Genomic DNA, 71,916 nt, shown 5'->3' on the forward strand with positions numbered 1-71,916 from the left:
TGCAAGACCATCAGAAGAACCCATGATACTAAATCCTAACCCACACAACCCTATACTTAGATGGTGAAAACACTTGATTGGTGGAGCCTGTCAGTGTCAGCTTTAAAGTGTTGCCTGAGAGACATGACTTTGGTCAGAAAGGGAGAGGCAGAAGGCAGAGGGCGATCCCATCCCTCTCACTGCTGTTATCCAACTTTGACCAGACATTAAACACAATGAAAAGAATTTGGTGGAAAAACAGTGGTGTGCTGATGTGCTTATGGTCTGTGACTCAGACACTCCATATTTCCACATTTGCCCACGCTTGCCTTTGCTTAAACAAATAGAGCTGACTAGTAAGCATTAAGTTATAGTCAGTGACAAAGCAGCCTATCACTGATCTGATCTGCTCGCTCATGTGCCGTGATATTGAGAGTTGCAACATCAGCTTCACACAGAGGCGTGGTCACGACCAGGACATTGAGCAGATTCCTCAGGGGAGTGATAAGCAGGACTTTATCAAGCGGAGAGGGAGAGGTTTGTCTGCCCTTTCACAATCAGACAGGCAGAAAAATACAGGTGGGACTTGCATCATCACACCTCGTGATGTGGGCAAGAAAACACACGGTCTTCTCTGGAATGAGCTTTGTGAAATTAGCACAAACCAAAGGCTTGGAAATATCTCTGATGTGACACTTTGTGTATGTAAATGTATGATCACTATGACAAACACACACACACAACAACACCAACTGGACACAAGAGGTTTGAAATCTTCAGTGTATTTAATGGACAAAACTAGCTTTACAAAAATTGAAATGCATTTTGGTTTCTTCTCCTTTCCTCCGTTTTATTTATTTATTTATTTATTTTTTACTTCTTTCCCGTCTTCTTCATGTGCATCTGATAGCATTGCTCACAGGCAATGGAAAGTCCAACAACCAGTGAAACAAACTCCTCAAAGTCCACCTGGCCGTCACCGTTGGTGTCCAGGTCCTTCATGATCTTGTCGACAGCAGCAGGGTCCTTCTGAGACTGGAGCGGAGCATCAACGAGAAAAAAAAAACTTTTGTTATACTCATGTGAGAATTGATGTAATAATCATATTTTTTGTTTTGGAAACTGTCAGGTGCTACATGGTAATCCCTTCTCACCCTGAGGAAGTTGGACAGCTCGTTCTCCATCAGTTCTCTGAGCTCTCGCCGGTTGAGCGTGCCGACGCGGCCATCCTTGGAGGCGTAACGGTGGAACACCTTGATGAGTGACTCCATGGCGGTCTCCAGTTCTGAAGGCATGGTTGCTTGAGTGTGTTTAGACTGAAAAACAAAGTTCAAGTAGATATGATCACTAATGGCACACAGTTTAGCTTCAATGCCCAAAATACCAGAGGACTGGTCAGATGGACTGAATGAAAACAACAACTATTTAGCTCTTATAGTTGATGTTGAAATCCAACAATGATGGTTTGTAAAGTAGCATGTCCTCCTGATGTCTTTATCTAAAGATTTTAAGGGAGATGGAGGAGTTCAAAAGCCAAGGAACTGATCCAATCAGAATAAACAGTAGGAGCAGTTTATGTAAAACAAACATCGGATTGACATGTCAACAATCAACTAATCCAGCCAGACTGCAGGGCTCCACTGAAGGATTTGCTTAATTATATGTCTATTTGTTGGAGAAACAAGTTAAGAGAATAGTTCCATTGTTTTGTAAAGAGACACGAAGCAACCCAATGAAGTGGAAGCAACACTTGACCCTTGTCTCTGCACCCCCCCCCCCACTGATGAGTAATGAATGAGTGGAAAATCTGTTATTAAGTTGTTACAAAAAGGACAGCCACTGATTTGTCCAAAAACACTCCTGACCTCTTTGCTGCAGAGGTTCAACAGTTAAAAAGGAGAAGAGGGAGGTTGTGTGTTATTAATGTGAGAGGAAATGGAAAAAATCTACCAAGGTCCAATGTGGTGGGATATGATGCAGGAAAAAGAGAGAGGGGGAGAGGCAGAGCACATGTGTGTACATGCCCACAGTCCTGCCACACCCTTTATAGTCTATAGTCTCTGTGTTTACATAGCACAAGGTGAGGAATGAAATGTTATCTTTTCCCTGCTCCTTTCCAACCAGGGAATAAGAAAGTATTGTGTTTTGGTATGTTATTAGGAAAAGTCTGGAATTGACACTGGTTGGAAGAAAGAAAGAAAGAAAGAAAGAAAGAAAGAAAGAAAGAAAGAAAGAAAGAAAGAAAGAAAGAAGCCAGTGAATGAAAAAGCTCTGAAATCCTCACTGTAAATTTAAAAAAAAAACTTAATAAACTTTCATGACACATGCAGCACCTCCTGAATAGGCCATAGCTACACAGCACTGCAATTAAAAGTGGTAGGCTTTAAAGGAGCAGAGAAACTTTGACCGTCTCCATCATAAACCGCTAGCTTGGGCATTAATGCCTCCCCTTAGAAAAAAACTAAACAATGCCTGACAGATCAAGGAACTTAGCCAATCCATTCCTCCCACACCCAGCCGCCTCTACCTGCAGGCCTTATTAAATGATCCCGACCACTAATCTACAGCCCCCTCCGAGAGAGAGAGAGAGAGAGAGAGAGACACACACAGAGACACAGAGACAGAGAGACAGAGAGAGCAGCAGCTGCGTGAGTCGGTTCTTACCGTGCGGTCCCGGGACGTGTCTTCACAGGAGAGGTGGGAATGTGCAGAAGTTGGGAATAAGCACAGCAGAGTTTTTATACAGAGGCGACGCCCCGGCGGCCGTGGAGAGTGAGTCAGGCTGATACGGACACTGAACTCTACACACGGCGGAGGGCGGTAACACAATCACTACAAACTATTATAGGCTATGATTTGTACTAAAGTAACCCACATACTTATTAAGAACAGCGAAGAACAGAAATAATTTAGATGTAGCCTATTCATACGGTGTAACAGCTTAATATATAACTACTAAGTGGGCTAGTAGCCTAATAATATCTGGCTAATTAAAACAGATTAGAGGAAGCTTCTTGTGAGCTCTGAAGTGAAGTTTTTTGTTCTCCCAGATGACTACTATGGTCTTTCTCTGCAAATTTACCAGTTTAATACAAAAAAAGTGGAAACACAAATAGCTGATAAAACACAACTGTAACACATAGGAGCTCAATATGGCAATATGCAGTAAAATAATATAATAATTCTGACATCTTTGTTTTGACACGGTCCTTTTTCATGACCAGGGTGACAATGTGAAGGATGGAGGACCCATCATGTTTGATACTGTCATTTATGGGGTTCTAAACCCATTCACAATTACTCTGAACTCTGGGCTTTGAGGTGTTTCCCAGTCAAGAAAAAGTCCAAAAGCAAATCAAGGAAAAAACAAAAGACATTATGAACTCATAAAGAGGATCTGTCTGTATTTCAAGCAAAGAAGAGAACCTGATGGACTGACAACAAATGAGTGGGTCTCATCGAGTGTGACCAGCAGCAAAACCAATCAGGCATCTTTTAACATACAAACGATCTCACTATAAAATCTACTGATTGAGTGACTGAGTGATTAACAAACTCTATAATCAAGTGATTGGGTTTCCACGTTTTGTTTACACTCATCAATGTGAACAGTGTTCCTATAGGAAACTCACGTAGCACAATAATGTATGCTACTGTATGTTACATACATACATTTACAGTGTAATGATCTCATCTTTCTCTATAGGGACATCTTTACTACTTGCATTTACATTACAGGTAAACTATACAGACCGTTATAACACAGATTAGCCGCCCTACACTAAACAAACAAGCCCATTCTTCTTGATTTTGACAAATAGTTCCCATCAGATTACACAATGGACTGCTGATTATGTATTGGAAAGGTGCTGGTGTTTTGTTTTAGTGATATTTTTGGGGTATTTTCTTATTACTGAATGATGTTCCTCTCAGTGGTGAGGTGTGATTTACTGTAGTAAATGAATTGTGGGCCATCTTGTGGCGAAAACGTGGTATTACAATCTATGTGTCAATGTGTGAGTTGCTTCAGGAAGGAGCAGGAAGGAAGAAGGGCTTGGCTTTGGTGGCCCTGAGGGCTCAAAATCATATCTACAAAATCAGAAAACAACAACTTAATCAACTGACAATGCTGGCTGCAACGCTGCTTGGGGATTGCGATATCCTGAGATGCAAACATCACAAAGTTTACATTTTTGTTGTAACTGAGCAGATGCCTAAAAACAGAGCAGCAGGTGCACCATCATGTGGACGATCTGTGGTACAGCACATGAAGAACACACCTTTCAGTGCTGACAAGACTTACATCTTATAGTCTACTACTACATGATAGGATGGTTTTATGTCTCTATTTATTGCACTACTTTATTTATATTTATTTGTAGTACTGGCTGTGTTGTTGACTACTGTAACAAACCAAAATAAAACCTTTTTTTAATATAATCAGTTTATATAATATGGTGCAAAAGACTGAGGAGACTGATGGGTCCTGACTGAGCATGCAGGAGGGAGGAGTGTCAGGGGAAGGTTCAGGATACCACAACCAGAGGTATAGGAATATACTTCAACAAAACAGTGATGGAAAGTTCTCATGCGGGAAGTTTTTATGTAGCTGGACTTAAAAAATGAAGAAATTTGTTTTGTTTTGTTTGTTTGTTTATTATAATTTAAGTTTTAGTGACCTGAAAGAAGAGTCACAAAATCAAAAATCGCAAAATGTAAAATATTGGCAATTTTGCACGAGTGCTTTCACCTTTCAATCTTTTTTGGTGATACTTTCTTATAGCCTACTTAAGTTCTTAAGTTGCCTTAAGGAAATTAATACCACTGATAGTAATGACTGCTATATCTTCGTGACAGCCTCCTCTACAACATCTCCACTGCCAAACGATAGGCTACGTGCTGACTATTTCCTGTTTGGGGCAAACCAAAACGGATTTTCTGAGGAAAACCTCAAAACCTTCACCGTTTCCGTAAAGGATTGATAACGTTGGTCTATATCCTCGAGGAAACACCGAGGCTCTGCCACACATTTGCTTTCTGATAGCGGATTCGGACTCATTTTTTTTCTCCCCGTCCAATGACATCAAGCTTTCACCCCGCTGTGCGCCGCATCATTTGAAGGCATCCGGTGCGGGATGGCAAGGGTGGGGGGCGGGATGTCTGGGTGAGGAAAACAGCTACAGGCATCTGTTAGTAAGATGTAACGTGGATATAGACAGAAATAACAAATCTAAGAATCGGTGTCTTCGTTTCTCTTTGGTTTTTTATTTTACTCAGAAGCTGATCTTTATCAGAGCGTTTTTGTATTGATGCGTAAAAATGACCAGATGCACTGTCTTTATGAAAAAATATACATAAAGACGATTTTTTTTAACCACCGGGAAAATTACAGTTACACATTTTTGAGTTATTAATATGTACCACATGGCCTATGGCCTAGATACGTCTCGACAAATATCCAGATGATGAAAAGAGGGGGCAGCTATTTTCTTAAAATGGCAGAGATGGATTTAAAAACAGCCACATCAACGATGGAAGCTCTGGTTCGTATCAGTGTGAGTACTACTACTGTGTGCATGTGTCTGGTTTTGGTGTAGTCGTTATTACATTTACATAAGGGTAGGCTACTCGTTTTCCATTTTCATCTGCAATTTTATCTTTATTCAAATGTAAAACTGATTTCACAGCGTGGTTGGACGGTGCGTCTCCATGTTTCACCTTCCAAGGCCTGTTTGTCTGCACATAGAATAAAAAAGCCAGAAAATTCAAGTGAATTACAATGTCTGTCGGTTATTTATTTATTTATTTATTTAAAAATGGGGATATCCCTAATTCTTGGTGGAGGAAAGCAAAGGCTTGAGGCTCGGTTTCTGTGTAACCCACATTAAATGGAGGTCCCCATCGCCTCGATCAGCACCACCAGACTCGAGCTGAATTCATTTTAATTAAATATGCTCATTTTGACTAGACGGTGAGTTGATTTAGATTTTTTTTAATATAGCCTTCACTCGGCAAAACAGCGTGGGTGTAGAAGTGAAATGACACCTTTCTTTTTTTGGGATCACTGGATGGTCGTTTCCATGGAGACGAGATGCAGGATCTTCTTGCTGCTGAGGCGAGGGAGCAGCAGAGTGTGTGGATGGATGCTGCTTGCATCGATCGTAGCTATACTGGGTTAACATCCGTGGAGTCGTTTGCAGCAGTATGGCGGGCTGACTTCCCCCCGTGGTATATCCTGCTCGTGCACGTTAGGCTATATGACACAGGCAAAAGCAGTCACATTAAAAAATAAATAACGTGCAGCATCTTTTCGTGCACTCGACTTCACCGGGCGCAGGAGGAGGAGGGGGAGGAGGAGAGAAAGGAGAGGGGAGGGGATGGAAGGGGTGGGGGTGGAGGGGTGTGTGCGATGTGCTCCCTCAGACCCCTCCCCTCCCCTCCTAGAGACAGCGGCTCTCTTGATGCTGGGGCTGTGCACGTAGTCTGCTGCTGCCATGGCGCCCAGATTCCAGGTGAAGGTAAGACCGCCGCGCTGTCGCATCGCCTGTTTCACGCCTTCACCACTCCGGGCTTCAGCATCATTAGCAGTGCGCAACATCCATCCCGGCCTTGCATCTGCGTGGCGGCCCACACTCTTGCCTTTGCTGTTTGTGTATAGGCTATTCCTGCTTGGGGATTGCGATATCCTGAAATTGCGACAGACCACATTGCATGAGGGGCAGAAAAAAAAAAAGACAGGCCTGAGTTGACATTGGAGAATGACACAGAGAGACTGAAAGTAGGTCCCGTTAATAATCCAGCGTTAGACTTGAATATGGATGGGGCTCTCTTCGATTGTTTTGCAGCAGACTAATTATGTCTCAATGGGGATCGTGGCTGCAGCTGTATAAATATGAAAACTGGGAAGGCATCAATTAATTTGTTTGTGTTAGTTTTGTCATACAGCTGCATATTATTGTGCAGGTTCTTGCCTTAGAATAAAAAAATAAGTGGACATGCAGATTATCCCTCATGATTCTGCAACCCCTGCACACAGAAGCAGTGGTATTAACAGGGGTCCTTATATGGTGTGAGCTATTATAAGTTCCCCTGATGCTGCATCACATCATGGTGACAGAAAAAAAAATCCCTATGCAGCACAGTCAGTCCGTTTGTCTTGTCCTGATTACTGAGGTGAACTCATCGTGTCAGGGATGTTGCTGCTGCTGCTGGCCCTGCAACAGTTTTGGTTGTAAGATGAAGCTGTGTGTCAAGGGCATTCATATAGCAAAAAATAAAGCAGGTCATCCTACCAAGTGCTTACTATACACAACATCTGAGTATTAAACACACACAAACACACTAAGATCCATAGTGTCTTGTAGGTGGAGTGACTGCATGTGGACGTGAAGTCACAGGTTTCCGCAGCCAGTGTGTCCTTTTCTGTCAAATCAATGTCCTTTAGTGGGGCAGTGACACGCAACTGCTCCACCGCCTTCTAACTTGCCCCCTCCTCACTGCTCCAACCACTGTAGTTACATGGACTGAAGGTGCTGGTTCAGCAAGGAGGCATGTGAAGACATAAACCTGTCATTAAGCAGACTAAAATGAACACTTAAGTGTAATCAGCTCTCATCGTGCAATGTATATATTATAGGCTCAGACGCTCATATGCAGAGCTGCAATTAAAGAGATGCACTCTGTGCAGTGGTTGAATAATTTATTCTGGTCTTTATCCATATTTAAAATGAATGATGCCCTATGTCGCTGGTCTGGGACAGCTGCACCCATTACCCTGTCTCTCTCGCTCTCTCTCCTAATGCATTTGTCTCCTATATTACTGTACTGGCTTGGTGTCAAACCTCACTACTTTTCTGGGTCTGACTGAAATGTGTCCCCTGTATCTAAGAATAGACAGTGGTTAATTGTCAAAAGCTGGCTCGGACTGCTTGTTCAGACTCACAGCGTTTACATGGTTTCTTATCTAAATTAAAAGGTTGCATAATGTGGACTAGTTCTTGCATTGCTGTTTTGGGCATTAATTAACATTTGAAAGCTTAAAAAAGTTAAGTTATCCAGCAGAGTTGTGTAAACAACACAAGGCAACAGCTTCACTCCTTCAGATTATACATTTATTTCAAACTTGCACTGGTTTCCTCGGCATGAGGAGTTGTTAAAATGGCAGCTACATTAAATGTGGCTTGTCATGTCTCTACATGTGTATATATATACTAATGATAATTACCTCATTAAGAATTTCACATGGTATTGGGATATTGAATGAATGAATGTAGATCATAATGTGGACACCAACATGGCGCTGACATTAGAAGGTCACATGACCGAGCCAAACCGTTCACTGTTTCGCATTTCACAAATAAAATTGTACTACGGTTTAGTGGTAGCATCCCTGATTCCTGAAATATGATATACGTAGCTACAATAATATAATTATGTAGTTACAATACTGTATTATGATACTCAGCATTGTCTTACTATTGCCATTTGTCCTAAAGGCAGGATCTAAAGTTGTTGATGTTTTGAGGATTATGGAAAAACCCTCTTTAGAAAGCTGTTTCTGTTTTTAGTTTTTTTTTCCACTTGGCACTTTAACTTAGGCTACATATTGTACGTACAGAAATATATTTGTCTGTAAGGAACTGTTGTGATAGGTCTCTCTTGAGAAGGAGGCCCTAAATGAGACGCTGTATAAATAAAGGTTAAATACAAATAAAATAAGCTAAAAAAAAAACTCTTTTAAAATAATTTGTCCTCTTTGAAATAATGAACTTTGAATGTCACCATTGCAGCCGAATCAAAGGGCTGAATGAGCACATTTGTTCCTCTTGATTATGTGCTCTTACATGTTGTCCTGAAGTTACTCACCTTTTGTCTAACAGCTCGTCACCCTTTTGTGTCTGACAGTCTAATATGAAGAGCCTGGAGCACGAGCTGCACTGCCCAGTGTGTAAGGACATAGTCAAGCAGCCAGTGGTCCTGCCGTGCCAGCACAGCGTCTGCCTCATGTGTGCCTCAGAGGTCTTGGTGGCGAGTGGATACCCTCCTCCAGACCTTCCCCCGGAGCCCAACTCCCCAGCATCCACGCCCAACACCCGCTCACCCCGCCAGGCACGCAGGCCCACGCCTAAAGCCGAGCAGCGGCCCATTGACCGTGTGCTGCGATCAGGTAACTCTGATAGAACATACTTTCTTTTTCTGTATGACGCGTTAGTTAAAGGAGAATTCCGGTCATTTTTGAGCCCTAAATCGTTGTCCTGATGGTCACGCAGTGTTGTGGGGAGCAAAAAACGTGACTAAAATTAGAGTTTTACACCATGGCTAGACGGCGCTATAGGGACAGCAACAACGCTAAACTATGGGGGCAATTTTTTCAACCACAACAAACACTCAAAAAACAATCAAATATCTATGGTACATGACTCAAATCCTTATGACACACCACTGAACTCATATAGTGTACAGTATAAACAGTATAAACTTTGTGTTTTTGCATGTAATCACTCACCTCAGATAGCCTGCATCAATTTTAGTTGCGTTTTTTGCTCCCCCCAACACTGGGTGACCATCAGGACAACGATTTAGGGGTCAAAAATGACCGGAATTCTCCTTTAAACCCTTTGCTTTATATGTATCTGGAAAAAGCCTGCTTCTTTCTAATAACGTGCTTTCCGTCTTTGTTTCGAGGTCCCCACCCGCCTTCGCCATCCATGCCTCGGTCACCGGGATATGGGACGTATCCAGGGCGGCGCCGGAAGGAGGGACCACCCCTGGTGATGATGTTCCCCTGTGTCCCCTGTGGCCGAGATGTGGAGCTGGGAGAGAAGGGTCTTACCGACTGTCTGCGCAACCTCACTTTGGAGCGTATAGTGGAGAGGTACGTACCATAAACACGCAACCAGCACACGCACATAAATATGCACCTCCCTTAATGATATCGTCCTTCAGTACTTATAATGTCTGGAGCCGAATGTAAATGAAGAGAGGCTGGAAAGCAGGAGGTGTGGGAAGGTATCCAGGTCAGGCTGTCGCAGTTGTAGTTGCTGGGGGGATTCTGCAGAGCATGCACTGCAACATGCTGTAGCTATACTCTTGCTGACTGTGTGTTTCCACAGCCTCGCAGCTTTGTGGTCACTTCATCACCTACTCAGTACTGATTGTCTGCTTCTCTTACAATGGACACTTTGCTACGTTGCTTTCTCACTGAACTCACTGAATTGTCTTTGTGCGTTTGGCTGCTAGTTTTTATTTGCCATTTCTTTGGCAGATCCCTCATGATAAAAAAAATTCAATTTAAATTTAATCTCCCAGGTTCTAGAGCAATATTTCTTTTACCCCCACCAGGTACAGACACACAGTGAGTCTGGGCAGTGTGGCTGTTATGTGCCAGTTCTGTAAGCCACCTCAGGCTCTGGAGGCCACCAAAGGCTGTGCCGACTGCAGGGCCAATTTCTGTAATGAGTGTTTCAAGCTGTATCATCCATGGGGGACACCACGGGCTCAACATGAACATATTCTACCTACGCTGAACTTCAGGCCAAAGGTAAAGACATTGTGACACTTCACTGTTCATCGACATGTGTAATGATATGATGAACTTTTCAACTTTATTTTATTTATCAATTATTAATCTTACTTGTAGGCTACTTACATTTTATACGTTAAAGAGACAGAGACGAGAGACTCAAAACTCACCTGTTCCGACTTGCTCATCACATCTAATTCACTGCACTTGTTTTATTTCATTTCATTGTTTTTTTTCCTTGGTGCTTTTATGCTGTGTTTTTAATAATTTCATATGTGCTGTTTTTATGCTATGTCTTTTGCACTATTATTATGAGATGTTCTGTATGTATTTATTTTTCTGTGAGGCGACCTTGAGTGCCATGAAAGGCGCCATACAAATAAAATCTATTATTATTATTATTATTATTATTAGTTCAGGAAAAAACTAGTTATAGATCGTGAGGAAGTGCCATCATTATTCACAGTGTTTTAGAGATAAGAGACATGCAGAGATGTGAGATAAGTTAGCAGATGAGGAGGTTTTTCAAAAGGAACAAGTGTAAGTGATAAAATCCAGAGCAGATCATCAATAATGTTGGCACTTTGTGTTTTAATGCTGCTTCAAGTTGGATCTTGGAATATCCACTATTATTTATTTATATTGGAGGCACAAATCTAATAAAAGCAGATGTATCTGGAAGGAAATACCCCTGTTGGTATTATTATTGCAGGCTGGTGCCTGGGTTGTTATGTAAATGTCTGATTGTCTTGGTGCAGTGCCACTTATCTTAAGGGGGGATCAACTGTGTGTTTGCAATTCATGAGACAATTGTGGCACAGATCTCACTTTTTGATTTAACAGTGTAAACACAGAGGTCTAATATTTTCAGATCAGATTTTGGACGTATTGTTCAAGATTATTATCTGATCCACATAGATTAGAACCACAGCGAAGAAAGAAATAACCACAAACAAAATGATGTGTATATATTCAAAGTAGATAAAAATCTCATTTATATTTGCTTTACTTTTACTCACTGTGTTTAATTTAAAGTTAACGGCTTTTGCCAAAGGTAAAAGATAAATACACACATGTCCTCAAGTTTGAAACACATTTAATTTGACTCCTGTCTTCAGGTTCTGGCTTGTCCAGACCACGACCAGGAGAAACTGCAGTTCTACTGTAGGTCCTGTCAGCGGCTGCTCTGTCCACTCTGCAAACTGCGCCGAATCCACACCGGACACAAAATCCTCCCAGTGGCCCAGGCATACCAAGCCCTGAAGGTTTGACTCCAAATCTGACATGATCTGATTAGTTTTCTCTAAATGTGAAATATGCACTAACATTGAAACATTTTGCTTCTCTGCTATTTGAACTATCGAGTGAGTGAATGAATAAGGATGTTTTGATGATGTTAAAAAAAATTAACAGATCATTTTTGAATTCATCAGAGACATGCAATGTACAATGTACAGTAATAGAAAACAGTACAGTAAATTGTCTAATGTAGTTTAATGTAACACTGTGTGTAGCACTTAGGCTGACTGATGTGTATTTGTTGCCTCTTTGACAGGAGAAGATTACAAAGGAGATGAACTACATTCTGTCCAACCAGGACACGGTCCTGGCTCAGATTACCCAGCTGGAGAGTGCCATCACTCAGACTGAGGTGATTAACTCGTAGGGTAGACAAAATGTTGTAAAACCAAGCAGCAGCAAAATACCAACAAAGATGTTCATGATGGAAAGATGTTCCTGTGGGTTACTATCAGAATCAGAATAGCTTTTATTGCCAAGTCGTTATTACATCTACAAGGAATTGGTGTATATTGCAAAACACAAGAAAGAGAGGGATAGTTAAATATGTGCAAGTACAAAAATACAATAAAGACAACATATACATAAAGTTGTATATAAGAGCTGAGCAGTATTTCTAATGGCCTCCTTTTCTGAATCCTGTGAACTCATGGATAGTTTGTAACACACTATTGCTATTTACACACTATTGCTATTTATTGTATTATGGTTTTTATGTACGCTGTGAAGCACTCTGTGTATTCGTACTGGGAAGGGTTCTTCTATATAAATAAAGTACTTATTTACTTACTTACTATAAGATCAAGATTTAGTGCATGCAGATGAAGACACACAGTTATATTATTCTTGTTTGGAATCTGCCTCAGGTGAAGTCACACACATTTTTACAAATCTGTTGAATCACATCTAGGCCCTCTCGTAGACAAATCCTTATTAATGAGCCTGACTTAAAGGTGCTCTAAGTTAGCATCACTTGGCTGTGAGTTGTCAGATGTTTGAACCTGTCTGTCCGTGTTATTGAACACCAGGTAAACAGTGTGTCAGCCAGAGAGCAGCTGGCTCAGAGCATCAGAGATTTGACTGCGGCTCTGGCCGAGCGCCACTCCTCCCTCACCCAGGCCCTGGAGATGGCGCGGCAGAAACGTGGCGAGGCGTTGGCTAAACAAGTGTCGGAGAGACGGGGATTGATGGAACACGCAGGGCTCATGGCGTTTACCCAGGAACTGCTGAAGGAAACAGACCAGCCCTGCTTTGTGCAGGCTTCTCGCCAGACTCATAACAGGTTTTCCATTTGTTTATCTTCACCATCGCCCTCTGTCTTGATTGAACAGGCCTTAGATCAGATCTGTCTTTCTTTGTCAGTCTCCTCTTTAATTATGACAGCAACTGATTTTACACACACCTAGTTTGCAGAAAACAGCTTGCAGTAGAAAGGATATTGCTTAGTATTGTTTGTAATAAGTTACAACAATGATTAAAGAATTAAGTATTTTTTTCAATTGCTTCATATTATATGGTATTTGAGAGGGAAACATTTCATTTAATTCACTCTATGCGAATGGATCTGTGTTCAAAGTCGAATGTTGCTAATTGATGATATTTGATATTTTTCTTAAAGAACACAACCAGGACTGAATTGAATTGTATCCTATGTATCAAAACCACATTGTCTGTGACATTATCATCATCCAAAAGACATCAATAATGCAAACATGAGGCATAAACGTGTATTAATCCACATCCTAAAGTAGTCCCCAAGGAATGCACAATTTACTACTGTTTGGATAAGATTTGATAAACACCACAGTGCCTAGCTGTCTCAGGAGATTACTTTGTAACCTTTAGGAGAATTGAATGGGCCTGAGGCTTGGCACAGGCACAAACACAGTAGGAAAGTTGGAAAGCATTGAGAGATTAATGCATTGTTGGTTTTGGTCCATGGGATTTGATGAAAAAATAGAGAGCGATGCCAGCCTTATCCTTAAAAAATGATCATATGCCACTCCCTACTTATCAGTCTGTCTCGTCCTCCCAGGATGCAGCTTGATAGAAGCAACATGTAAACACCCATCCATCCACCTTTATCCCTCTAACCCTGCTTCCTTGTGTTTGTTTCCACTGCGCCAGGTTGTGTAAAGCAATTGAGAATCTCCAGCATTTCGTTTTGGATGCTGATCCATCCTTCAGACACTTCCAGCTGGACGTCTCCAAAGAACTGAAACTCCTGACGGACTTGAACTTCATCCAGGGTGAGAAAGGGAGTGGTGAGACGAAGGGAGAGGACGGGAATGAATGGGGGATGGAGATAGTGGGTGGAAGGAAACTATAGATAAGGAATGAAGGAGTAAGGGAGTGAAGAGGAGAGAAAGACTGATGACTCCCTTCGTGCAATAAAGCTGTGGGAATATGTTGAATGAATGTGAGGCAGTGATAGAGGTATTGATGGTTGTACAACTATAACATGTTAATTCTCTTGATTTGAGCTTTGTACTCATGGACACTTCATATTCAAACAGCGCCCTACGCTCCAGTGATTGACACCCAGCGTACCCTGGCCTATGACCAGCTCTTCCTGTGCTGGCGTCTGCCCCAAGAGTCTGCCCCCGCCTGGCACTTCTCCGTCGAGTACCGCCGTCGGGGCGTGGTGCCAGGCGGAGCGTCCCGGGGCGGGCTCAGAGGGGGGTTGGCTGCGGCCCGCTGGGGCTGGCAGCGATTGGACGAAGTGAGTGGCTCCAGCGCCGTGATTGACAGGTTGGAGATGGACAGCGTGTATGTGCTGCGGGTGAGAGGCTGCAACAAGGCGGGCTACGGGGAGTACAGCGAGGAGGTGTACCTGCACACTCCGCCTGCTCCAGGTGAGAGTACAATACACACTGCACTAATGACTTTGGTTTGGCAGAGGGAAGCTGCACGCAAACAATGAAAGAGAATAGACAAAAAGGTCAAACTCCACTTCACATGTTTGGCTATGTCATAGTTAAACAAGGTGTGAAGCGCACTTTCAGACATCTCATACATGAAACGCTAAAGGGAACTTGTGATGCTTTTTTCTATATTGTGTGTATACTGGAATCCTATATCACATGTGTGCTCAAAGTTTCTAATAATGAGGTAAATTTAATAAAACTAATCCCTCTGAGACAACAGCTTAATTATCAAACTACTCTGAACTTGTTTGACGAGTTGACATCAGCTTCTATACACGGTCATCTGCTCCAAGCACAGCTGCAGGCACAGTGAAAGGTTTATTCTGAGCCAAAATCCTGTCAACCTATGATCTTCTTGTTAAATGTACGTACACCCACTGCCAAAACAGTCTACTTCAATAGTATTAGAGGTGTTTGATGAACTGGTACAGGTTTACTGTACAGTAGCCTAATGACTAGTAAGGGTATATGTAGAAAAATTATTGGATTTTACTTGTGATTTCAAGACTAAATCCTCTATTATGAGATGCAATAAGAAGGTATTGGGTGTAATATTTGTTGAACAGAGACATCCAGCTGTGGTCTTTGTGGATGTTGGGCATCCACTGTTATATTCTCGATCGGATTCAGGATTCATGTACAGATGGATGTGATAAGTTGCCATTTCCAATAAATTGTGTTCCTCTCCTTAGTAGTTTTACAGGTTGGTTTCAAAACCTCCACATTGATAAGAGGATGACGCACAAGGTGCTGCAGCTCGGCAGGCTACCAGAGGGCTTATAGGGAGTGGGGCCTTAAAGAGGCCAGAGCTAATAATGCTTGTGTCAGCTGACGGATCATCTGAGGGGCAGTGCTGTGAATTATGCAAACCTTCCCTGTGTACCTGTGTGAGTGCTAGCTATTAAAATATATAGCATGATAGGTCCACTAAGGAAGGGCAAAATAAGAAAGAGTGGAAAGGTTTATACAGATTATGTAAAATGAAATGTTGGTGATGGAATCGTGTGATTGAAAACAGTTCACTGTTCATATTTGGGATTGAAAACATTGGCAGCGAGCAACGGGTAAGACTGTCGAGACAACATTGAATCACACCTCGGGCTTCAGGATATTTTGATGGGCATATTTGTAGACTTATTGAATCATTGATTTAATTGAGAAAATAACATTTGGACTTGTCGGATTAATGAAAAATGAAAATAAATCTCTTGATTTGGTGCCAAATTGAAAATTAGCAGACCAGAAATGTTGGTAACAGTTGGCTATACTTTATTTCACAGAAAATAAGAAAAATCAGACACATAGCTCTTGTTAGTTTTGCTGTTGCTACAAAGCCAATTTTAGCATTAACAGCTGTTTATATACCACCAAACTTAATTTCCCTTACCCACTAAGAGTGGGGTAAAGTAACTCTCTTATTTTCTATCACTTCTTTCCTGCCACTTAAATTAACATGCTAACCAGCTAGCCCAAGCGTGGTTGGACCAAATCGTTACTTCCGATACCGATTCACTGTAGCCTCCAGTAGTGCTGCCCAGAGGGTGTTTTATAACCTCCTGTAAATGCAATGATGGCTGAAGCTCTTGCCAAGACTGGCGAGATAACAACTGTTAATGCCGACAGTTTTTTTTTTTTTTTGTTCTCACTGTCAAATGTGTTCAGCTAATCTGGGCTCTTATTTATTATCTACTGTTATTTGATAGCTTCTGTTTCCTGCCTCAGTTGGCATTTGGTCAGCAAGGTTGACGTATACCCAGATCTCAGCAACTACCTGTGCTTACAACTCTTTTTTATTACAGTATCAGGAACAATGTCCAAATCTAAAAATGATCCTTTGATCCGTTAGTACAAAAAATGAGAATGTCAGAAGGTTCATTTCTCATCTTCATAAAATAGCCAGAGTGCGTCATTTTGTATATTTTTTTATGTCTTTGACTGGACTAGGAGTCTTTGTACTATTTTTAATTAATGACATATGGCCACTTAAATCATTGACAGGGTATTGCAGCTACAAGAAAATCTCATTATATCCATACAACAAGCTGTAGCCTATTGTTGTCACCCAGGAGCCATTCATCTCCTCGCACCTACTATTATTTTTATCAGTCACAATAAAAGCATCAGGATGGTTACCATGGTGAAACACTTAATAATTCATTCTCTTTCTTTTTTTCTTTTTCTATTTTTTTTTTTTTTACCCATTCCCATTCTCCCCCCACCGTTCTCCACTTTTGGCACATCCCCATTTTTGTTTTCCCATCTTTCTCTCACATATCATTTCCATTTCACAGCTTTGTCATCCTCTTCTGCGCTACCTCCACGCTGCCAGTCTACATGCCTCCTCCAGAACGTAAGAAGTGCATTCATATCTCTTGGCCGCCCCCCTTCTGTGCCCCCCACCCTCCCCATGCAGCATAATTTTCTCCTCTTCTGCTTTCTCTCTTTGTTGTCATCCCATGCATCCTCTGTTCTTCCACCCACCCACCCACCCACCCACTCACCCGTCTGGCTCCCACTCTGCCTCCTATAACGAGATCTGTCCGAGCGCTGATGATGAGGTTTGCAGTTTGTTAAGACCTGGGTCTTAACAACATGGATCGGACTCAGATCCAGGGCTTTTTTTTAATTAATGGTGGAGTTGAGTGACTGGTGAATTCCTTGTGTCCCTGTACTGGAGGCTGTTTTTCCTTCCTGCTGTTGCGTATGTTGTTCCCTTTGTGAGATGTATTGGAAAATTCTGCACTCCCCACAGCCAGAACTTCTTTGAGACACCTTTTGTATTTTACTCCCTGTGAGTCATCGACGTATAGATCAATGTCCTTTTCTCTTCCAGTGCTGGTGGGAGGAGGTGCATGCCTGCTCTCTGTTCCCCTCCCCTTAGTCTTTTAATTGTTTATTATTCTCCTCATTTCTCTCCTCCTTGCTGCTTTCTGATTGTAAATCTGTACCACTCCCTCTCTGTTGCTCCCCAAAACTTCCTCTGTTGCTTCTTAATCCCCTGGACATCCTTTCTGAATGCACCTTTCTTCTTTGTCTTCTCTTTACCCTCATGTTTTCTCCCCCACCCTTGTCTTTCTGTTTTCCCACCCTGCTCTTTTCTCTGCCGTGTATCCCCCCTCTCCCCTTCCTAAGTGCTCAACTTCTACCTGGACTCTCGCTGGGGTCTCCATGCCGACCGGCTGGTGGTCAGTAAAGAGCAGCGCTGTGCTCGCAGCGTCCCCGGTCTCTCTCTGCTGCAGGCCGCTGACCACGCCCTCACTTCCTGTCACCTGACTTCGGACCTCCTCGTCGGGGATGTGGCCATCACACAGGGACGTCACTACTGGGCATGCTCAGTGGAGCCTGGGTCCTACTTAGTAAAGGCAAGTAAATTAAAGCAGTAAATTCTACTTTTATTGGTTTTTTATCAGCTTTATAAACCTGTATCCTGACTGGTGCATGATGTCACCATTTTTATAACTGACCCCTCTACCTCACCTAATCCATACACTTCTGCTCATACAGAAATCTCTTGTGTGTTCATGAAGGATCCAAAATGCTCAAAGATATAGTTTAGGTTTTAGGGCTTTTAACTGATCAATATTCCCAGTAGGCTACTGTTACAAAACAACGATATTTTAGTTCCTGTCTGGTATTTGTGACTAGACAAGTGTGAAGTATCTGAGTCTGCCCAGTAATTGCCCGTGTTGCTGAGAGTTTTATGCAGTGCTATTTTCAATTTAATTAGGTAATGAGAAGGAAATAAGGACCAGATAAAGTTTTAGTTTCTTTTTAGATAGTTGTTGCTCTCTTTCCTTCTCTGGCTCAGTTTTAAAACATAATTTTCATCCATAGTTTCATCTATGCAGCAAATGAATAAACGGTTATTTTTAACGTGGGGTAGAGTAGATACAGATGGATGACGCCTGAGCCAACACACATGTAGGGGTATTAACATATAAAGTATGTATGACAGTTGGCAGTAAAGTAACGCTTTGGCTCATACAAACATCCTACGACTAGACTGTTTCAATGGGAATGACAAGTTTCACAAGGATTTTAAGTGTCTCATGTTTGACTGTATTGTGTTCATATATGTATCCTGATACTCACCATAGTACTAGTATGCTCATAGGACTGCATATACTAGTCATTTGATTTGTATGGTATCTGTGTGATTTAATAATATAACACAATTTTAGATGGGAAAAGAGAGCACATCAATCAGTCATCAGTTATAAGATATACAAATTGTTTGCTTTTTTTCCTCGTTTGAACAGGTTGGAGTTGGACTGGAATCCAAACTGCAGGAGTGGTTTCACCTTCCACAAGACATGGCCAGTCCACGGTGAGTCACTGTGGTGCAGTCTGTCCCAGTCAGGGCTGGTGACTACTTCTGTAGCACCTGGAAGGATTGTGAAGTATCTGCTCTCATTTGAAGAAATATACTATATATGAATTGGTATTTAATGAACACATACTTAGGCTATATTTAAGAGGCACATGAATTTGGCTTGATTGGTTTGACTGAGCTTTCGTATATTTACTCTAAAAAAAAAAACTCATTTGTGACACACATGCTGCAACCGAGTGTTCATGGAAAATGAATAAAAACTGAAGTCATGATAGATAAATACATGTAGTAATCTTTGCCACTCCAAGTCGTAGAGAAGTACAGATGCAAACCTGACCAAACCTACTGAAGCCCTTAACAAGAAATATTATGAATTCTTTTGAGGTATTTGTCAATTTCCTCCTGATCTTTCATACTGTGCTGCCTCTGCAGCTACGACCCAGACAGTGGCCATGACAGTGGAGCGGAAGACGCCTTGGACTCTGCTCCGCCTTTCTGCTTCCTCACCATGGGGATGGGTAAAATCTACCTTCCCCAGCACAGCAACCACCACCACCATAGTAGCCATGGGAACAGCGGCCGAGACCCCATCGCCAACGGCAACAGCCCCTCTTCGCCCACGGGCCTCACCTACCCGCTGCCGCCCCGGCTCGGTGTGTGCCTTGACTTTGAGAAGGGTCGCGTCACCTTCTACGATGCTCACTCTCTGCGGCCTCTGTGGGAAGGCCATGTGGATTGCTCCGGCCCCGTGTGTCCGGCCTTCTGCTTCATCGGTGGAGGGGCTCTGCAGCTCCAGGAGCTCGTAGCCAATCGCAACGCAGATCAGACCCCGGTCAGAAGGGTGACCATCCAACCCCGTGTCTCCAATATAAACAACAACTGATGCCTGATCTGAGGTTTTATGGTAATTTGGAATGTAATTGGTAATCGTGAAGTATTTACTCAGCTAGAGCAAAAAGTTAGACATCTCAGCGATTTTGTTTTGTATTTAATTTTCTTTGTATGAGAAAATGTTTCTATAGCAACAAATATGCAATGTAATTAAGTTTCTTACATTTTTGTTATATGCATTTTTGCAAGAAGTATTGCTTAAAGTAGTGTCTGGTACACCCAGCACTTACTATGTAATTATACCTTTGATGCTTGCACTTGTAGCCAGGCTATATTGCTTACATTTATAAAAAATAAAAAAAATAATGTAGATACAGCATCACACAATGCTGTCTTTCCTGTAGAAGCTTTTCCACTGTCATTTCATGCCCTTAATATGTAAAGCTTAACATATATTTTGATTTAGAAATATGAGCATTATGTGAGTAAAGAAAAAAAATGGTTGCAAAGATTTTATTGTGTCTGTAACTTAACTTGTGTTTAACCACACAGTTGAGGACAGTTGGTGAAAACTCTCTAAGTCGTTCACCCATTATGATCCCAACCAAAGTTATTGTTTTCCTGGGATGTAAATGTGGGAAATTAGAGGTAGAGAGGAACAATGAGGCAAAACTGTAATTAGAAGCTCCAATTATACCTCTGCTGCACAGCTAATCACTAGTTTCCACAGTTCTGTTTATGCATTGCTGTTTTGTATTTCAGATACACGTCTGACGTCTGTGTGTGTGTGTGTGTGTGTTTGACTGTGTGTGTTTACTTCCCTATGTGCATGGGTGCGTGTGTGGTTTGACTGATAACAGCGTTGATTCATTGGCTGACGATGAAAAGTTGTTTTCTCGCAAACAGTTCTTTTGATTTTTTTTTTTTTACCCTTGCTTGATTGTAAGTTAATGAGCAGCGCTTCTTGTGCAACGATTAGCAGATTAAATCCATGTAAACTTCACCTGCTGGCAGATTGTTTGCAAAAGAAAAAATGGATTACGGAAATAAACACTGAATAAATACAAATTGTTTAAATTACGACCGCACCTTCTGTTTCCTTTTGTTGTTGTTTCTGTGCAGTCAGAATTCAATCTGCTTCATCTGGGTTTTCAACCATTCTCACTTCACTGTGTAGTTTCACCACCAGGGGGCAGCAGGACATAGCAGAGCAGCAGAGGCATCTGCAGGCTTGTCTTTACCACACTGCAGCTTTTGTAATGATTTTATTTGGAAAGATGAATAATTGCACCACTTTTCCATAAAAAACAAACCAATAGTTAGAGGAAATTGGCAAACACAGATTTTGAAATGTGCTGTTAAAAACTGGGGGAAATGCCGCTCTTTTCCAGATTTCTTACAATTGTTACACATTTGAGTGTTTTTATGGAGCTCTTGCTTTAATGTTTTTTTCATGCAGTGTATATTACCTGTCTTTTGTGTTGTTTTTATATCCCATCAACAGCACAGTTTCTGGCTTTGATTATTTACTCTTAAAATAAAATGGTACCACACAATTATGATCTTAAGAAGAGGGAGAATTACAATTAGAGTCAATCGTAAAATCATTTTCTTAAGTATATAATCACATACACATTGCTGTGTTATGATTGCCTATTGGCAGTCATGGGAACAAATCACTGTTTAACAGCACACAAACCTTTACACATGTTGGCTGGTCTGGACCATTGTCATAAAACAGCCATGTATCTGAACTCAATACGGAGCGGCCTTCACTGCCAAGTGGTCTCGTATACAGTATACATATGTACTGTATATGGATTTATATTCATGAGGGTCTGGGAAGAAATAACCCACAAATCAAACTTTATTGTTTACACACATGCAATAAAAAGCTCACATAATAACAGACATAAAATTTGTGTCCTTTAGTCTGACATGGCCTCTCACGTATACTGCACAGTGCAGAGGATGCCACCTATTGGCTAACAGAGCACAGACAGCACAGACCATTCAAATATCAAACATAGATCTAAATGTTGACATTTTTTGGCATTTCCTGGGAGGAAATGATTTCACGCACATCGAAAATCATTCTTGCTCAATGAAACACCTTGGCTGGTGTAATGAATAGTGATGACCATCTGCTTTTGATAGAGATATTAACGCCTCACATGTGTAGGTACTTAGCATTCCTTATGTAAATGTAATGTAAATCGTCAGAGTTTACCTTTTATGAGCTTCAGATTGAAAATCCACATATGTGTTTAATTGGACCCACATTCAAGGGGAAACTGTAGAGGAATTTGGGTTTGCCTCAACCACAGAGGGAAAATAAAATGTAGAAAAAAAGAGAGAATCAAGAAAAAATAAAATAAAGCGCACAGCCTTGACACAAGCCAAGGTTCTTTTTTAACGTCCTAATACACACAGATAAAAATACTGCCTCCAAAGGGAGGTTTAGCTCTGATCCCCTATGATATAGAAGAAGAGGAATGCACTGTAAAGCATGAATACAGCACTGCACAGCCCTCCACCCACCCACCCACCCCCCTGTGCTTGCTGCACCTCTCTCTTCTTTAGTCCAAATCTGTAACAGATTGGGTTTAGTCTGACTGGAGGTATGCAGCCACAACACCACATGTAGGGGTCTGCATAATCCCTCCACTGAGTATTAAGTGCACAGCATGGGCATTCTTTTAAAGACCTGGCAGGAATTACCAATACATAATCTCCATGATCATCATTTAGTATAGTTCAGAGGGAGAGGATTGAGGCAGGGAATCAGCCGAACTTATGAAGGATCTCGGAGCTATATACAATCTGTGCGAGGCGGTGTGCGGTGCCATCTGGAGAACACATAGGACGGAGTCTGCTGGAATATGCTAAACCAACTGTCTTAAACAACACGAAGCTAGGCCACATGTTCAAAAGACTTATTTTGTTTGCTAAACGTACTATGTGTGGCCTCTGCACCCTGAAGGGGAATACATGGTTAATGGGGGGAACCTGCTTAATACTACTTTGCTGAGACAAAACCATTATCATGGATCTCAGTGATGGAGGCCTGTAGTAGGAATTAAGTTGGCAGGGGGTGAAAAAACAAAAACATGAAGATAATGTGCTTGTGCTGTAAGCCCCATGTCTGACAGCTCCTACCTATATACTTCATAGCTGTGTGCTTTTTATTTGATTGAGAAAGTTGATTAATTATTCATCTTCATATTCACAAACTTCTAGATTGCAATCACAAGAGGTGTCAAGTCCAATTTCACTGATAATCCACCCCCTCTCCATATGTAACAGGTTATTTGCTGAAGAGGATTGAATCACGTTCATCATTCATGTCTTTTACTCAGTTTGTGCTGCCTTTAAATTCAATAATGCTGTGTTGATATTATTCTTCCAGACATGGTCACTGCTGAAACATTTATGTTTCTCTTCCTCATCCATCCATCCACCCATGAGACTGAATGGCATTAATAATGTACAACTTCCTGCTTTTATCACATTGATAATCTGAATCGAGGTAGAAGGGGAAAAAATCAATCAGCTAAATGTTGGCTAAGAGGATTTGAGGGGCATAGCGGGGCCATCTTCCCTCACTATAATAAATGAGGGGTGACAGTAATGCTAGACGGAGCCCATATGGCCACATACTGTAACCTAGTGCACTTCGGTTGTGAGAGAAGACACAGGGCTAATTCAGTTTCACAATCACACTCCAGCGGCATTTCCTACTCTACTGGATTTGTCTGCTGCACTTTGTTTTTTTCTCTGTTTAATGATGCAGAGAGTATTATGCATCGACTGGGTAGTTTTCCTGCATGAATTGCACACAGTTCACAACTGGACAATTTCAGTGTCCTGTGATATGAAACACCAGTTTGACATTTTGGAAAATATTTGGTCTCTGAATGAAAACAGATTCACAAAGCCATGGGCTCATATGTCATAGCCTTGAGTAATCCAAAACCTTGTCAGTACAGAGGAGAGTTATCATTAGCCCAAACACTAACACTGTAAATCCTAACAAACTGCATTAACAACTGAAAGATACTAACCATGCTAATCGTTCTGATATGTCTACTGGTTTCCTTATTTGCTGTTTCCTATTTGCACAACTCACTCCTCGTCTGTGTGTCTGACTGTGGCTAAAACAAAAGACCAAGCCTCTCTGATGTTTCCTCAAACTCTAACCATCTTTATACAAATTGTTCCTTCACCATTCACCAAAACTTTGTTTAGAGTTTGCATTAACTCAGCCACTGAAACTCTGTCCAACAACCAATTAACCTTGCTTATTGTTACAATATGTATTTTGGTAGGAGAAATAATTTGCTTACCGGCATATACCAAAGTGTAAAAACTTTATAAAGACTTATTGGAGGCTGTGTGTGTGCTGACTGTTCCGATCTTAATCTTAAGATAACTAGCTGCTGGCACTGGCTTCACATTTACTGAACAGATATGTAAGTGGTACCATTTTTTTTTTTCGAACTAACTTTTGGCAAAAGAGCAAATTAAGCATATTTTCCAAAATGTCAAAAATACTGCTTTAAAGCAGCCGTGATTCATACTTCTTTATAACAAAAATGCATCAAATGCTAATGTGAATACAATTCAGTTATTATCATTATTAAGTACCAAGTAAGTATGAAACTGCAGCAGCCCTCTGATTTTTTGAGCTTTATAGTGTGTTACTGCTGCGAGGGGAAAAAGCTCTAAAAGCCCACTATACACAACCTGCTCAGCACTTCAAGGTAGAAAGACAAAGTTAGAGAGTAGGTGAAGCCAGATATATTTTTTTCAAGAGCTGGTAGAGAATAAAAGCAGAGCTAAAAGAGGGCGAATACTGGACTTACATTTGCCTGGCAGCCAGAAACACAACTTGAATGATAATGTGGCTCCGTAACCTGTGGATGAGTAACCGACTGTTGGCTTATGGTTTCAACATATCAACATAAAAGATGATGTTGTGTTCAAAACTACTCCCAAGTGGCCAAGAAATTAGTTATTGCAGGTTAAACTGCAGACTGAAACCAAGAGTGTGGATATCCCCTCCCGTAGAGATGATTTCATTCTGAACCCGGAGGAACGGTTCACTGGTTTAAACCACTAAAATCCTGTCTCCTGGAACAAGTGTGGTAAGTGGGCCAAGCTATATTACATAGCTCTTGGCTATAAGGGGTTAAGGCTGGCGAAACTTCAGATATACTGTATGTTTTTACACTCTGTCTGTAACTTAACAACTAGGATATTATTGTTTCCATAAAACCATGGTGTGGAATAGCATTTCAGCGAGACTAATGATAGAAAATTCTTCGTAAGAAATAGTGTGCGCAGGTGTGGGACTATTGCACGTGTGGTCAGAAACCAGGATTTTTGATTGAGCTTTATGCCGTATGTGACATATCCATTCAGTCAGTCAGGATGTAGCGTATTTTGAGTGGTTTTCCACCTTGGTCAAACATGCTGAGTCGGACCTCGCTCACCCCTGCACAGTTAAAATTCCAGGTTTCTGAAAAGTGAAAGGCAAGTCAAATCAGAATGTCAACAGGGGATCTGTAAACCACACGTTTTCTAGACGGCTCTGTCAGGACCAGCTGTGCATACATCACAGCCTGCATGGTCCGTGTGTACAGTTGGAGAAAGGAAATAAAAGCCAGGGAGAGTGAAGGACGGACGTAAAGAGGAGAACAGACTGACGTGTAACAGCAGAGACCAACAGATGCACACAGAACACGGAGCGGGGGAGGGGGAGGGGGGCTTGGTATTTGATCTGTGACGAGAGAAAAACAGTCTAAACATCCCTCTGAAGTCCGACGACTCCGTGGTCCATATCTGTTACCATGTCAATATGTCCCCGGCTGCAGCCCACCCCCCGGCCTCCTTGTCTGTCCCTCCTCACCTTCCAGATGCTCACCCACTGACGGGGTGAAAGGTTGGCAGGTGCCTGGGGGAGCAGGAGCCTCGGGGGTCAGATTTCCGAGAGGTCAAGCAGTCGCAGTCTTGGGGTTGAACGAGTGAGGAGGTGAGGAGGTGAGGAGGGGGGGGGGGGGGCGCAATATGGCTTGTGTCCAGAGTGGGAGATAGACGGGACCACAGAGCAGCAGTCTCACCTAATCAACTTCATTTACTGGCGTTGGAGGTGGTGACAATCAGCTTTCAGGGTATTACCCACTGCCCTTCACAAATCCATAATCCTTGAATCCGTGACCTTTGGCATTTTCAATAAAATGTCAATGACAGTCACAATGACATCAATGAATCTACAGTACATTTGCATGTGGCTCCAGCTCAATGATTATGTGACATGCACAGTTATTTAAGTCTGTATAGGTTGTTTAAATGCAAACTGGAATGCAATTGGTTTTGGAGAATCTACCGACAGCATATTGATGTCATGTGCTCCCCGATGAGACTGAACCCACGTGTTTTTTTTTTCAGCCCGACCTCATCTGGTGGAACAAGAACGGACACCGTCTATGTAATGAGAGATCAAAGGCCATATCTTGTAGCCTACGTACTTCAGCGATTCCCTGCGTCCATCGGTTGGACTTAATGAGTTTTTGTATATAACCTCATGTTCTGTTTGACATATCTGGCTATCTGATGCATGCCCTGGTTTTTCCACAGCCCCCTCATTGCATCAGTGAAATAAGTCGATAAAGTTTGCACTGGAATCGTTGCGGCACTGGCATGAGATGGGCTGTCTGCCCGACGGTTTCCAGCTCTATATACAAGAGGTGATTAGATTTAATTCACTCATACAGTAGCTACATCTCAGTAAGACCTTTAGCGCAACGCATCCGTCAATGGAAAACGATGTAGTGAGGAGATAAGCCTGCAAGACAGGATTCCCCTCCTCCCTCCATTACGATCCATTATGTACACACAAGATGAGGTCAGTTTATTCTAGTCTAGACATGTAGCCCTACATCATCCACCCCGTGCTGAGAACACGGCACTGACCCACATTAATACATTTATAATCAATATCTCCTCAGGTCCCGTGCACCGACTCGCCTATCAGATGTTGAAGGAAATTGTGCAGTCCAATTTAAAACGGCCTGAGGGAAACTTTCATAGCCATGTGCCAATTAGTTCCACTGTCAATAATGGTAATGCTAAAGGACATTGTGTTCTGGGGTGAGAAGAGAGGATAGATAGACAGAGGAGGGAGACATCATCGAGCTTATGCCCGTTGTTCATTGTTAATGGCTGTTACACTGACAAGAAGCATTGGATCAGACACACACACACACACACACACATATATATACACACACATATTGTGGGGCAGTGGATGTGGTTGAGGGGGTTGTGTTATGGGGCAGAATTACACAACCCAAGACGATAACGAGTAATGACGTCTTATAAAGGTCAACAAACAAAGCACTAGTGGAACAAATGCAGGCCGTGTGATGAGATTCATTAGGACAGTATTGAGAGCGTGGAGAGAGAGAGAAAGAGGGGATGGGGGGGTGAGAGGGGGGTGATGGGGGGTGGGGAGGGGGCGCATTCCTCTGCTGTTTCACTATACGGCCGTCACAGCAGCAGCTGAAACAGGTGTGTGTCTTTACTCAGGGCACCCAGGGGCAAGACAAGTGCTATTCTCACATGGTTCAGGCTGGTCACACTTGACCACACTCTGACCTTTACGACCACTTGAGGAGCCCAAGACTTCATTAAGTAGGCCCTAAGTAGCACGGGGGTCCCACAACTATTATCTCGGCAATTTAACACAGACTCCTCCTGCCCAACCCCTAGATGATCTTGACTCAAGGATATTTACAACAAGTGTCAAAACTTTCAGGAGCCCTGCTTTGAATTGGAGACCCCTGACGAGAAGTATCACCAGGCTCTGCAGCGTTTTGACGTGCGGTCACCTCAAACTGTCTGAGGATCCTCACTTTAAACTTGCAAAGTCACAGCGCAAACTCAAGCATAACTTCACTCAGTGTGGTCTGTCCAGGCACAAAACAAAGCAATCGCACTAGGGAAGAGTCATTCAGAGTCAGAAGCACAGGGACACAACGCTAACCCTTGATTGGATGAGTGTACAACTTGCTGAGCTGTTGCAACTCAAAGCTTGAGAGTTGACACCACACGCAAGATGATTTTCAAATCTTAAAAACATGGGAGACACCACAGACATAACAACAGTTTCAACCAGACTACTATTAAACAGTTCGACCAATACCGTGAGACCACATATCTGCTGTAGGCTAGGTAGTTACAATTTCATTTTGTCATCAAATGTGACGTGAGAAGAAAAACAAATATGGAAGACGATCGGCGTTGTTGTCTGCTGGCTGTCCTGACAGAAAAACAGACAAGAGAACAAGAATATGGGTCAAAGTCTGGCTGAGATTATGGTACTATATAGTCTTTGGGAACGCCATTTGGGTCAAACGTAAAGAAATTGTTTTCAGATTTCAGATTTTATTGTTGTCTTAATGTGGATGTCAAAATAGACGTTTAAGACCAAACAGCATTCAAAAGTACAGAAGTGGCTCACACACACACTTTGCAACACAAAGTATGCAACATCCGGTTGGTGACACTTCATGGTCGGCTCATTTTCATATCGCCACTGTGAAATAACAAATAGATCTGATCTTAACAATTAAAGATTTATGAAGATCTGACTTGATCGGGGGCAGTAATTTGGACAAATAATCGTATGCGACATGATACCAGCTTCTATGGCATGTTTTTGAGTGAGACAGATCCTCTGCTGGCTCCGCCCACACAGGATCAGGCCATGGCCCTACAGTGTAAATATACATAGGCAAATATTAGATAAGGCTTGATGATTTTTGTATTTTAGATTTGTTGGTCATTTAACTCTGTGATAGAATAGTATTTACCCTTCATGTATTGTTTATGTGGGGTGACAGGTATAATGAATCTATTTTTATGATTTCTGCCCCGGTGTCAACCCTGTGAAGATGAAACGGGCTTGCTGTTTTATCGCTTGACTGGAGACTTCAATTGGACTTCAGAGCAGCTCAGCGACAGGTCAATTCTTCAGATTTTCAGAAAATCATGGAATTTCTCCTGGCTACATATTGAAATTCCTTCTGAATTATTCACTGAAATGAGTTTCTGAATAAATCTGAGGTGAGCCTCATCCTGCATCAACAAAGCCCCCTTTTTAAAAAAAAAAACCCGGACTGACAAGATCTCAGGGTTTCAGAGGTTGCCTCATCACATGAACCGGCGCTCACAGTTTGCCGATGGCTCCGCTGTTTAACCTCCAGGCTCAGTCGAGCTGAGACGATGCTTTCAGGGGCCAAAATGTCATATCAGCGCCTGGGAGCTTGAAAGACTTGGGCTGGGTTTGCCGAGCTCCCAGACAAGTATCAGTTCCCACTCTTGCACCATTGATATCCCCTTGGAAGTCGGGCATGGTGACGCGCTTTTAGTCACCCTTTCCTTTTCCCAGCCACATCTACACACACATCTAATGACAACACAGCACACAGCTTCGGTCGCCAGCTCAGGAAACAGAGGGTTCCTGTTTTTGAGTCCAAGCTCTATTGTTATCTGAAACAGCGTTTTGATAGTACTCGCTCTCTCCTTCTGTCTAGTTTTCTCAGCTCTTGCTCCACACGCTTGCGATATTACGCAATAATTATCTATCCAAATCTCAATCCCTTTATAGCTCCTTAGTGGCACACATCCTTATCTGGACCTTTCACTCTGCTAATATTGACAAAGCCAGAGAGATAGAGTCAACACAACTCTCCATTACCACCTTTCCTGTTTTATCTGTGCCTCTTATCTTTTTTGCTTTCTGGATGGAGTCACACAGTTACTCCTATTTCTGCACTTGAGGATGAAGTATCTCCTCTGCCATCGCTCTGCCTCTACCAATCCCTCTCACACACCGTCTTCATGCTTTTATTTTTTATTTTTCCCCTTCATCCCCTCTGCTCTGCTCTGCTGCTCCACTCGTTCCCCGCTGTGGGAACCGAGATGCTGCATGCAGTCTGTGGTGCAGTTGGAGGTGTTAGGGGGATTGGAGAAAAGTCTGGATAAGCAACAGCTGGATTTAATGCACCATTAAGGTCATTGGTTGTTCAAGCTGCACCTGCAAATCCCCCGATTTCACCCCCCTGTCTTAAACCTCTCTCTCCCCTGTCTGCTCCCTTCCCTCCCTCCTCTCCTCTTTTCTCCGTTGCCCTCTCCTCTTTCGTGCACATATACTCAGTCACCCCTTCTTTTCATTCCTGGTCCTCTCAGCTTTCTGCCTCTCTTGCCCTGTCAGCTATGAAGCCCTCCTCCTCCTCCCCTCTCTGGTTCTTTATCAAAAATAACTGCTGCCACTGCTTCGCCAACTCTCACTCTGGTTCCCTGTTACATCCCTGCCTCCTTTCTCGTCTCACCCTGCATGTCCCTCTCTCACTCTCTTCTTCTTTTTCTCTCTATGTCTCGATCCGATGCCTCTCTCTCTCTCTCTCTCGTTCTCCCTGTTTCAGTGCCCCTCCTGCTCACAGGCTGTTGTGTTGTGTCTGCCAGGCCCTCTCGGCTGGAGCACAGGTTTCCTGAACACTGGAACGGAACAGGGGCTGGCAGGGAGATACACTGAGAAAAGCCAGATCGGCTGTTCCCACTGAGTGTCACACACGCTCGCAGTGCTGCTCATACCCACACAACTAAAACTCAGGCAGGACACACAGCACACGCCATCGTCACGTATGTAGCCTAACACTGCAACATTTCGTGGGCTATCCCACCTGGATTCTGTTTATTCTACCAATTCAGTGGAGGAACCTGACCTTGACAGTCTCATATGTACCACATCACATCTTATCATGTGGATCCAGGCTATTTTAAGTTGCACTAAAACTAATCAAAAATAGTACTATGATTTCAGATTCATTGAAATTTGTCTCTTTGTTCCTTCTCATTAAAGCATTGTCATATAGACGCTAGGCTATCATATCAGAAAGCTAAATAACCACAATTTTCAAAATTGATTAAAAATTAATCATGCAGACACTTGCCAAACATTTACTGTTTTCAGCTACTCAAATACGGGCATCTGCTGCTTTTCTCTATTTTATATCGCTGTAAGTCTGATGTCTTTGTGAATATGAAGATGCAACACTGGACTGTGGGAATTGTTCTAGATGTTAGAATTTAAATTATAGAAAGCTTAACAAAACATCAATTTAAAGAATAAATGGCGACAAAAATAATGAATTGCTCCAACGCAGGGAGCAATTCATTATTTCTTGTTTGGAAAATCAAATGCACAAGGCAATGGCATATATCATAGTGGTTTTACAAAACCACAAAGCCATTCACAAGATAAAGCACCCCCGAACTACACTGCAAACTTGGAAAGATAATTGTTGATTTCAGGATTTAAAGATTTACTTTTCAGCAAACAGACATAAACCCTTACTATTTCCCAGCCTGCATAAACAGAAGAAACAGGTTTCACTCCTCACGTAGGCACACAGATCACTATTAACACTGGTGCAGACCAACATAAACACCACCGCCCTAAGAATAACTCTCCATTTTCCCCTAAAGAATAATGTTTATTTCTCAGTGGCCCTTTAAAGTGTCCCTCCTCCCAGCTAAGTGAATGATGTTTACATCTCCAACTCCTCCTGATTTCACTCTGGAGGTCTGTGGCCTCTGCACCTGGACAGTTCACTGCCCTGAATGCACAGACATGCACCACAGCACCTAAGGAGACATGCAGATCTATGAGCTGTGAGCTCTCTGTGGCCCCTAATGAAATTCTTGTTGGATTCCTTGCTTTAGAATAACATTAGTGTTTATAGATACCTTTCAGCTAGTGTTAATGGTAATCTAATTTTTTGAATAGCTTTTCTAAATTAAGAGGATGACACAGAGAAACTGTTAGAGGTCTGATGTGTGTTAAAAGTCTGACAGGGGCCTCATTGAAACAAATAGTTTTCTCTCTCTCAGCCGACAGGGCATTGGTGTTGTTAATACATCAGACAACATTCTAGTGCAGGGTTTTAATGAAAAACACTGGCAGCTACAAGATTGAGATTTATTGAGAAGATAAGGAGCCAGAGGAGCTGCAGTAATTCATCTTTCTGACCCCTGTATCTTCACTGCTCTCTGATGCCTCTCTAACTGCTCATGACTAAGGCAGGGAAATAGAGTGGGCTATGATATACATCAAGGGTGTAGGCCTATCATGAGTAACAAATAACATATGTAAAAGTGATAGCAGTTATACACATACTTATATATAGAAATGATAGTGCAGGTAATGATTATGAAAATATAAAATAATGCAGAATTAAACTAGATTATTTTGGTTTTACATGTTCAAAGATTGCAGCTATCTTCTTATCTTTTTGAAGTTGTTATTGAATAAGTCCTTAATGAGTATTTAAACTCCTAATTAAAGATCTGTTTGAGAATAAAGGAACTTTACTGGAAATAATAAGAAACTCAACCAAGCCTATTCCTGTTTTGATAGTGTATTTGTTAGTAATGTACCAGGAACTACATTTCCCATAAGCTGTTGCGGTTTGCGACGTCATTTGAGTGCGCAGACTAGAGCTGAGGTGGCGTTTGAGAGGAGGTAAACACGTCACATTTATTGCTTTTAACCTGATTATTGAATGAAATGTGCCGAAAGAGAAACATTTCTTTAATCTAACCCATTATTTAGGTACAACTGCGATGTTTCCTGTTTCCTACCAGCTGTGTGTCGTCCTCTGTGTTGTAGCAGCGTCGCTAACTCGGTGCTACTTTGCCATGCTAAAGCTAAGCTAACTGGATGATTGGCTTCTGAATCTGAAGTGTCTCGTTTTTGTCTCTCAGGTTATTTTCCGGCTGCTCACCTGGACTCCTCTTCGTCATCATGACTAAACTGCTGGAGTGGCTGTTCGGCGTGTCGCTGCTGGGCGCAGTTTGGGCTTTGGTCACTTTCGACCTGTTGGACATGAGCCTGCCGCAGACGTACAGAGAGGTGGCCTGGCCGATGCCCGTGTACTTGCTGGTGGCGTTTGGCTGCTACTCCCTGGCCACGGTGGGATACAGGGTGGCCACGTTCAATGACTGCGAGGAGGCTGCGAAAGAGCTGCAGGGGCAGATCAAAGAGGCCAAAGAGGACTTGAGGAAAAGGGGCTTAAAGATGTAAAAAAAAAAAAAAACACGACCAGGACTGTGTAGGAACTTTTGAGAGGAGTGAAAAGGATCCACGGACCACTGTCACACACACACAACCCAGTGTCTGCACTTGTGATGTTGAAGTCACTCAAAGGAGAAAAAGAAAAAAACAACTTTTGTATGAAATGTGTTGGATGAGATTGAACCGTGAACATTACATCAATCACAACAGCAGAGTTTGTTTGTATACTGTCAAATTCACTGGCGTGTGTTTCAGATTAAGTATTGATCAGATGTGCTTCAGCAAATGAGAAATTAATGGACCAATGGATGATGATTTTTTTCTGGGTTTCTCATTAATGTTTCCATTGTGACCATTTAAAGATCTCAACTGAAGCGAAATGAATTATGTTGAGCGATGTCAGATGTGGTTCACAGCAGTGTGCGGTAGGTATAGTTGTGATGATTAGCTCACTTTAAACCAGATTAAAGAAGCCAAGTGAGCGAGCGCAGGAGACTTCACACAGCTCAAACACCCCTGAGTTCATGATGCTAAGTTATGCGAAAATTATCAATGCTAACCAGCTGTGCATCACTGAACATATTCAACCCAAGGGCCACATTGGAACAATCTGAGTAAAGAGAGTTTCTGCTGGGAATGCTCTGATGCTTTCAACCTGCATTAGCATCATGAACATTGTACCACTGTGTCGACCTTGTTTGTGTGTGTCTGGAGAACGTTGCTTGTCAGTGTCGATGGGTTAGATTTTATCTGTAAAGCAGTCTATGTTACATTATCAAATTTCAGACAATTGTGCCCTGTGGCTATTGCTCTGGTTTAATTAAAATGCAGTCTATTTTCTTCAGGTTTTCTGCCTACACATGTGTGTGTGTTTATGTGTGTATATGTCTCTATGTGTCTGGGTTGGGAGGTCGAGATCGGGCCAGAAGGTATGCGAGTTTGTGCACGAGTGCTTGCATAGATGATGCATTCTTTCTCCAAGCATAACCCACATCGCCTGAGGGTTTTATATCAATGGCTCAATGCCTCCTTCTGTGCAAGACACAGACCTCTTTTTGTCCTGTTTTGTATTTAACGACATGGAATACATATTGTACACTTCCTTCGCTCCAATCACAAAATGTACATCGAATACGTGGTTCTGAAGTAAACCGATGTTGGCAACTGCAGGTCTTTTGTGCCCGCCTTAAAACGCTGCCTGCGCTCATTTTCACCGAGACCCTGCTGTGCATAAACAAAGCATAGTCTGGCCAAAGGCATCATTATAGGGTTTCAAAAGCTCCTATAACTTCAGAACAAATGCAAAAGAGTTGGCAGCTCTCTGTGCAGGCTCTGCCTCTTGCAACGTCACCCCCCGTGAATGTCTGCAAGCTGTTGCTGGAGCAGGCTGGATGAAAGGCAACCTGTTATTTACCAGAAAGTCTCCTACTTTGGCAGTCACACCAAAGGCTTCCCTCAGTAGGCAGTTATGCTCTTACACATAGCCACATGTGAAATAGTCAATCATTTTTCTTTGTCATCATTCTCCCCAAATCTAACTTTGAAGGCATCCATCTGTTGGTTGTTTTTGTACAGGCTATCAGACAAAAGTATAAACCAGATTAGGCCAAACATCTTAGAGGCCACATACGGTGAACAGTGCAAGCATTTTTATGCCTTTTTTCCTATAATCCCTTATTTCAAATGAATGTACAGTACATAAGCTTCATCCCAGACAAGGCCCTTGGCGTAATAGCAAGTCTAATCTGATGCACAGACAGAGATGTGTATAAAAGATACTTCACCACAAATGACCTCAAAAACTCAAACTCCATCTTATTATTATTGTTTTTTTGGATCTCCATGTCTTTCATTCATAGCGATCGGATTGTGAGGAGACTAACATCGCCACTGCTGTTGTTTTGTGGTTGAGTGGCAGCATACATGAGAGAGGATGCACAGTTACTTGAAACAGAGGGAAAATCCATAATAATGACTGAATAGCAATTTCATATCTTTGCCTGCATGCGTACTTTTGTGGCTCAGAGGTGAGAGGTTTGCTCCTCTGGCGAGAAAGCTGCAGAGAGCTGGCTTTGCATTTCAATGGACCTCTTAAAGATTCAGTGTTGTCAACTTTGAGAGCTGTTATTAGGCTGCATCATTTTGGCGCTGCAGCGGTAACGCGCCTCGAATTGGTGCATTACAGCTGCCAGACGACGGGAAGGAATAAAACTAAACCGAGGGCTGATTATCTTCGGTTGTTGGTTTAAAATTCAGTGACTTCAACGGTCCTTGCCTCTTTCTCTTCTCTGTTCTTGGAAAAAAAACAGTTGAAAGCAGCTGGATGTTTCCTTAAACATCCAACATGTTTCCATTAAATTATATTAAAAGTTTTGATCAAAATGACTTTACTGTGCTGCAGGTCTACTGTATGTATGAAAGACAATACCAGAAAATCAATCAATCAAAGGTAAATAAAATTAAAATACTTAAGTCAAAATTATAATAGCTATATAACTGGAATTTTGATTTTAATTTGTCAAACTAGTCAAAGACTCTTAAATCCAGCAGAAACATATATTTGCATGTAGCTACTGCATCTTTTTGGCCAACATAACATCTTGCTAGATCACTTTGAATAAACAGCTGAGCTGCATTTTACTTTAAATAAGACAAAAATCCAGATCAGAGGTTCAGGTTTTTTATGCTAAACATTATGGTGAACTATATGAATTTGAATAATTTTTATTTCAAAGCATCCCCCCTTGTATCACAAAGGCAATATCTGTACATGTAGCATCCCCGGCTAAATGATGGTCGGACTCTCAAACTGATGGTTCACAGTGTTTTATTCCTTGGACCGTATTCAATGTAAACACACCGTAAGAGCTATGAAAAGAAGAAAACAAAATACAGTTACCTTTACTCTTACTTGAAATTACCTTTAACTACCTTTATCACAAACAATCATGTAAGTTGACTCTCTTTTTATCTAATAAACTTATTGTAGACTCACGGGTTTTACTCCATGAATTTAAATATATATTTTAACTGCTACGATTGATGTTACAGTCATGAGGGAAAATTCACATTTTAACTGAAAGACAACCTCACATAGAGTGCAATATAAAACAATATTTGACATGAAATTAGCATTTTTAACCGTTCGTTTTTAACCCAATAAACAGTTTTTAACCTTAGCAGACCTTATATAAAACAGACAAAATACGTCCTGTTGCATTACCAAAACAACCTACGAGTTAGCTTATAGCTTCATCTCACTTCAATATAGACCGACACGGCAGCTTGGCCGATGCTAATAGTAGCTACCGCTAACCACAATACGTTTTATGCATGAAAATATCCACGGCAACCAAACTCGAGCCGGACATAAATACAGCATTAAATGGTAACAACACAAACCTTGTGCCCCTTATTAGCCAGGTGCTAGGGCGTTTCATGTGGGTTAGGCACACTTTGCTTGCTTTTAGCATTGAAGACACACTTTTCCTTCTGCCGGTAAACTCCGAAGCACCGGATATGTACGAGGTCTCAGCGAGACGCTTTCAAAATAAGAGCACTGAATATCCGTCTGCTTAATGTATAAAAAATAAAAGCCTGGCTTTAAAGAATGTTAATGAATAAACATAAAAACACATTTATAAGAATACTATGCTCATATTAAAGGTCATTTACACTCCCACCAAATCATTACTGGTTTTTCATCCCCTTATTAGATGTAAAGCATGAATGATTTCTAAACCATGTGACCTTTAACCTTTAGTGCTTGAGTCAAAAATGTCCATAAACTTTTCATACTGTAAAGGATAGGTTGTGGAGTGAAGGGGGTGATTAAACAGTCTCTAGGAGCAGGATCAGCTTCTGCACTGGACGTTCAACGATGGATGGCTTGCCAGAACGCTGTCCCTCCTTTCCCATCTTCTGGTCTCCAACACGAATCTTCACTCTCCTCACTAGTCCATCTTTATCAGTCACTGTCTCTACAACTTTAGCCAATTTCCACTCGTTGCGAGGTTGATCTTCTGTCTTTTCCATCACAATGTCACCGACTTTGAGGTTTCTCCTTGGAGTATGCCAGCGTTGTCTGGTGGCGATGTTGTACACATACTCTCTTCTCCACCGGCCCCAGAACTGCTCTGCAAGGTACTGAACACGGCGCCACCTCTTACGAGCATACATATCCTCTCTGATGAATCTGCCAGGAGGTGGTAAGGCTGCAGTGGGTTTCATGGTGAGTAGGTGATTGGGCGTTAGCGGCTCTGGACTATCTGGATCATTTAAGTTGTCAACAGTGAGTGGACGACTGTTCACAATAGCTGCTGCCTCATAGAAGAATGTCCGTAGAGAGGCATCGTCCAGCCTGCCTGATGAGGGTGAAAGAGTTAAACGAAGAACATTCCTCACCGTTCGGATCTGTCTCTCCCATACGCCTCCAGCATGGCTTGCATGCGGAGCGTTCATGCTGAAGTCACACTGTTTCTCAGCCAAAAATGTAGTCAGACGATCAGCATCCAATTGCTTGAGAGCTTCATTCAGTTCATTTTTAGCTCCAACGAAGTTCGTTCCTTGGTCACATTTTATGTCACGTACTGCTCCTCTTATTGCAATGAAACAACGAAGTCCATTTATGAAAGCATCTGTCGACATGTCGTCTAACATTTCAATGTGGATAGCTCGACAGCAAAGGCAGGTGAAAAGCAGTCCGTATCGCTTTTGTACCTTGCGTCCTTGTTTGGTGAAAAACGGACCGAAACAGTCCATTCCACAATAGGTGAAAGGTGGTGATGGATCTACACGCTCAGACGGCAAATCTGCCATTCGCTGCTCCTCTGTGAATCTTCTGAGTTTTCGACATGTTACACATTGATGCAGATGCGTTGCCACAGCTCTGTTGATTCCTGGAATCCAGAATCCATCTGATCTGATCTCATTAATAGTCAAGCATTTTCCTTGATGTTGGACTTTCTCGTGACAGTGAGCAATTATTGCCTTGGTGATGGGATGACTCTTTGGTATGATCACTGGATGCTTCAGTGAGGTAGGGAGTGATGCATTTTTCAGTCTTCCTCCCACCTTGAGGAGTCCATCCTGATCAAGAAAAGCATCCATCTGAAACAGTTTACTCTGAGAGGGAAGTTGAGTTACCTTACTGAGCAACTTTAACTCTTCTGGATATGCGTGTCTCTGTAAGTCTCTTATGATGATTTCATCCATAAACTTCACATAATGTTCTTTGTACTTGTCCTCCTTCGCCAGCTTTCTTTTAAGGTGACTGAGCCGTACCATCGCCAGTTGTTTGTTGTCAGGGAGATAGGGTCTCTCTTTAAAGGGGAGTGGCATCTCGTAATGTCCATGAATGTTCCTCTTGATCCCTTCCTTTAACACATCCAGGAAGCGGATGTCATCCTGAGACACAGTCTTTCCGTCCTTATTGGCATCTTTAAAGTCAGACTCGAGAACCCTGAGTGCCTCAGCTGGGGTCACTGGAGGAAGCTCTCTGACTGAAACTCTGTGACACATGTTAGTGATGCTTGGTGAGTTGTGGTGAGGTGAACAGCCTACGATACTCCACCCCAAATCCGTCTGAACTGCATATGGTTCGCTATCTCCTCCAAGGATTACCTGCCGTGGTGCCAGTGCCCTTGAGCAATTGTAGCCGATCAGCAGACCGACTTCACATTCCAGCTGTGGTGGGATTTCATCTGCTATTTTGATGAGATGATTCCAGTTCCGTGCCGTGTCACAGGTAGGAATGTGTGTTCGATTCACTGGTATACAGTCCTTGGTGTAAGCAGGGGGGAGATCAATGTGGATAGCAGAGCAGTAACCTCTCACTCTCAAACCTGACACTCTTTGACTATGCATTAATGCATCCTTTCCTGTCATGGTTGTTAGTTTCAGTCTTACAGGATGAGTTTCAGTCTGTAAACTGTTGCTGACTTCTTGGTCAATGAAGACTGTATCGCTTTGGGTATCAAGCAGTGCATAAACAAGTCTTTCCGTACCTGGATTGCTGACAGAAGAAACCCACACTGGCACTATCATTGAAGTGTTGGTAGATGGCTCCTTAGTTGCCACACTGAGAGCCAATGTGGTTGCTGTTTCCTCTGTGTTACTGTGATTTGAGACTGACGTGGGCTTGGCCTTGGTGTAGGTGTCATCATGGAGAAGCGTAGGATGTCTTGCTTTACATTTGTCGCATGAATGTCTATTGCGGCAGTCCTTGGCGTTATGGCCCGTCCTCAAGCAGCCATAGCAAAGCTTCTTTTCTTTCACATATTTCCGTCGTTCCTCCAGAGCTTTCCCTTTAAACTCAGGACAGCGATGAAGTTGATGTTTACTGTCTTGACAAAACACACATGGTGGCTTTAAACCTGTTCTTAACTGTCCTTGTGTTTCATTCTCTGTAACTGTCTGTGTGTGATAAACACTGGATTTACATTTCTTTTCTTTCAGATGACGTGATGAGTTAGCCTCTGATGAGTGGAGAGCTTGGAATGAAGTAATAGGATTACATGCAATTTCTGCCTCCGTTACAATGAAGAAGACAAACTCCTGGAAGCTGGGAAACTCCTGGTCAACTCTCATGACTTGAGTGACCTTGCGGTTCCACTGTGATGCTGCCCAATCAGGTAGCTTTTGGACCAATTTCTGGTTTTCTTCACAATCGTTCAAAATGTCCAGACCTTTAACATAAGGCGTGGCTTCCAGACATGAGTGTAAGAAATCAGCGAATGCTCTAAGTCCCTCAGCATCTCTTGGATGGACCTTTGGCCAGTTTGTTAGTTTTTCCCTGAATGCTTTTTGTATAACAAACGGCTGACCATACCTGTGGTTGAGACGGTTCCATCCATCTTTGTAGGCTTCATCATCATTTCTATAAAATATGCCATCAAGTGTCTTTCGAGCTGGACCTCCTACATATTTTTTCAAATAATGTAATTTGTCAGCTGAAGCAATGTTCTTTTTGTCTATGAGGGATGTGAAGGAAGCCTTCCACTCAATGAACTGGATAGGGTCACCAGTAAATACAGACGGTTCTGGCATTGGGAGCCTGTTCAGAGCTATGCTATCTTGGACTGCCTGAGCCAGATAACTTACATCTGTCCTTGCAGGTGATGCTGTCACTGTGACATCAGTGGGCTGCTGGATGAGAGCTGAAGGAGGAGGATACACAAACTGATGTTCTCTCGTTCTCATCTGATCTACAGAATGAACACTTGCTTCCTGCATTACTTCCTGATCATAAGTTGTGAACCTAGCTCGTGCAGCTTTAATGTCCTTCTCTGCCTTTAATCTTTCCAACTCACGTTTTTGAGCTTCAAGTTCTTTCCTTTGTTGTTCCTCTAGGAGTTGAATCTTTTCTTTTTGTTTCTCCTCCTTCAATAACACTTCATACTCTGCTTCCTTTGCTGCTAATTCTGCTGCAGCGTCTGCTCTTTTTGCTGTTATAACAGAGTGTTGACTGGAACCTTTACTTGAGTGTTGACTTGGAGGTGAAGCTGTGGATCCGTAGATGGAGCGAGCGTAGTCTCTGTTAAGAAGCTCATGAAGACGTTGCCTTACAGCTTCACTATCAAATTCTCCATCTATGCCTGATATCCTTTCAAGAGCAATTTTAACAATGTCCCTTGTAACTGCCTCACAGGCATCAATACGACGTCTTGTCTCATTAGACGGAGTGAGATGAGCTCTGATGTCTATGTACAGGTTTATAACACAGTTTTTTCCTTCTTCTAGTGTGTCTATAAGAGTTGCAATGTCACTTTCAGGAATGTTTAACTTTAACTGTTCTCTAGCCTTACGTGCCTGGATCTTCCATTGTTCATAAATGTGAGTCAACCTTTTCTCCTTTTTGTGGGCCTCCTCCTCATGAAATGCAAGCATCTTTTCCGTGGGATTCCGTAGGCGACCAGAGCGACGGAGATCCTCCTCTTCAGTATCCTTATCCTTCATCTGTTCGGAGTCTCTGTCGTCTGGAGGCGTCTTTACTGATGCTTCCATGTTGTGAGCAGGTACCACAATCCTTGACCATCACATCAGGTCACTCTACAGTTGTCCTTGGTCAGCGGCGTGATGTGACGGATGAGGTGAAGCTCTTACTGTAGCATCCCCGGCTAAATGATGGTCGGACTCTCAAACTGATGGTTCACAGTGTTTTATTCCTTGGACCGTATTCAATGTAAACACACCGTAAGAGCTATGAAAAGAAGAAAACAAAATACAGTTACCTTTACTCTTACTTGAAATTACCTTTAACTACCTTTATCACAAACAATCATGTAAGTTGACTCTCTTTTTATCTAATAAACTTATTGTAGACTCACGGGTTTTACTCCATGAATTTAAATATATATTTTAACTGCTACGATTGATGTTACAGTCATGAGGGAAAATTCACATTTTAACTGAAAGACAACCTCACATAGAGTGCAATATAAAACAATATTTGACATGAAATTAGCATTTTTAACCGTTCGTTTTTAACCCAATAAACAGTTTTTAACCTTAGCAGACCTTATATAAAACAGACAAAATACGTCCTGTTGCATTACCAAAACAACCTACGAGTTAGCTTATAGCTTCATCTCACTTCAATATAGACCGACACGGCAGCTTGGCCGATGCTAATAGTAGCTACCGCTAACCACAATACGTTTTATGCATGAAAATATCCACGGCAACCAAACTCGAGCCGGACATAAATACAGCATTAAATGGTAACAACACAAACCTTGTGCCCCTTATTAGCCAGGTGCTAGGGCGTTTCATGTGGGTTAGGCACACTTTGCTTGCTTTTAGCATTGAAGACACACTTTTCCTTCTGCCGGTAAACTCCGAAGCACCGGATATGTACGAGGTCTCAGCGAGACGCTTTCAAAATAAGAGCACTGAATATCCGTCTGCTTAATGTATAAAAAATAAAAGCCTGGCTTTAAAGAATGTTAATGAATAAACATAAAAACACATTTATAAGAATACTATGCTCATATTAAAGGTCATTTACAGTACACATAACAAGGTCATCTTGAATCTCTCTGTGCTGTTGTGTAAGTGGTAACTCCAAAATCCTCTGGCCTCAGTTTTTGTGCTTGTGTTTCGGGGTTAAGAACCACTTCCCAGCATTTCATAATTGCTCTGCCTGTCTTGAGCAAGAGAGAGGGTTTTGACAGGGAGGGAGGTTGAGAAAAATGATAAACGTGAACAGAATGTTCTTCACTTCCTGCTCCAAAGTGGCAAGGTGAGATGTGTCAGCTGAACTGGTAGAGCAACCGAAAAACAAGAGGAAGTCTAATGGGGATTGAGACAGTGAGTGGGGCAGGCTACAGGGTTGTGCCCGCAGCATGGCCCCACTGAGACCTTCAGACACTATAAAAAAACATTTCTAGAGACACTCAGTGACACTGCTGGGAGCAAATCCATCTCGACAGGCTGAGAACCAAGACTGTAAAATGATAGGTTATCATTTTTCTGCACAGAAAAGACTTTTTCTCCCACCCACACATTTCACAGCAAAACCTCAAACCCATCCAGAAACGGACAGAAAGACAGATGGAGTTGGTAATCGAGGCCCAAAGCTGACGGAGATGGAGATTTGATACAGATACAGAAAGGGTGACCAGCAGTGACAGCTTGAGGGAATGACATGAGCACGAATCAAACCGGGCGATAGACAGAGAGGCTGAATGAAGAAAAGAAGCGTGAGAGAGAGAGTGGGAAAAGAATACAAAAGTTTGTGTGACTAAGTGACACTGACAGGAAACCGAAAAGCATGAGCTGGAAGCTGGACAGACGACCCTGGCAGTGGCGACGGCCCAGAGTGTGTGACAAGACCTTTTTCGGGAAGGGAAAGACCACACCCCGACCACTGGCGATGGCAGGGGACCAAACTGCGCTCTGACTGGCCCACAGGTTCCCACTTATCCTGTGAAACCAAGGTGTTTCCTTCCCATCAGCCCCGGCTGACCCTGCTGTCATCTAAAGCTTTTTACGGGCACTAAAACAGAAACGAGAATAAAGAGGCTTCCACACATGTGGCTACATTAAAATGGCTTTTAATCCGCACACGCAGTGCATCATCACTGCATAAAAGTGATGTGAACTAGGGTGAGAAGTCACTCATGGGTCAGCCTATTGTGTTTTTTACTGCTCATAAACAGCTGCTCTGATACTTACAGGACACCGGGTTCCCACTCTGGGACAGCATGGGAGCTTATTAATGCTACAAATAGCTACAATAACATTAGGTAACCTCCCCGAGGCCCAGTAAGGCAGATACTCCTGGCTCCTCTGAGCAGCAACATACGCTAGCGGGCAGACAGAGACCGGTCATCATGTGTCCTGCTGATAGTGATGCCTGACTCAGTCCAGAGATGCGGCAATAGACCAGCTGCCCATGCCAAACCCTTTCCGAGTCGTGGATTTTTCTTGCTGTGTCTCACGGCCTCCTCCCAGCTTTTGGTGTCACACACTGTTGGCTCAGCTCTCGCTTTGTTAAACGCTGACGACTGATAAATTGATAAATGCCCTGTTTTTCTGCTCGTTGGGTAACGGTTGATTTAATACAGATGCAGTTTGTGTTTCTAATGTATTGACATCCACATTCATTTTTCTTTAGAAAAATAGATGCTCTGTGATCTTTGAAAAAACCTGCATGGCTCTTCAACAACATTTACTTCTACTACTTTACCTTCTGGAATATATTCTGCACAAACTTAAAAAACACAAACTCATATTGAAATGTTTTATTATCGGTTATATTTGTCTTACTAGAAAATTGAACATAAAAATGAATAGTGTCCTTTTTTCTCTCTCTCTTCCAATTTTCAGACAAAATTCGAATGGCACCGCAACCGCACAGCAATCTCTGCCAAGGCCACACAATACAATTTATATAACAAAATGCCCTATCTGGCAATATTGAAATTCTTGAACAGCCCTTTTGATCAGATTCAACCAAAATTTAATAGGTTCTTATCAGGCCCAAGGTCCATCCGTCCAACAAGTTTGGAAGGAAATGGTTCAGCGCTTTTTGTGTAATCCTTCTGACAAACAAACAGACAGTGGACGAGCACCGACCTCTGTCAATGCCAATGTCAAATAACATTCAACAGACACCGGAGATAGAAAAAAATCCATAATTCATAGTTAATAATTCAGATAAATGGGTTTGGTGCATCAGCTCAGTGGTTTTTGCATAGTCCTGTTGACATTTAGGTGAAAACATACCCTTGGTGGATGTAATAATGGGTTTCTCTATATGATATGTCATTTCCATCCGCCGGGATAGAAAATATAATCACAAGTCGGGAAATTGGTTAAATTCTTTTGTATCCTGCCGCAGATGAAATGTTCTTTTCTTCCAGATGGTTAGAGCGCGTCAAAGAAGCAGTGGGTGTTGTAAATCAATCGTCTGGGCTTTTCAAAGATCGAATGCTGTGACTCAAAAGTAATAGTTATACATGGGAGGCACAAACTGAGGTTAGATTTACTACACACTGTATTGAATTCTGCGCTCAAGGCATTGTTCATCCTCAACAATCACCTCAACGACGTGCACAGATTTTGATTCACGCTCTCTTTCCCAGATATGAAATAAGGATTTTCAAATCCCATGCAGACATTTTATATCTTTCTCCTTCTTCTCCTATAAGCCTGCAAATATTTTGACCTGGGGATCTTCTCCATTTCCATGCTCTGTGTGTTTGCTCAGGTTATCTCCTGACTGCCCTTAACATTTACTGCAGCGTTAAGGCTTTCACACTCGCTCTTTACATTTACTCAAGCTGGTACACAGGACAAGCAAGTAAATAAAAAGAATTGTCTCCCCTTGACGAGCTAGTACTCAGTGGAGTCTCTTCTTAGGGTCGGGCGGTTAAGGGGCCTGTCTGCCACTCCTTATTTATGGCCATCCCTGTGGCACCAGTTTTTGGTGCTGCAGCTGTTTTTACTGTCACGGCCATAAAGCTCCCCTGGGAAGGGAGAGACGAGAGAAGGAGAGAGGAGAACAATGGTTCGTCAGGCAACTTGCAGATGAGCAAAGACTCATAGTTGGAGGGAAGCGGAGGTGTGTGTTTGTGAGCTATGTTTGGGGGGTGGTAAATACAGTAGAGGCATCACACCTGTGTCCTTAGTCTTCATGCCAAAAGGCAACCCTCATGGCGATAATAAACACAGCTCTCCCTTGTTTCCCCTTTATCTCTACACTGTTAGCCTTTATCCCGGCTCTGGCCACCTTGGCCTTGATTCGGTTAAACTCCTGTCACATTAGCGTGTGAGAGCCATTATCTGTGTTATTGTCTCCTCCGTGGGTATCTTCCTATTGTTAAAGACAAGGAGAAATGGGCTGGGCTTCCTATAAGCTGTTTAACACCAGGGTCACCTTTGGTCCAGGAAAAACAAACCAGTATTTCATTAAGGAGGACAAAGGTGGTGGGAAGCATTGGTTTGTGTTGAAAATGTATCAAAAAACACAGAAAATTAAGACTAAGAATACAGCATTTATGAATGTGTGTAGAAGTTGCATTGTGCTTTGAGCTAAACACTAAAGCTAGTATAGCAACATATTTACATTAGCAGAGCTGCATGCTCACATTTAGCAAGTCATTTAAAGCTTTCTTATTGTATGCTAGCATGCCAACATTCACTTATTAATATTAAACTCAAAGCACAGCTGGTAATAGCCTATAGTACAGAAAATATTAGTTAACATTATGACCGGATGATGGCACTAGATGAAAAGTTAAATGGTCACCAGTATTATTAGAGTCGATCCTGATCTGTTGTTGTTGTTTCGCTCAATATCACAAATTTTTTGCCCTATGACGGTGCCAGGGGAAAAGTCACAGCTCATTGGATTAATTATTTTGGATCTGTGAGCATCTGGACAACATTTTGTGCCAAACGTGTCACTCATAACTGGAGCACTTTCTATTTTTGAGGTGTTGGTTAAAAGCTGCATTTAAGCCATAAATTTGTTTATGCAGAAAAATTTGTGCTTCACAAAAGGAGACATCGCTACATCTCGACTCCTACCAAAGTTGGATAAAAAGTAATCACAAGAGTGCAGTTCTGGTTTTCCAAAAATATCTTTTTTTTTTTATTTCACATGAAATGTTCACATTTAGCATATTTATCAAACAGGTCTTTTTTTATATAATCTTCTATACATATATATACATATTATACACTTCTCTTACTTACACATGTACAAAATTAGGTAACAAGAGTTTAGATTAAAAAAAGACTGACTTCAATGGTAGTCATACACGGTTGTGCTTTGTTGATCGAGCCAGCCTGTCAGGTGAAGATGTGCTTGGCAACTTGTTTTGATGCTGTGTCTTGTCTGTTGTGAACTGGTGAATATAACATGATCCAGAAGTGTGAGGATTATTCTGAAAGTCTAAATAGCTGATTACTTCACTTTGTGATGTTTTTTTTTGTTTTTTTTTTGCATGTTTTCTGCCTGTGGTTGGAAACATGAAGGAAAGCACCATGATACACAGGGGTGGATCCTGCTGTTAAAGTAAAAAAAAAAAGAAAAAAAGAAGAAGACGTGATACCAGCTCTTTATGTCAGGCAGGTTAACCAATACAGGGGCAAGATCCAACAAACAGAGAAGTCCCGCCTCTCTGCGATACACACAACATCTCAGTGTTTGCTTTTGGCAGAAAAACATTTTGTCCCATCACGCTTCAATCAATCATTCCCTATCTTACATGCATTCTCTTACTCTCACTTCAATACACACGTTTATCCTTTCACACCAGTACTACCTCTACCAGGAGAGAGAGAGACAGAGAGAGAAAGCCCTCCTCCCCGTTACCAACAGTCAGTGGTTCCTTTCATAAACACATGGTATATACAGTAAAACTTCTCAGCTGCAAATGTCATAAATTATCTTCACAGAATGTACAAGTAACACAGTTCAATGTCGTGTGTGTGTGTGTGTGTGTGTGTGTGTGTGTGTGTTTTCATGTGTTACAGAGCGTCTGACGTCAGTGTGTGTGTGCGACTTGCATGTAACACTGACGCAGAGTGTGCGTGTATGTGTGTGTGTTAGTGTGTCTGTACTGTGCAGTATTAGTGCTACAGTATATAAGCACATGGTGGAGTTTGCGAAGGAATGGTTGTGATGAGAACAGCCCCCCATGTTTGTTGATGCTACATTTAGAAAGAAGAGACATCAATGCCACTCAATACCATTACGATAACAATACAACAAATAGTACACAATACTCAAGGGTGGAATAGTGTACAAGTTGGAGAGATGACTGATCTTTGGCTCAAAAGGTAAGAGATTACTTTTCAAAGCGGATCTAATTTCATATCATAGTTGGTGTCTTTGCTTTTGATTGTTCTTCGGCCACTTTAGGTTTTTCTTCCGCTTCTTCGTGTTTTCTTCGAGGGGTTGTTATCCAATGTGTTTTGGACAGAACCCCCCCCCCAAAAATACAAATCAAGGAGAGCTTGGTCTTTCCGAGAAAAAAAAAAAAATACTGTCACCTTTTGAAAAATACGACAAAGCAAACACACTTTGTCTCAAATGCTCTGAATTACTCGACACTTGTTGTGCGAGCGAGTCCAATCCGTACTTTGCAAACTTCAAAACTCTCTCCCCGTGGCCAGCACTGGGCATGTCTTTTTGAGTCAGTGGTCTCATCCCCACGGACTGTCTTCATTGTAGTCCCTGAAAATTTTTTGTCTGCCAGCAGCAGTCCTTTCATGTGCTCTCAGTGCAACAATAGCAGTAACGAAAATGGGACTAGCAGTGAGAGGATTGAGAGGGATGTAGCTGTCACTGCTGAGTTTGTCCGTACACTCTTCTGGACGTCTGGCAGGATTACCACTGGGTCATCTGCTTGAAGATGGGAGATAAAGAGGACACATTACTAACACATATTTACACCCACGATGTAATCCTGTGTGTACCTGGATTGTTTTCGGTCAGGGGATAATTAGAAAGGACGTACGGTTGGTCAACATACCTGCTGGCAGTCTGTTGGACGGGTTGTGAACCCCACCCCCAGCTCCGACTCCAGTCCCACCTGTGCCTCCTTTAGCCACTCTGGCCTCTTGAGAGCCTGAAGGGAAGAGATGGGAAGAAAAAAAGGGGCCATCAATTACTCTGTTGGGTCTTGCAAAAAGCCAAACACGGCTATTACAGGTGATAGTGCTGATCGCTTTACATCCAGGAGGGCGGTGAAACTCACCGTCGGCAGCTACGACGTCCACCCTGAGCCTGAGGCACTCCTGTCCGTGGTGGTGCAAAGGTTTGGCTGCAGGGAAGAAACAACACAGGCGTCAACATCCTAACTAATGCACTTATCCTACTCTGGCCCCTTAATCTACCTTCACACAAACACACACACACACTTGGCAGCAGACAGACGCTGGGACAAAGCTTTAGGAAGCCATCTGTGACCAGGCAAACTGTGTCTTGTCCTGCCGTTTAGCTAATTACAGCCGTGGTCAGGGTGACAACACTGCTTGCTCTTTGTGGCCACATTCTAGCAGGGAAGTATTGTAGAAACTTGGCAGACTGAGCCGACACCCCAGTTCATGTCCGTACAAGGCTTCACAGAGTGGGCCACCGAAGTCCAGACTATCACACTTAGGACACAAACATAGAAAAACCCACACAACTTTGCTGTGGTGAGACTTCCGTGGAGATTTTTTAGCCCTGCTGGTGGCACGGAAACATCAACAACTCCCAACAAGGAAAGATGGAAAAAGATGGAAAGCTGCTTCATTTTTTGCAAATTGTGACTTGTAGTGATCTCCCTTTTGCAGGGTTTGAATGCGTCTCTACAACTCTTAGATGGACTGAATCGACATTTGAGACAGCCGTGCCTCCCTCCGGATGACTTGTAGTTATGATGTTGAACACGAGCAACATCAGCATATTAACATTGTCGGTCTGACATGTTAGCGAGTTGACACTAGCTCAGAGCCGCTTGTGTGACTGTAAACTCTTGAACAACAAGAGCTCCTGGCAAACACAGAGACAAATCTGAGAGAAAGCCAAAGTGACACTTACAGATATAATAGTAGCTTTCTCCCTGACGAAACTCCTTTCCCAGAGTAAATGGAGTGAAGCGCTGGAACTTCTCAGAGAACTTCTCGGGGGCGTGAGGAGCAAACGGATGGCCGCACTCCCAACGCATCTGGTCGTATGATTGGGGTTTGCAGAAGTCGTAGTCCTCGCGCTCAACCATGTAGAGCACGTATCGCTCAGCGTCCAGCTGCGGCACCTCACCCTCTGGGTAATGTGGGCAGACGATGTCCAGGTAGTCATTGAGCTTCACCTCCACGGCGTAGTCGTCCCTCAGAAACCTGCAGGCAAGAGGAGGCAGAGGAGAACAGTTACGCAAGTGGCAGGAGACTGATAACCGTGGTTATAGCATCGGAGCGGTGATAAATATGAGCCTCAAAAACCTGTGATTATATATTGATCGGCTACACGCCAGTGTACAACAGGGAAATCAGAGGAAAGACTTAGAGGCCTGGGAATGAGAGATAGAGAGCAAGAAAGAAAGAGTGAGTGTTTGTGTGCGAGGACGTGTGTGTGTGTGTGTGTGTCGGAGTGGAATGAAGAGGGAAAACGCAATAAGGGGAAGAGCGATCTGCAGAGAACATGCGCATAAATATGGATGACTGCGAGGCCAGTGTAGCTGCTGCTGCTGCTGCTGTTGAGAGTTAACACTGAGTGAACATTGATCCCACGTCCCACAGGAGTTGAATGATGTTTACAAAGAAACATTAGCAGTCAGTTAGCCCGTCAAGACAGGAGATGGGTATTGACATCTGTCCAGCTACCCCTCGACCCCCCCGCCCCCCCCACACACGCACACACACAGAGAAAACACAGACATGCCCCAGAAAACACATAATGACAAAATTGACCTCCGCAGAAGCAGAAACACACCTGAGTCGACTCCAGAGGGGGTCAAGGTTAAAAATAAAGGTCACATACGTTTGAGCCCATTCATTAGGGTTAGAACCAGGCAGACGGATCCAACACGAGTCTGGTGACGGCCTGTAACTGTCTCCCACCACACTCCCTCTCATTACAAACACAGAGAGACACAGTCAGACTGTCTGCCTCCCCTCCATTCCTCCCTACCATCCCTCCCTTCACTCCTCCGCCCGCTCCACCCTCTTTACGATGGTCTTTGAGTAAACCAAACGTCTTCCCTCTCCTCTCAGACCCGGGTCAAAGACCACTCAGGGAAAACATTTTCGGCTTTTCCGCTTGTTTCAAAATGTCCACACGAAGTTAAGATGCTTTAAATAACAGTACGGCAAACCCTGCGGCAGAGTAAATTGGCCTCATGCCTTCAACTGTCCATAATTCCTTCCCACTTTTGGATTTTCTTTTCAAGGATATTATGAGTTTATCTCCAGGGTATCGTCACTAAAGGCATTTCAGGCTTTGTCCCCTTCCCCCTGACTGAGTGACTGCTCCAGGGGCGGCTCACAGCTAATGCTCTCTTCTCAGCCAAAGCCATCTATCACCGGCCTGGAGCGGTAGCTGGCCGCTGGCAACACGCACAAACTCACACACACTTCCCAGTAATTCCCATCTATCAACAACCTAAAGCAGTAGCTACCTACTATTTGCACCCACCGAACCCACACACACACAGACACAGACACACACACACACACACACACACACACAGACACAGACACACAGTCTCTCACTCACACACACGCACACACCTCCTCCCTTGGTACTGAGCTCCCAGGCGATGCCTATCAGTTTACCGTCTCCTACTGTTCAAGATCACCAGGGGTTCCCTGAGAATGGATGAGACTCAACAGACTCAAATATTTTCACAACACACAGCGAGAATGTGTGTCTAATATAGGGTTTTGTTGCTTTTGCAATGAATACACGCACGGCTTCGGCAGGCTTTTCAGCAGCTCAAAGGAGAGGCAGCCAGCCAGTTTGAGCTAAGTTACCCACTGCTATTTAATCAGATCTACAGATCTCATATAGTTATTAGCGCTGAAATAAAAAGCCTACTAAGTGCTAAACTGACACTCTTAGTGATAAAAAAAAAAGCCAGTGAGGATATTTCCCTCCTTGAGTGGATTTCTCTTTGAGAAAGCTGCTGTGTTTCCTCGTAAAACCTCCTCAACGTAACAAGTAGCATTTGTGGAGTTTGACTCTGTGTGACAAGGTCCATATGTGTGACTAACGATCAAAGTGCACAGGCCCCCGTCACTCGTTAGCTGGTGTTGTTGTTTGTTGCCAGGGGTCTCCCTGGTACCCCCCTGGTAAAAGGACAGACGCTGTGGCTCCAAACCCCGGGCCCTGACTCCTGCTCTTCCCTCCTCCCCCTTCTCTTTCCCCCTCTCTCCCTCTCTCCGCCTGACTGCATTCCCTCAATACTGATGACCAGATTAGCCAGCAACGCCATTACAACAGCAACAACGGGGCCACTGGAAAACAAGCACCTTTTTAGTATACTGATGAAACTTCCATCTAACCGCGCTGATAATAGTGTGCTCCAGCCAACTTTTAGGGGGGAGAGAGCAATAATTATCATTTTGCCATGGTCCAGACAGCTTAATGCTTATCTGCAGTTTGCCTGCCACGCTCTGTTTACCAGATTGGCGCTAAAGTGTTTTTTCCCCCTGCCACTTTCAATTCCAGTCGAATCGATAACACTATTGAACAAACACTGTTGTCTGCTTTCGCCTGACAGAGTTATCATCCCCCTGCAAACACTGGAAACACACACAAACAAACTCCCTGCACCCAATCCCACCCTCACCCCGAGCCCTGATTACATACTGGTTGCGGTATGGTCCCAATGTGTTCATCAAAAGGGGGTCGAAGGGGGGTACAATTAAAACACAAAAAAGGGTATTAAAGTTGCCCCGGAGGGGGGTAATTATGCCCTCCTGCTCCCGACTTCCCAGCCCCTTTAGGCTGAGAGATTTGGGGGGGTGCAGAGGGCATGAATAGGCGTGGGAGGGGGGGTCAAAGGGCTTGAGTTGGGAATGGCTTTTGAAGTTTCTCTCAGTAAGTGTTTCTGTGCGAGTGCTACAGTTGCTTTATCAATGCCACCGTTTCATACAGTGTTGCTATTCACCGGGCGCTGATGGAATAGCTCACTTAGCGGAGAGGACAGTGGCTGAATACGCACCCAGGGAGGCGGGCTAGCGCCTTTTTATTAATGGCAAATAGTTTTAATTATCCTGCTGCCTTTTGTTCCCCTCTAACGCCTCGGCATTGAACCGCTCCACATCAGCAGCTTAATTAACTGATCGCAGTAACGCACTTCAAAGAGCCGCGGCCTCTGTGTGAAAAGGTTTAGCTAACAAAGTCAAATCATGCCACCTTCACTTCAGTAGACAAAATCCTCTTTCCCTCCGTCTCCCCCCAGTGTGAGTCCCTTGTTATTTCCCTCTTGCTGACTGTTTCCCTCTGTGTGTCAATGGGCTGATTTATTCCCTTTGTTTATCCCGGGATGCTCTCTTTCGACGACAGTGACACTTTGGGCCTCAGCAGAAGTAGCAGCATGGAGGAGTTGTTGTGTCCTCTAGTTAGGGATGATTTGTGGAGCTATGGCAGACATGCAGCGACAGTGTGTGTGTGTGTGTGTGTTGGCCTCAGTCTGAGGTATTTAAACATGTGATTGTTTGTGTTGGAGTGTGTGTTGCGTCTGCAGAGCGCTGAGGAATCTGGGAGTGTGTTTCAGATGTGATAAGGTAGATAATGAACGCCAATAATGAAGGATGATGATAGCAGCCAGGGAATATCAAGTGGTCAAGTTCGTGTGTGTTTGTGTGCGATACCGTGGTGAAAAATAGACTACATACTGTTCCCGGCTACTCTTCCCTTTCTCCAAAGAAGGAATTCCTGATTTATTGGAGCCTCTTCAGGAGCAAGAGTCTAATCTCTCTTCTTTAATCTCTCTGGCCAGCGTTTTGCTTTCTTCTCCACCTCTCTCCCCCCTGGCTTTCATCCATCCATCACCCTCTCATCTCTGCACTCTATCGCCCTGTGGAATGCCGGACCTCAGAGGCGAAGAGGCCGCGATGTGGATCAAAGGTCGGACAATCGCCAAGTCAGCACCGGAGAATTTTACACACCGACAGTCAGCAAAGAAGCCGCTTTTTGTGCGCTCAGTCAGAAACTTTTTACAGTTGGATGCTGCATGTGAATCAAATCTATTTTAAGGTCTATAAATGCTATTGCAAGACAACCTTCAAAAATGTGACCACTGCAGCTAAAAAAAAAAAAAACAGGAGCTGAAGTCCACTTAACCTGTCCCTCAGAGGCCCGCGCAGTCATCCTAACGCACATAAACATGATTACTTTCCTCCCAGGTTTTACACACACACCGACCCAAAAGGGGATGGGTCCACGTCACAGATGAGTGAACCGGAATGTGGGGACCACCTAATCGGCTCGTCCAGGCCGGGATTATTGAGTTGAGCAGAGGCTGAGCTGGGGTCCATTCATCAGCACCAGACCCTGCTTAATACAGGGGCTTAGAGTGGACAGCGAGGCCCAGAGCAGGGGCCGAGGCCCTGGCTGCAGAGCAAAGGGTGAGAGAGGCAGGGTGGGGCCCTTTTTTTTATCCTCTATTGTTCTCGCATAGAGAAGGGGTATTACTCCTTTACACTGGAGTTTTGGAGTTGAAAAAGAGACACACTGGCTATGAATGTATTGTATGTGTGTGTGTGGGTGCATGTGTGTGTAAGTGTGTCCATTGTTACAGAGGGGAAAGTGAGAGGTGTTAACAGTGTAATGAAAGACACAAGGGAGCAGTTTCTTTCAAGATATATGTGTGTGAAAAGCCGAGGGTGGTGGCACATCGCAGCACATGTGAGCGGCACTGCGAGCTTAGTTAGTTAAGCATGACTGTTTAATGTTATGACTTAAACTCTTTTTTGTTTCATCTGTCGATCCATTCATCCATCAGTGTCAGCCGTGCCCTCCCACTCTCTGTCCGTCTTTCATCACTCAATAAGCAAACCAGATCCTCATGTCAACTCCTCCCTCCCCCCCCGCCGTCTAAACCCGGACTTGCTGAACCAATCACAACCTGTCCCCGTGGTGGTATTCCAAATATGCAACTTTCTGACCCACCGTTTGCAAAGCCAAGCACAATGCAATGCAATGTGTGGGCATCCTGGGGTCGTCATAGAAACAAATATGGCATGGCACTTTCAGCTCCTCCCTTTTAACATAATATTCCAGCTTTTCTTTCTCTGCATCGTGTGACTTTTTGTCATCCGTCTCAATCAGCTTTCACCCGTCTGCCATTCAACCTTTGTCCGTGCGGATCATTGGTCTTTCTGCCGGCGTTCCTGGCTGAACTCGCCGAGCTCCTTTTGCCACACAGCAAAATGACAAAGCTTTAAATCCAGCAGAGAAATAATTGGCTGATTCTGCTGCACTAAGGAGGCTTAGATGAATACATATGCTCTTTCCGACTGTCTCACGCTGTCCCCTGAGCCATTTGTATCTTGTAAGGGCCAGAGCAGAAAGGTCACAGCCGACATTGCATTTCTCAGGAGGCAAATACCTGTGCAAGAAAATCAATGTTGCTGGATTTTTTGCTTTCATGCTTTGGTTTTTATTTATGCTGCATTCTGTATTCTGGCTTTCTATCTTAATGAATCCCATGGGGGGATGTGCGATGTGTGAGCACAGGCCATAGTTTGTGATTTTTAAAGCAAAGGAGCACAGGGGCAGCTGTTGCTCAGATATCGAGTAGTAGAGATGGTAGTTACACAACTGACCTCTAGGGGGAAGCAGCATTAACTGTGGAGGCATGTTTACTCTGTGAATCCAGACTTTCAACAAACAAGACAAAAAAAAGTCAAGAGAAAAAACAAAAGTTCCACAATGGAGCTTATTTAAACAACAAAACAAACACAATAGTTCATTTTTAGAGATTATATCTGACTCTTGTGAGTTAATTCTTCCTCATCCAAACACATATACGCTGTGGGTTCACTGAATGTCACCAAGTCTTGACAAACAAGTCTGGGACACACACACAAACACATACAGACACATACACACTCTGTCTCTCTCCCCAACACAAACCACAACAGAAAGTGTGTAGGCTCTCTTCATAATCATAAATCTGTGTACTAATGGAGCCTTTCTTCCTCTGATTTTTGTGTGGGATTGAAGCAGTGCAGGGAGGAGGAGCAGCGTGGAGGAGCGGCGCAGGGGAAGTCTGCTGCCTAGATAAGGAAGAGGCCTGGTGATGGGCAGGGAGACAGAGGACAGAGGGTTGACCGGGGGCGACACTGATCTGAAGGAGAATCCCAAACACCGACAGAGATCTGACAAACGCGGCCGGTCCCAAATCTTCCCCGAGGCCCGACGGTCGGACACATCCCCCCACAAAAACAACTAATCACTATTAATCACCTCTATAATCTACTTATTCTCACAGTTCAAACATATTCATGTCTCAAACGAGGCCTGGGAAATTCAATCAGCCCATGAGTACAGAGTTTTTACGGTCTTGCGTGTGTTGGTGTGTGAGAACTGTATTGTTTATTGTGCAGACAGGATACGCAGTTTTCCCGGGAAAAGACGTGGCCAGGAAGTGCAGCACTTCACAGAAAAACACACAGCAGACAGCGTGCAGACTTCGGTAACACCAACAGCACGCCTTTTGGGAAGTTTAAACTTTTGGCCTTATTCACTATCGAGCGCGGTCAATAAAGACAAGTCCCATCCTCCCACCACCAACCGGCCTCTGTCACCACGACAACGGGCAGGAAAATATCGAACAGGAAGAGAATCAGGTTCGTCAATATGGTCACAGAAAGAAATATGTAAGGAAGATGGGAAACATCAACACACTGCAGTGATCATTGAGCCTATAAGAGGCGATTACCATCCGTTTGACAATCTCTCAGAGTATTTCCCCCAGATTGAATTCCCCAGACAGATTAAAAGGCCAGATTAAAGGTGGCGGCCGGGGGGAGAGGGACAGATGAAGCTACAGGAAGATGGAAATAGACGGAGGAATTTACCAAAGAGATCGGGGGGGTTGTAGGTTTAGAGCGAAGGCTGGATTAGGAAGTGAAGTGGGAAACCTGGGTGTTTTTCGAGGAAAGTAGCTTCAGTTCAGATTACTTGGAAATCACAGAAATCCCTTATCTATTGCACCCAACTAATCACGGCCGCTGATGTGATTTCACTATCTTATCTTTCATCTCTCAAACACGCACGCGCACATACATGGAGGGCAAACAGACGCTTTAACCTACATACATATTTGCTTTTTTCCTTTTTTTCCTTTCTGAATTCAGTTCCTTCTCCTTTCACGGCTGCAGTTCTCAGACCAGCTCGACCGCTTCCACTGCTGCAGCGAGACACTCAAGAGAGGAGAAGCATACATGGACAGACAAGTGAAAAGACCAGGAAGAGGCAGGAAGAAAAAGAAACAGGTTTGCTGGGAAGACTAGAGTGGCCTTTTCACAAGGAGGTAGAAGAAGGAAGCCTTAAGAGGAGAGAACTGAGGAAGGGAGAAAAAAAAGCATGAAGGAAAGGGCAAAGTGCCTTGTGACGGATCGCCATGGGTGCCAAGAACGATAAAAAAATTCCACACCTCTTAGCATGCTTCCCTCCTTCCCCCCTTCTCCCAGAGCCAGAGTTGGAGGTGAGGAAATAATAGACTGAAAAGGGACAGCTTGTAAAGTTGAGATAAAAGCTGGTGAAGGAGCGAAGGGGACCGAAAAGACATGGGAGGGGGGGAAGAATGAGAGTTTCCCAGAGGCTGAGCCACGGCCGTGTGAAGAGGGGCCGGCCTGAGTGGCAGCCAGTATTCAGGGACCGCCGCCGTGACAGAATGACTGACAGACTGATAGAGGCCGTGCCACTTCATCACATGGTCAACTCTGACCCGCAATCAGTCACACCAGTTACTATTCTCTCTCTGTGGCCCACTGTGAAGACCCTTCCCCAATTTGTATGGGAAGCTTCACACAAAAAACACCCGTATTGACTGGATAAATGCCAAGAAAATCCCTCATGTGGGTGAAACATACCTTAAATAACTCCCCCCCCCCCCCACCTTTTTTTAAGCCAATGCAGCAGGAAAACGTCTGTTTAATTAAATCAAACCACTGAGCCAGCGACGGTAAACTAAAACAATCTGGAAGCAAATGCTGCTGCGTTTCCCGAATCAAAAGGCTCATTAGAAAAACATAGCAAAGCAGAGACTTCAGAGCGAGAGCAGATTAGCTGAAAAATGTGACAGTGATCACAGAAAAGGTGATGATGATGATGATGATGATGATAATGATGTTAAAACAAACGAGAAAGATGAAGGAGATGAGTGTGCGAGCGAAGCCATGAAACAGTTAACAGACTCACAGAACTGCAGGCCACAGAACCAAGTTGAAAAGGGAACCTGGCCAAGAAGAGGGGGAGGGAGGTGCTGGAGAGAGGGAGAGACAGGTACAAAGCAGAGGAGGAGGTGGAGGAGGAGGAGGAGGAGTAGGGTGGGGGGTGGAGGGGAGGACGAGGAGGGGGACAAGCAGTGAAAGAGCAGATTTGCCGAGTTGTAGAGTCCACAGGGCTCCTGGGACCATGTTAACATCAATCACAACACAACCCGTGTGGCACATGTGTGTGTGCGGAGGGACTGGGTTAATGTGTACGGGAGCGTGTGTGTGTGTGTGTGTGTGTGTGTGTGTGTGTGTGTGTGTGTGTGTGTGAGTCACTCCGATCTGGCGGTGATGGCGTACATGTGAGTGAGCTTCGACACAAGACACTCCCTTCACTACACAGACACGTACACACAGTGGCATGTCGGGACCCGAGCTGACTGGACACAACGATGAGCCTCTTTCTGGGAATCAGAAACCTGGTGCCGGTGATGAAGCTGTTGCTAATCACAGCACAAAAGGTTACGATGATACACTCAACTCAACGTGTAAAAAAAAAAGAAAAAAAGAAAAAAAAAGGTTAGAGAGTGAAAGGCACACTGTCAGGAACAGATTTCACTCATGCTGAACAAAAAGGGTCGTTAAAGTGCAGGGAGACTCGACCTTGGAAGTCAGCAGGACCCGAGGCAGCGTTAGCACACACGCTGAAATTAGTGGTGAGCAGGCCAACTGTGCATGTATATGTATGAGTGTGTGTGTATGTGTGTGTGTGTGTGTGTGTGTGTGTGTGTGTGTGTGTGTGAGTGTGTTGCTAAATCCCTCAACAAACACACTGAGAGAAAGGAAATGAGTCTATACCACATGGACCAAAGTGATCAATCTGAGATCAATTTGATTAACGACAGCTTTCTGCCCAAAGGGATGGAGCAGTGAACTGAGGCCAAAAAAACAAAACAAAAGAGGGGAGAGACACATCTCATGAGGGAAAAGATGGACGTCAACACACTGTATCAAGTAACGGGTCACAGGCGAGAGAGCAGATTGCTGGGAATGATGAAAAGTACCAAATTAAAAAAAGAGAGAGAGAGAAAAAAGCAACATCTCAGAAACTCTGTGCTTTTTCTGTGAATACAGGATTAAGTGTAGCCAAAGGGAGAGATTTAGCACAGTCATCCGGAAAAAAATAGCAAGTGCAAAGGGACGGATTACCAGTATATATACAGGAATGATTACTGTCGTTCTACAGTGGGGACACAACAAAACGCCTTTCCATCTGGGACTTTGACTTCATTCTGGTTCTCGGTGAAAGGCTTTGCTGCTGTAATTATGGCCTTTCTCAGAACAGTAAATGCTGTAGTTTTAACCACAGGGGAGATCAGGAGGGAAATAGAGGTTTGAATGTAAGCTTTTGAGAGACTATTTGGATATCTGGGTGTTTCAAAAAACCAAGACAGGACATGTGTTTGCTCACCAGAGAGTGAGCGCGAGTGTGAGCCAACCAATACTGATTGATCTGGATGGCGTCACTTGGTGTGACTGAGCGTTCTGGTGTGTGATTGAGTGATTGTCTGCCAGGAGTCTCTGTTTGTGCTTGCCTGGTCCCTGTGCGAGTGAGTGAGTGTGTGTGTGTGTGTGTGTGCCAATGGGTGTGTTTATGAGTGGGTGCATGTAGAAGTTCACTTGTAAGTGTGTAAACCTGACCCCCTTTTCATACCCCGAGCCATTTCACCCCAGCCATCATCAACCATAATTCTAATTGACCCCCACTTATGCCGAACGGCCCCAAACCCCAACAGTTTCAGCTCCAGTTTCTCCTCCCTGTGCAATCCATCTCTCTCCCACAGTGTGACCTACTGGGCAGGTCTCGAGTTACCTCCTCTGTCTCTGTCATACACCATTATTACTCGTCTTACTACTTGAAATATGAACACCCTTATGTCTCCCTGACAGCCACGTAAACCCCATGTGATATCTCTTGATTTAGGGGGGATATTGAAACCTCCCACTGCACACAGAGGTTAGGACTCTGTGTCAGATGGGGAGGATATTGCAACAGATATTTCAACACGTTGTGCTGTGATTCAGGCCTGTAAAAATCAGCATAAAAAAACATAACCCCTGCTGGCAGACACATTTAAGTCCTCCCCTGCAGAAATCTAATCTAATGAATGGAGGCAGTAAAAGAAATAGAAAACAACACAAATTCACAGATTTCTGACACTGAGAGTAACTCAGAGGAGGAAACGGATATAGTCCAAACAGGGAAATGCAGCAGTGTCCACAGATCATATGAAACACGGAGCTCCACAGAAAAAAGAAAAAGAAAAAACCCTGTCAAATGAACCCCAAACATTCACCCACATGAAGGAGGTTTCCTCCCTGCAGAGATTTGAGCTGGTAAAACAGCTCATTCACTTCAAAAACATAAATAGGTGATATAACCTGATGTAACTAATCCTGCAGCAGAGGTACACAGATTGCGAAACGGATTAAATCCGAACAGGTTAGACAAAGTATCACAGGTAAACAGCAGCATAATAACAGGTCCGAGCACAGCGAGGGAGAGAGAGAGAGAAAAAAAAGGAGGGGGGAGGGAGGGGAAGAGAGTCCTGACTATCTTGCATTATCATCACAACAGCAGTTGCTTCCATCACAAATTCATCACAACAAGCTCGCTGCATATGCATGAGGTGCAACTGTTCCGATCCAATGCATCTGAATATGGATCATTATCATGTGCGCTGTTCGGAGAATCAGGTTTAAAGTTCGTTTATGACAAACAGGGCTTGGCTGAGCATTTGATAAATAGAGGAGTAAGTGCAACGGTGTGTTCAAGAGCACACAATTAAAAATAGGAAAGCATAAGCTGAAAGATATATTTACTTTGGGTTCGTGCTGTTCCAGTAGACGCTGTGCCGCTCCGCTGAAGCAAACCAGGCGCAGACGCTCACAACGAAGCCCACAACCCAAACCAAATCCATGGTGGAGAGGAGGCGTGCAGAGAGGAGACACAACTCAGGTAGGTTGTGCAAAAGAAAAAAAAAAGTTTAGCGAAAAGAGATGGTCCGCGCACCTGGAGACTGCGCACTCAGCGAAACACTTTACGCACGGTTACGTTTAAAAAAAGTAAAGAAAAACAAAGCAAAGTAGATTCGTAGAGGAATGAAAACTGCGGAGAGATCAGGTTAACTCGACAAATCCGTGGTGAATGAAAGCTCGAGCTGCGTGGAGGCTGGTTTTGTGAAACGCCCACAGCCGCGAGCCCCGCCTCCTGCACCAGAGGGGACCAATCAGAGGGCTGTCCGAGAGACGCGAGCTCCGTGGGTTTCTCCGTAAGAGCTGCGAGTTCGGTGTCTGGACGAGCCTAGTGCACTTTGCTGTGATTTCTTTGTCAGAATTTTGCAATTTATCTACATTATAGGCATATTCATATAGGCACCTGTTGAATGTGTACTAGTTGTGGTAACCTCACCATAGGCTAAAGTTAGACTGCTTTCTTATAATTACTTAAACTTAATATAATTAAAGAGTAACAACCATACATATGTCATTGCATGCATCATTTTGCAAGGAGTTGATGAAAATCACTTTCATTCAAGTATTCAATTTTTGCTCATATTCTGTCCGACAGACACAAACAGAAAGAAATAGCCTAACAAATGAATGTAAAGGCAATTAAACAGTTGATTAGTCCACCGTAAACAAGACCTAATGATTTCAGGGTGGAAAACAATATTTTTCTGTATATGTTTTAAAGGTTATTACATTATGCTGTGCAGTATGTTGCTCCAGGTTTTTTGTCCACCCTTCAGTGTGCTCTGGCCGTAAAGTTGTTCTCCACACTCCTTATCTATCATTTGAGTGCACCACCCTTTGCTTGAGTACTGGTTGGGCAACATCTGGTCTGTTTGCATAGTGATTTCTTGCAGTGTAATTGGTATTTTTATCTTACAGGTTTTCTACAACTCTTTTGTGTGAGTACAGGCATATTGGTTATCACAGTGTGCAAGTGTTGAATTTATTCTGAGGGTGTTCATTTGTAATATTAAAATAGATATTTTCAAAGTTAACACTGAGTCTTTAAAATCATAAATGAAATGTGGAGAAAATCTCAAAAGATTGTACCTTCAGCTGGAGGCGTATAACCTCCACGCTGTCAGTTGCATTGCAAATCCTGATTCTCATTTTCTGTTCCATTGACATGGATAATCTGGACGGCGAGCTGCTTGTTCAGCCCAGTGAGCCACATTGCCAGAGGGGGTTTTCAAGCCTGCTTCTGCTTGACTGGCACTTTATTTGCTGTGCCTGCTTGGCAGCATAACAGCTTTCAAATGAGGTATCACAGCAAACAACAAAGAAAACCAAAAGGTAAGTATAAGTAGAAGGGAAAACCATTCCAGGTATAGCAGATTCAGACAGCTAATGTTGCACAGTTCGGTTGGTTGACTCCATCTCAGGACATGGACAGGATTCAGGGATGTGATCAGATAAACTCTGCAGGGATTTGGCTCATATTTAAGAAAGTGGCAAAGGAGAGAGTGCAGGATACACTCCTGATGTAATCACAATGTAAGACTTAATCTGAAAGGTAACTACAGTGAAAGGAAAGCGAAATAGATCCGGCATCCTTGCAGAATATGAGGCCTTTTAGATTAACCTTTAGAGATGTTATGTTTTTGCTTAACTGCACAGATTGGATTAACCATGAGATAGAGACCATGTTGTGATGGGATCACGCCAGTTGTGACACGTATGAGTTGCCATGACTACAACATTACCTATAGTATTTATTACCACATTATTATGTGGTTCAGCGCTGCCATTGTTTGGCTTTTTATTTTGATGTCAGCTTCACACCTGTAGAGTTCTGTGACTGTATCTCGCACAGCTGCGATGCTATTGCTTTGACAAAATCTAGCCGCAGACGGATAGACATGTAAACACCTGCCAAAGTATTCACAACCACCTCTGTGCAAGTTTTCACTACACACACACACACAGGTTGAACATAATATCAGTCACGCTCTTGCTGCTGGTAAGAATATGAAATTTTAGAAGGTTAAGACTTCCCCAGTAGGCCTGTTTCACAAGATAATGAAAGTGTCAGGTAGAGTGTTGATTGCACATCGACAGCATATCTGACAGTTTAATTGTCACAACGCTGTTACTCCCACTCAACTCTTGCTGCAAGCACATGAAAGCATCACCCAATACCTGCTTGCATCCCCTGCTAACCCAGGTCTGACTCTGTGCTCTCTTGTCCTTATCTTTGAATAATCAGCTCAATGAGGCACCCACGCCACCATTTCAGCAAGCAGTTTATATAAACTCTTTATTTTTGTTATTTCCTTTCACAAGCAGAAGATCCACACTCAAGTGGATTCCAGTGTATATTACAGAAAATATATTCTGTATTCAGCCGCTCGAGTGTTCACAGTTTATGCAATCTGCATTTAAAAACCCTGTCCAAACTGTCAAACCATTTCAGATCTAACAGCTCAAACACAGAAAGGCACATATACATGGTAATTGTGTGCTACTCGGTGTCAAGCAGGTCATCCCAAATAATGTACTTTGTATTCATGAAGAGTGCTCATCCCGGTGGATCAATTTTTTAGAGTCCAATTGTTTTTTCCGGCTCGGTGGGAAGATAAGAGGGTGAGAGGGACTGCCAACATAATTGTCATTTGCATTGCAATCGAAAAGTGTTGTGGAAAAGCTTTCACCATGCCGCAGACATTTATGTCATAACTTTATCAGGAACCAAAATGAGCAGACCTTTAATTTCATACCAACGTGAAACGCAGAATGAGTAAATAGAAAGATGAAGTGGAACAAAAGTGCAGCTCAGCGCTGGTGTGTGTGTGTATGTTTTATTTTTTATTTTTTTCACAGCGGTAAGACAGACAGACAGACAAACACACGCATGGATCTCTTCTGGCTTGCACATCTACACAGAAACAACTTCAGACGCACGCACACACATAAACACATCCCTATTCACCTCAAATCCTGACGGAATTTGCACCGAGCCTGTTCTGCGGTATGAAAATGAGATATAGGAAAATGATAGGGAAAACCGTCTCATGTAGGCATGGGAACTCGACTGTCCATAATTTGTTGTTTTATTTTTTTTCAACCATGTCAACCAGAGTAATTAGATGATGTCATGCAGTTGCACTTTCCATGATCCTGAAAAGAAAAATCAAAACACAGGAGTTTTCTCACTAAAATCTATGCAAACATCTGCATCAGTCCAGCATTTGTCTATATTCGCTCTGTGTTTGGGGAAGTTCTCATAACCTGACACCTGATTTGAAACTTTGTTCAGCTTGGCCTCAGACCATGAGTAATCTGCTCTTTCAATTAATCTCTACCTGTTGCCACTTTTCCTCCGTCTTGCTGTTCCAATGTGGCCATTAAAAAAGGTGTCTGGGCCCTTCACTGTGAATACAAATGAGGGGTTTAACGACAGACTGTCATCACGTTCCCATCCCCAAACAACATCCCCCAGCCCAGAGGTGCTCAGTCCGGCGGTGTGTGTCTCAGCCTACATCCACACTAATACCCTCTTATTTTAAAACAAAAATGATCTCCATCCAGATGAGCGAATTAGCTCCGTATCATGAATCCCCTTTTATCCATACTAAACACCTCCACCTGACAACAAGGTCAACAAAGCTTGTTATTCATTATCAGTGTTGCATTCACTGTTGGTAGTTGTGAGGGATACGTTTCAGTAAAGCAGTGTTTCCTCAGGTAGTAGCCTTAGGAGCTCATGTGGACTGTAACTAGTAAAAGTTATGCTTGTGTGTGTGTGTGGATGTAGCTTCACTACATTAGCCTGTTTTGGTTTGTAACCTCTATTGTTAGTCAATGCAGCTCCTCTGCAGGAGTTGTGACTGAGCCTATGAGCTCTGTCTTTGACAAACAATGGAAGTGAAGTGTTTCCTGTAATTACCATCGCACAGGTCTACCTCCTATTATAAAATAGAGACTCCACAAAGACAGCATAACCATCGCTCCGCCAGTAGTTTGCCAGTGGAAAACAAGTTTCTTCATGGCTTTGTGGATTTTTCTTTGACTTTCCCCCGAGGCAATAGAAAACACAGTTAATGATTAGGAGGAGCAATTTTAAAGCAAAACAAAGGTAATCAGTGAGCAGCCGTAGCAAATGAAAGAGATGAAGTGGTGAGTGCCACCTCTTAATTAGCTGTGGTTAATTATCAGATGTAAACAAAGAGGCGGTTGATTATGCGTAGCCGTATCCAATGATCAGTGTGTCATCTGAAAGGTTTGAGCTCAGGTAAGACTATTAAGACGACATCGCAGTGAATGGCCTTGCTGATAGCCAGGCAGTCGCTGTGCTTAGACATTTAGGAACGGACATACACACACACACACTCTCAGACGCACCCACACACACACACAGACACACAAATATGTAAGCCTGCATACCCACTATACAAGCCAAACTGAGAGACAAAGAGCAGCTGAGAAGGAGGCGGATGAGGAGGTGGAGGATTGAGGAGAAATGCAAACACAATGTTAGATAACAAGAGTGTAAGACCAAGAATGAAAGCAAAAGTGAGGAGGCGTGCGAGATGAGAGTGAAGAGCTTAAAAAAGATGTACTTAAGAGGGACAATATGCAAAGTATAAAGATTCAGGAGAAACAGAGGGAAGGAGGGATATACCATCAAGCAACAATAATAAACCTGTTTTCGCCGATAAAAACACATGGAAACCTTTGGGCCAGTAATTAGCAAATATGCCACCTTCACTGACCTGTAATTATGGCTCACCTCCCCTTGGGCAAATTGAAATTTTAGAGGTGCGATGCATCACTTCCCCTTAGTCTGTCAAAATCTAGTAAGCGGTGTCTGAGATATTGCAGGTGACTCGCGTACAAACAAATGAACAAGACATGGCCCTCTGGAGTCCACCTCACCCATCGCTTTCACTGTGAAGCAGTGCAACATCTACTTGTACGACATAAATGGACAGGAAGCTTAATAACGAGGAGGCGATACGAAGGAGGACGGTTTGAAATAAAAGGTGAAAAGAGACTTAGGGTGTAAACATAAATAAATTTGAGGCGAAAGTGAGTGCAGAGGAGAAGCGGAAGGAGCGACGGATGCCAAATGAATACGAGGGGGCCGGGGAGAGAGTGAGAAAGATAGAAATAGACAGGAAGCAAACAAGAAGGACAGAGGGAGAGTGGAGAGGCACAAGATGTAATAATAAGATGTTCAGATGAGGCACAAGATGCAAACACAACGATGGGAAAGGAGGACACGAGAGTGAGGCTGGAAGGACGGACTCAAATAATAAAGAGGAAGTGAGAAGTATGATTAGAAAAGCAGAAATAGATAACTATTCCGTATTTACTGGAGGGACTTTACAGAAGAGGAGACAGCCTATGAAATATAGCCGAGAGATCAGAAAGAATGGGTTTGAAGGATGCATAAGAGGTATAATTTTCAAGTAAGGAGACAGTGAGGAAGACAGAAATATACGGAAATAAACATGGAATGGGGAGGATGAGAAGAAATGGAATTTGAGTTAAGGTGGGAAGGCTCTCAGAGTTTCTTTTTTTTTCTTTCTTTTAATCTACAAAACAAAAGCCAAAAAATGTATGCAGTGGAAAAAGTTGGAGCTAAGTGGTGTGAGAAGGGGAGAAGGGAGGGGGCGTGCACCGAAGTGGGCAGGTGGGAAAAGAGTGAGAAAAACAGGAACTGAATAAGTGCAATGCGAAAAGTAGTTTTTTAGAGAGATACAGACAGATGCGGGGAGAATAAGAGGGGAGAGACTGACACTCAAATTTAAATAGGGAGAGGAGGATGAAAAAGCTGCACACTGGTGGATTCCTCAAAAGCCCCTTCAATATGTATGAGGGCAGTTCCATAGACTCCGGCAGCCACAAACAAGCCACTGAACAGAAAGGAGAGGAGAGCGGCGACGCAGGTTGTGTTGAAAAGAAAGAGCTCTTCTCCTGTCAGCAGACTTTACAGTGTGTCCAGGGAGTCTGAGTCCAGAGAAAGGGGGACCACCCAGAGGCTCTGTTTACCATCCCCTGCCTCGCCTTGACACAACAACACAACAGCCTGGGAGAGTGGAGGGGCCCCCGGCCTGAATAACCTGCCCGCTAAATTACAACGGTGCACTGAAGCACAATTACATCATTACAACACATACAAGGCCGGAGTGAAAGGGAAAGCAAAATCATATTGCTTTGGTAAACAAGCCAGCGCCGCATTACACAATGGGGTTTTAAACAGAAATCTCCTACAATCTCACAGGGGCCAGCTGAGCACCTTCCTCCAGAGGAAATGGAAAGAAGGGAAGCTGAATAGTGATGGCGATGTTTCCCTTTTTTTTTAGTTGTTTGGGTTTAGTTTTTTTTTTTTTTTTTGGAAGAAACTGTAGGCTAGATGCACCTGATGTCAGGGAACAGTCCGCATATCCAGATTTGAGAGAGAACAGCATGCACTCCCAGGGATGCTGAAGTAGGTTCACATTTGCTCATTACACTCTGAAATATGTTGGAATGAAAGTGACACACTGTGCCGCCCCCGGAGAGCAGCTATCGGACCAAAGTGACCAGACATTCCCCGTGCTGATGGGCTCCGGGGAGCTCGGAGCGAAAGACGAGCCATAGGCCGTTGGCATGCCCGGAATAGTGCCATCCTCCTGACTGTCACTCTGACTGCAACAGCAAGTGACACCATTGCTAACAAGAGCTTATACTTAACATGCACGGCCGCTCTACGGATACAGAGGCATTGCTGCTGACTCCTGCTGACAGATGGGAAGTGGTATTGATGCAACTTTCCAACTCTGAACTTTACTTTCTGCAGCCCTTTTTTCTATTTTTTTTAACAGATAGTAGAGTGTTATATAATTGAAGATGGTTTGAGGCTTTGCAGCTGAAACATTGCAATAGATGGTGTGAAAAATATGCAGTGCAGAGGTCTGGATGTATGCACACACAGAGAGACAGTGTGGTAAATAGATGGCTCAGGGCTTTTCAGCTGAAACAAGATAGTGTGAAAAAAAAGGAATGAAGCTGCTGCTCCAAAGTCTGGAGGAGCACAGAGATAGTGGTAAATCCAACTGACACCAATGGTGGGTTTGTGCGCATGCTGAAGATGTGTTTACATAAGCCTGTTTATGAATGGGCAAAGAGCATGTATGTGTGGTCTTGGGCTGCAAAAAGAAGGAGTTGTCTCTCTGTGTGTGTCTCTGTGTGTGAAAGTCTTCCCTGCTCAAAATCTGCTTAATAGCAATTACTCCACCCTCCATTCAAACAGGCACATGCTCCCACTCTACCTTATTACTTGAGGCAATAAGAGAAAGACTTTTACAGCCTCTGACCTCGCTTCCTTTTTTCCATATGAACAGGCGTCCCTCTGCCACGGCACACTCCACTTGTCAAACTTCTCTTTCCTAAGAAAATACAGAATAAGGACAGAGGAAATGAATTTTATTGCCCCCATTTTCACTCCCTCGGCTTTTTGACAAAAGCACCACCCTCACCCACAGTGACTTCTACTCTCCCATTACTTAAAGAGAGGAAGGGAAAATGAATTTTACAGCCTCTTGGTCCTATCTGTCTCCTCAAACATCCCCCCTGCCTTCCATCTGAAGTGGCACACTCCACCACTCTCCCTCCTTCTCATTACTTAACACAAAGATTGGAAATGAATTTTACTGCCCGTGCCCTTTTCTTTCTCTCTCTCCTCAGCACCATACTGCAGTTGCACATCCACATTGCACTTATTGTCTCTCTCCTTTGCAGCCTTAAAGAAGGAGAAAATCAATTTTACAGCACCCTCTCGCCCATAAAGTGGCACACTTCAGATTTTTCTTGTTTCTTCCCTTTCTACTTGTTCAAAAAAAAGAGAAGGGGCTAAAATCAATTTTTTGGCCTCTGCTTCCATTTTACAGCCCTGGGCATTCTCCAAAGGAGCGGCACACTTCATCCTTCTGCTTCTGCAGCGCTGCCCTCTCTGAAAGCCTCACAGTGTATTAGCATACAGGTGGTGTCTTTTGTCTCCTTCTGAGGCACACTTCTGCTCCGTATATTGCCCATGTGTCCACTTTGAACGCCCGCCAGCAGAGGTATTGTGAAAGGGGGTGAGGGTATTAAAAGGTCACTTAAGATAACTGGCCCTTCTGTTGCCACACCTCCTCTGACACCTCCCATAGATAAGGTGCAGTCATTAGTCTGGGGCTGAGCTGCCCTTCTCCTGCAGCCCCGTCTCTGTGTGAGTCCATTCAGTCTATAGCGGGGTAACAGAGGTTATCTGGCTTTTTGATCTCTATAGTACAATGATAAGTGTTTAAGCGTAAAATGTGAGCCTTCACATTCAACCTTCCACACTTTTTCTTTCTTTCTTTTTTTCATCAATACATTAAATTTCAAAGATGATGGGAGTTATTTCCATTTGACAGACTCACACAGTGCATTTTCTGTCAGGCGGGTCACAAAGAGCACTGGCTTCAAAACAGATCTTTTGATTCCTCTCCTCCCCCAAGATGTGCACTGTTACCGCAACCTCTTTTACATGACTACACACATATCTGCTGCCCAGATGCTACCCCCCCTTCCCGCTCTACCCCCTCCTCCCTCCTCCCTCCTCCCTGCTCCACTTGTGGCTGCTGCTCCAGCACCCTATTCATTAACAGCTTCTTAATGCTCCCAGATGGGCTGACTGTAATTTATGGCGGCCTCTGTGTGTTTACGTTTGTGTGTGCGCGCATGTATGAGGAGGTGTGCTTAGCCATAAAATCAATGCATAGCAAGCAGATTTGTTTATATGTGTAACTGATTAGAAGTTTTAGGAGAAAAAAAGAAAAAGTTATCTTAATTAGAATGCACCTACAATTATTTGGATCCATTCTCCACACAACATTTGCACTCGCTCAAGAGTAAACTGTGAGCATATGCAAATATGTTTGTGCTGATTTCCCTCTTCGTCCTTTGTTTGACTCGAACAGGAGCACGTATCGCTGGAGGGCAGAGTGAGGACAGCGATTAAGGCACATATTTCAGGTTTTTGCTTTGCTCACTCAACAAGGGTTTTGTCTCCAGAACTGACCTCAGCTGGAGCGAAGAACAAGTTTTTCCGTTCTGTTTCTGTTTCTTATACCACTTTGCATTGGGTTGCTGCTGAATTAAGATGTCATCATGAGCTCCAGTGGGAAGTCCCCACGTCCACGCAAACATTAACATGTGTGCGCAGTATGTGCTTGCTGCGTGTTTGTATGCGTGCGATTGTTTGTATGTTCACATGCGTGCCTATCTGACTGATGTTCATTGCCCAAACCTCAACTTACGGATGCTGGCACGCTCACTCCCTCAGATTGCGGCGTATCGATTCCCAGGCAGCTTCTCTCCTGGAGGGTCGAGGAAGGGTGGAGGTGGTGGGTGGGGGGTTACAGAGGTTATAAGAGACTTGCTGGCAGCCTGCTTTGCCAAGGAAAAGCCTTGTTTCCTAGAAATGGGGAGACAAACACACACAACACTGGTACAAATAAACACACGGACAGTACCCCTCATCTAAACACAGTGCACACATACTGTATAAGCCCACCCGCATTTGGTTACAGTGGAGTGTACACATACACACCCACAGATACGCATAAACATAAGCCTGTGCGCTGCTACACACACACACACACACACACACACACACACTCAGAGTGATACGCAGACATGACAAACTGCTGCGTTAAGAGGGAACTTTCCCCTCCTTGACTCTTTGACCATGTTGCATTTCCTCTGTCCTGTGCCAGTCCAACGGAACTACACACATGGTAAAAATAATCCCAGCGAGGGCCAGTCAGCACTCGCTGGGGCCCGCTCTGAAAACACAGGGTGCCCACATCGCCTGTTAGCAGCACCATTTCTATTTGCGGAGACATGCGTGTTGGGCAACAGTCGGGGCTCTCAGCAGTGGGAAACGGCAGCCTCACAATGTGGCAAAGCATTGTGGGTATAAGGGATCATTGGGAGGGGGAGTTGGTGTGGGGGTCTAACTGCTGCACCTTTGAGCACTTATTCCTAATTACTCCGTTTGTGTTCGACGTCGCTAATGGTTGGCAGACGTGACACACATGTGGAGACGGTGAGAGGAGGCCGAGGCGATGGAGTGCTACGCGGGGACACACTACTAGGGCACCAATATCCTGCACCGCTCGAGCCGCCGAGCAAGGAAAACAGCTGGAAATGAGCACCAGCACACTCCAGCAGACGTGTAAATATACGTATACACACACAGATGTGCATACAGGTTCATGGACGTGAGCTCAAAGGCACAAAGGCTGGAAGGAAAACAAACACAGACGGTTGGATTTTTGGTAGCGTTCGCACTCTCTTTAGCACGCATGGATAGGCTGTCACATCCAAACACACACACACACACACACACACACACGTTCATACAGGCCAAGTATGTCCTCATCGCCAGCATGCGTAGATAAGTATATGTGTGTGCGAGTGTGTCCTCTCCGAGTCGACCACAATGCACAGCTGGCAAGGAGAGAGAGACCCGAGTGTGTCAGTGTGGTCAGGTCAGGGGCCCCGTCTCTCTCTCCACTCTCTCCATCGTCCAAGCTCTCTCTGCCTTTTCTTCCTCTTGTCCTCCCTTGTTTTTAACATCGCTTTCCTCTCCCTTGGTCACATTTTGGCATGTTCATCCGTCTGTCAGCCCGGTTTCGTCCAGACGTTGGCCCTTCCCAGGTTTCTCCCAGTGCAAATATACAAACACATGCAGATGGAAATCGAAGCGAAAAAGAAGAAAAAAAGACAGAGAGTAAGACGAGTCTTCCTAGAACTGCAGAGACACATGCATTTAGAAATGAAGAGACACATGTTTTTGACAAACCTTAACACAAAAATGCAGATATTTTCATTCAGTATTTTGAAACGGCACGGCTAGGTTCACACGCTTGCACACATCGCCCATCCACTGGACAAGTATCTCGTGTGAGTGCTGACCACATTAGAAATACTCAAGCAAAAACAGTCACTGTGTAACACCAAACACACAACACAAAAGACCGCAAAAAAAACCAAACTTATGTAAATACAGTCACGGGTCAGGGCGAAATGGCTCGGTTTATCTTCAACAACAAAGACCTGGGGGTGTCACTAGGAGACAAAACCCAAACTAAATCCCCTGAATCATCAGTGGAGGGCCATGTTCGCTTCTTCCTAGAAAAAAGGTCAATGCGGTTCAGATGAACAGCAGCAAAGAGGCAATTCTGGACATATTCTACGGAAGAGGCGTCAATTAAAAGCTGTTATTTTCCCAGAATCTCTTGTTGTTACTGCAGAGAGGGAACCCCCGCCCTGACACCTTTTGCGTGCCAGGATGTGATTTATTCTTTAAATCCCTTAAAAACTTTATTGACATGACAGAAAGTATACTAATCAGATTAAAAGTACTCAGCGGTGCCGGTGGTGGGGAGTGAGCCAAAGTAAAGTCGATGAA

At 43.5% G+C, this 71,916-nt stretch overlaps 4 protein-coding genes across 5 annotated transcripts; 2 read left to right on the forward strand and 2 right to left on the reverse strand.

Moving 5' to 3' along the window:
• Positions 1-733: 733 nt before the first annotated feature.
• s100a10a (S100 calcium binding protein A10a) lies at positions 734-2,765 on the reverse strand. Its single transcript, XM_083982118.1, has 3 exons — positions 2,644-2,765; positions 1,134-1,295; positions 734-1,014 (listed from the first exon to the last, which is right to left on the reverse strand). The coding sequence occupies exons 2-3, from the start codon at positions 1,272-1,274 to the stop codon at positions 853-855; spliced, it is 303 nt and encodes a 100-aa protein (XP_083838244.1). The 5' UTR covers positions 1,275-1,295; positions 2,644-2,765; the 3' UTR covers positions 734-852.
• A 2,676-nt stretch (positions 2,766-5,441) lies between these two features.
• Positions 5,442-19,943, forward strand: trim46b (tripartite motif containing 46b; the record flags this gene model as incomplete). The annotated part of the gene is made up of 12 exons (XM_083982726.1): positions 5,442-5,534; positions 8,884-9,145; positions 9,664-9,853; positions 10,321-10,519; positions 11,620-11,766; positions 12,057-12,152; positions 12,829-13,082; positions 13,928-14,049; positions 14,317-14,655; positions 17,860-18,089; positions 18,987-19,054; positions 19,493-19,943. The coding sequence occupies 12 exons, from the start codon at positions 5,442-5,444 to the stop codon at positions 19,941-19,943; spliced, it is 2,451 nt and encodes an 816-aa protein (XP_083838852.1).
• A 12,513-nt stretch (positions 19,944-32,456) lies between these two features.
• On the forward strand, positions 32,457-33,867 carry dpm3 (dolichyl-phosphate mannosyltransferase subunit 3, regulatory). The gene is made up of 2 exons (XM_083981972.1): positions 32,457-32,480; positions 32,723-33,867. Exon 2 carries the CDS (start codon positions 32,763-32,765, stop codon positions 33,039-33,041), a length of 279 nt encoding a protein of 92 aa, XP_083838098.1. The 5' UTR covers positions 32,457-32,480; positions 32,723-32,762; the 3' UTR covers positions 33,042-33,867.
• A 12,592-nt stretch (positions 33,868-46,459) lies between these two features.
• efna1a (ephrin-A1a) lies at positions 46,460-60,600 on the reverse strand. 2 transcript variants are annotated; one of them, XM_083981845.1, is made up of 5 exons: positions 60,300-60,600; positions 49,072-49,367; positions 48,245-48,310; positions 48,020-48,115; positions 46,460-47,889 (listed from the first exon to the last, which is right to left on the reverse strand). In XM_083981845.1, exons 1-5 carry the CDS (start codon positions 60,395-60,397, stop codon positions 47,765-47,767), a joined length of 681 nt encoding a protein of 226 aa, XP_083837971.1. In that variant the 5' UTR covers positions 60,398-60,600; the 3' UTR covers positions 46,460-47,764. The 2 variants fall into 2 exon arrangements, with proteins under 2 accessions (XP_083837971.1, XP_083837970.1); XM_083981844.1 differs by having other exon boundaries at positions 46,460-47,892.
• Between the last annotated feature and the right edge of the window lie 11,316 nt (positions 60,601-71,916).

The sequence above is a fragment of the Trachurus trachurus genome (assembly GCF_905171665.1).
Source record: "Trachurus trachurus genome assembly, chromosome: 11".
Taxonomy (NCBI): domain Eukaryota; kingdom Metazoa; phylum Chordata; class Actinopteri; order Carangiformes; family Carangidae; genus Trachurus; species Trachurus trachurus.

Coding starts and splice junctions, on each gene's coding strand:
- s100a10a (XM_083982118.1), bottom strand. CDS start 1,274: ATGCCTTCAGAACTGGAGACCGCCATGGAGTCACTCATCAAGGTGTTC. Junction 1,015..1,133: donor AGCTGTCCAACTTCCTCAGG/GTGAGAAGGGAT, acceptor GCTCCGCTCCAG/TCTCAGAAGGACCCTGCTGC.
- dpm3 (XM_083981972.1), top strand. CDS start 32,763: ATGACTAAACTGCTGGAGTGGCTGTTCGGCGTGTCGCTGCTGGGCGCA.
- efna1a (XM_083981844.1), bottom strand. CDS start 60,397: ATGGATTTGGTTTGGGTTGTGGGCTTCGTTGTGAGCGTCTGCGCCTGG. Junction 48,116..48,244: donor GGACGTCGTAGCTGCCGACG/GTGAGTTTCACC, acceptor TCTTCCCTTCAG/GCTCTCAAGAGGCCAGAGTG. Junction 47,893..48,019: donor GTCCAACAGACTGCCAGCAG/GTATGTTGACCA, acceptor CCCATCTTCAAG/CAGATGACCCAGTGGTAATC.